The sequence below is a fragment of the Aegilops tauschii genome, chromosome 2, assembly GCF_002575655.3.
Source record: "Aegilops tauschii subsp. strangulata cultivar AL8/78 chromosome 2, Aet v6.0, whole genome shotgun sequence".
NCBI classification, from domain to species: Eukaryota; Viridiplantae; Streptophyta; class Magnoliopsida; order Poales; family Poaceae; genus Aegilops; species Aegilops tauschii.
Window position 1 is genome coordinate 233251359 of NC_053036.3, and position 72089 is coordinate 233323447.

Here is a 72089-nt window from a genome sequence, read left to right on the forward strand (position 1 = left end):
ATTTCATACAGTCGATACGTCGCCTTATTCTCGTATGGAGCGGTGATCCAAAAGGATTCTGTCGAAGAGTATGAGCTTCTCGCAAAGCAAGGAGGCGGCTATCCCGGTTTCATCTCTTGGTTCAAACAAACGGTAATTTCTATTAGACTTGTAGGCTAATTTGTAGGCGGCTACCCCGGTTTCATTCGCTAATTTGTGCGTAATGCAACAATCCTTTCATATTAAACTTGTAGGCTAATTCAGAGTCTATGGACGCCGAATTGAGACAAGTCGCTAATGGTTTTGACTATAAGGTCCGTTCATTTGACAAATACGACATCAACGGGTATCGCTTTCGTACCTATGGCAAAGAGCTATCTATGGCCGACCGAAAGTCTACAAATTTTTGTGTATCTGCTATCGGCGAAGGAGGTACCGAGTATTATGGGAGAGTTGAAGCAATTTATGAACTTCTATTCTATGGTGAAAACCCACCGAATGTCGTAGTCTTCAAATGTTATTGGTTTCAGCCGAAGGAGACTAGAAGGACTCATGAACATATACGGCTAGTTGAAATCAACCAAAGCACCCATTTAGATGTTCCTGATGTCTATATTACGGCTCAACAGGCGACCCAAGTATTATATCTACCGTGGGCCTGCCAAACTAATCCAAATCTGAAAGGTTGGGATGTCGTTTATGAAGTGCCGCCACGTGCTAGACTATCTCCCCCAAAGGAAGAGGATTATGAACCTCACATTAACCCAGACACATATGAAGGAGAATTCTTCCAAGAGACACGTCTTTCCAAAAAGCGTTTCAAGAACCGCTATACTTCACCCCAAAACATTGAAGTAGACAGCGACAGTGAATCCGACATCGCCCCAGAGGAGGAACAAGAAGAGCCGGAACAAGAAGAGGTTACTGCCGCGGATGACCTGTCATTGCTTGACCGATTACGTCAAGGTGGCCTTGCACATGTTGATGCCACTGAACCCTATGAGCCCGTCATTGATTATAGTGATGATGATGATTATGCATTTATTGATGATACTGATCGAGATTATTAGTAGTGTCAAGTATTAAATTTTTTAATGTTGTACTTGATGATGATACACTTAAGTGATACACATATTATTATTCATGTCGGTCTTTTTTTATGTTGTACTAATTTTGTTTACTGTTTGTCATGGCAGGTGTTGAAAGATGGTGGGCGCTGGTCGGGAGCGCGCCAAGGCCCCTTCTTCGTCGGCGCGTGGTCTGAGGTCTTCGATTCCAGACGTACCTCTCCGCCGAGCGTTGCTGGACAGTATGTCCACACCGCCGGGCCCTTCTTCGTCGACCGCGGTGCCCAGCAGGGGACGAGGTAGGAAGAGAGGAGGTGGGGCACGTGGTCGCGGGAGAGGAGGTAGGGTGACTGCTACGGCGCCTTCCTCGCCGCCACCCCCAGCTGTTTCACCCGAGCACGTGACTGCTAGGGTGGACTCGTCCGAGGAGGAGGCTACACGGACTCCGGTCCACGAGCCTCCGGTCCACGGGTCTTGGGCCCACGAGCCTCGGGTGGACTGGCCTTCGGCCCACGAGAGTTCGGCCCACGAGACCCCGGAGGAGCACACGTCCGGATGGGGTACCTGGCCGGATCAGCCCGAGGAGCCGAGTGGCCATGCTGATGATGGCGGGGAGCCGACTGATCTTGAGGAGGACGGTGGCACCGTCTACCAGCATGGTGCTACACGGCTCCCGTCCGTGCCGGCGACCCGCAAGCAGAGGTGGTTGATCTTCCCTGATGGGGAGAGGTACGTAAGTGCATTTAATATTTTGTACCTTCTGCATTCACGTTTCTTCAAATAACTAATGCGTTGGCCTTGTCATGCTGTAGGGGTTGGGACCACCATCATAGTGTCCGCCGGCCCAACTCCGTCCTTGGAGTTCTTTGCCGGCAAAACTTCCCGGGGTTTGTCACGTTGCCTGGTGAGGGTCGGCTTCCAGAGCTTGGGTTGAGCTGGGAGCACTACGTGGCTGCCCCGGCCCCGCCGGATGTCATTATCGACGGTGTCGTGTGCGACACGAGGGCAGACATGGTGATCAGGACGTTCTGTGTAATTTCTCCTTTACACATTTCAAAATCTTCAACTACCTAGTTATTAATTGTACTAATCAATATTGTCTCATTTGATTGCAGACATTCTACAGGTGTGAGGAGGGATACGAGGAGGACAGCGCAAATGTTATCCAGAACGTCTGCAAGCGCCTACTCCAGAACTTACGGCACGAGGCTCGGGTGCAGGCTGTTCGAGACTACTACGCCTTGCGTGGTATCAAGAAGACCAAGCCGGCGTGCCGCGATAAGTTCCTGAGTAAGGAGCATTACATGAAGGTAATTCTTAAGGCCTTCTACTTAAGTTCCTTCATTTAGTAATTCTTAGCCGTAGCGCTCAAGTTTCTATTTGCTAACTTAGGCGCCTCCGAGATGGTGTGCGGATCGGATGGATTGTTGGGAGGTGTTGGTCGATGAGTGGTGCTCACAAGAATGGCTAGCCCTCCACAACCAGGCCAAGGACAAACGTGCCCAAATGGAAGGTGTGCCACACCATCAAGGCAGCTCCAACTTATATCAGTTCGGGCGCAACTGGGTATGTGGTTTGCTTCATGATTCATGCAATTCATTCATCATGCTAGCTTGAGCCCTTTAATTACTAATTTTCATTGTTTCTCTCTTTCAGGCATGCTACAATAAGGCGGAGAAGGTGCCAGAGGTGTACGACCTGTATGCCATGGCCCACACTGGCTCTTTCAAGAAAGTCAAGGCTTTCTCTCAGTCTGACCTCGATGATGCAAACAACTTCACCAACATCTCCTCCCACAACAAGCTCGTGAGATATAGAGATGAGGGGAAGGCGAGGAAAGGGGAGGACTTTAACCCGAGCCAGGGTCCCATTGATCCAGAGCTGGTGATGATATCTGGTGGCGGGAGGTCCCATGGCTCCATAGCCATTGGAGATGGACTTATCCGTTGTCCTAGCACTCTCCCGGAGATCAAGGCGCGCCAGTCGAGCTCCGCTCCTGAGATAAGGCCTCGTGAACGGCCAGTGCAACTCGCCATCAAGGTTAGTGATACGTACTCAGTTATCTTTCTCCATTACATTGTGTGCGCTTCCATCAATGATTACAAATGGTCATGTGAGTGGTGTTGCAGGCTGCTATACAGACTGAGAGAGATAGAACGGAGAAACTTCTGGCGCAGGCGGCGGAGAGGCAGCGGGAGATGGAGGAGAGGACGAGAAAGATGATGGAGGAGGAGAGGGCACAGAATGACATGCAGGCAAGGGCCATGTACGAGCTCCTTGTGGTAAGTTTCTTCTGCAGATTACTTGCTAGTCTTAACATTTGAGTCTCATTACTAACTAGTATGACTCTGTTCTGAAAACCAAATGTGTAGTCTGTGTGCGAGAAGTCCGGTCAGCCCGCTCCGCCGATGCCAGTGATTGCTCCTGGGAGCACGGTGAGTTTAGTTTGAATGGACATTACTTGGTAGTCTTAACATTTGAGTGTCGTAATGCTAACGAGACATTGGAAATGATCTTTGGTGCAGCTTAACTCCAGAAACGCATCGCACGATCCTTCTCCAGGTAGCAGCACTAGCCACCCCGCTCCTACACCTCCCTGATCACGGTAAGTTTCTCTAGTGTTTTGCTTAACAAATGCATAAAGACCTAGACTTAGCTTTATTTCCTCCAATATGCTTACCATAATGACCTAGAGTTAGCTTATTTTCCTCCAAAATGACCCATTTTACCTAGGTTAGCTTATAAATGAGGCAGTTCATCCAAGTTAGCTCAAAAATGACCCATTTTACCTAGGTTAGCTTATAAATGAGGCAGTTCATCCAAGTTAGCTCAAAAATGACCCATTTTACCTAGATTAGCTCCTAAATGATCCATTTTACCTACGTTAGCTTTAAAATGGCCCATTTCACCTAGGTTAACTCCAAAATGACCCATCTTACCTAGGTTATCTCATAAACGATCCATTTCAACTAATTTAGCTCATAAACGATCCATTTGACCTAAGTGAGCTAAAAAACGATCAATTTCACCTAAATTAGCTCTTAAATGATCCATTTCACCTAAGTTAGCTCAAAAAGATCCATTCCAACTAAATTAGCTCATAAATGATCCATTTCACCTAAGTTAGCTCAAAAACGATCCATTTCAACTAAATTAGCTCAAAAATGATCCATTTCAACAAAGTTAGCTCAAAAACGATCCATTTCAACTAAGTTAGCTCAAAAACGATCCATTTGACCTAAGTGAGCTAAAAAACGATCCATTTCACCTTAGTTACCTCAAAAACGATCCATTTCACCTAAGTGAGCTAAAAAAACGATCCATTTCTAACTTTCTTATTTTGCCATTTTGCAGATTTCATTATGTGCTGGATGGAGTGCTTGTTCTACTCTTCTTGTTCTTGTCTTCTCATTCTTGTCTTCTCATTCTAGTCACCTTAGCTATGGAGTGCTTGTTTATGTATGGATGGAACTTGTTTATGTATGAAATGATGGATGCAACTTGTTTATGTATGAAATGATGGATGGAACTTGCTTATGTAATATGTACAGATGGAACTTGCTTATGGACTTGCTTATGAATGCCTGTGAAATACATGAACTTGCTTATGGACTTGCTTATGAATGCCTGTGAAATATATCTATATGTCATATATATTTTCTGTGCAAATTGTGGGATTTAATAAAAAACAGCAAAAAAACCCAATATGCAGGCTCTTTGCCGTCTGCCACAGACAGCAACGGCCTCTTTGCCGTCTGCCGCGGACGGCAAAGAAGCCACGTGGCAGCAGACTGTGCTTCCTGGGAGCTGACCCATTTGGTCAGTTTGCCTACAGTGGCAGACGGCAAAGAACCTGCACTTTGCCATCAGTGGCAGACGGCAAAGAACCTGCACTTTGCCATCAGTGGCAGACGGCAAAGAACCTGCACTTTGCCATCAGTGGCAGACGGCAAAGAACCTGCCATCTAGTGACGTGTAGATGACATCATACGGCGGACGGCAAAGACCAGAGAAATTTTGCCGTCAGCGGCGGACGGCAAAGGTCTGCCGTTAGCCACTTAACGGACTGACAGCGCAATTATTGCCGTCCGCCGCAGACGGCAAAGAGCCTTTGCCGTCCGCCGCCAGGAAGCAGACGGCAAAGCAGCTGTTTACCGTAGCCTTCTTTGCCGGAGCCTTTTGCCGTCCGCGGCTGACGGCAAAGGTCTTTGCCGTCCGCCTTTCGAGCCTTTGCCGTCCGCCGTGGCAGACGGCAAAGTAGCTGTTTCCTGTAGTGTTTGGAGAGAAGTTTTCCTGCAAAGAATCTGAAACGAGAGTTGTACAAAAGAACATATTCTCCAACTTTGAACTCATGCTTTTGGATTCTTTTATCATGCCATCTTTTAACTTTTTCTTTAAATAATTTGGCATTTTCATAAGCTTGGGGTTCTCTATTCATCTAGTGAGCAAATATCAAATAACCTCTTCTCATCGGCAAGTTCGAAATCATAGTTGAGTTGTTTTATTGCCCAATATGCTTTATGTCCTAACTCAAGAGGCAAATGACAAGCTTTTCCATAAACCATTTTATAAGGAGACATGCCCATAGGATTTTTATATGCTGTTCTATAAGCTAAAAGTGCATCATCTAATTTCTTGGACCAATTCTTTCGGGACCTATTGACAGTTTTTTCTAAAATTAACTTTATTTCTCTATTGCTAAGTTCTACTTGACCACTAGACTGAGGATGATAAGGTGATGCAATTCTATGGTTAACATCATACTTAGCAAGCATTTTACGGAAACGCCATGAATAAAAAGTGAACCACCAACAGTCATTAAATATCTAGGGACTCCAAACCTTGGGAAAATGATTTCCTTAAGCATTTTAATAGAGGTGTTGTGATCAGCACTACTAGTTGGAATAGCCCACTTAGTAACATATTCAACAGCAACCAAAATATGTGCATAGCCATTAGAGGAAGGAAAAGGTTCCATATAATAAAAACCCCAAACTTCAAAAGGTTCAACAGCAAGAGAATAATTCATAGGCAGTTCCTGACTCTTATCAATATTACCAATTATTTGACATTCATCACAAGATAAAACAAACTTACGTGCATCCTTGAAGAGAGTAGGCCAATAAGAACCATATTGCAATACCTTGTGAGCAGTTCTGTCTCCCGCATGATGCCCTCCATATGCTTCGGAGTGTCATTTCCGTAGGATTTGTCCCTGTTCATGCTCAGGTACACAACGTCTAATAATATCATCTACTCGTTCTTTATAAAGATGTGGGTCATCCCAAAAGTAATGTCTTAAATCATAGAAGATTTTGTACTTTTATTGGTATGTGAAGCTAGGTGGTATATATTTAGCAAACAATGTAATTAGCATAGTCAACATACCAAGGAGTGTTATGAGAAACATTTATTGCAGCTAATTGCTCATCTGGGAAACAATCATTAATAGGTCGTGGGTCATCAAGCATATTTCCTAGCCTAGAAAAGTTATCAGCCACGGGATTCTCAGCTCCCTTTCTATTAGTGATATGTAAGTCAAATTCTTGTACTGAAAGAACCCACCTAATGAGTCTAGGTTTAGCATCTTTCTTTTCCATAAGATATTCTATGGCAGCATGATCGGTGTGAACAATTACTTTAGAATCAACAATGTAAGATCTGAATTTATCACAAGCAAACACCACAGCTAAGAATTCTTTTTCAGTATGGCATAATTGTGTTGGGCACTGTCTAGAGTTTTACTAGCATAATGAATGACATTTAATTTCTTATCAACTCTTTGTCCTAGGACAACACTGACAGCATAATCGCTAGCATCACACATAATCTCGAAAGGCAAGTTCTAATCACGTGGTTGAACAACAGGTGTAGAAATTAAAGCTTTCTTGAGTGTTTCAAAGGCTTTTACACAATCATCATCAAAAACAAATGGAACATACTTTTGTAAAACATATGAAAGAGGCCTAGAAATTTTAGAGAAGTCTTTAATAAACCTCCTATAGAAACCAGCATGACCGAGGAAACTACGAATACCTTTGATATCCTTAGGACATCGCATTTCTCAATTGCGTCAACTCTAGCTTTATCCACCTCAATACCTTGTTAAAAAATTTTATGTCCCAAGACAATACCTTCATTAACCATGAAGTGACACTTCTCCCAATTCAAGATAAGACTAGTTTGCTCGCATCTCGGCAAAACTCGATCAAGGTTGCTTAAGCAATCATCAAAAGAAGTTTCGTAGATGAAAAAATCATCCATGAAATCCTCAACAATCTTTTCACAAAAATCAGAGAACATAGCAGTCATGCATCTTTGAAAGGTAGCAGGTGCATTGCATAAAACCAAAAGGCATACATCTATAAGCATAAGTTCCAAAAGGACAAGTAAAGGTGGTTTTCTCTTGATCAGGTTGTGAAATAGGTACTTGAGAAAAACCAGAATATCCATGAAGGAAACAAAAGTGTGTGTGCTTTGACAATCTTTCTAGCATTTGATCAATAAAAGGCAGAGGGTAATGATCTTTTCTAGCAACTTTATTTTATTTTCTAAAATCGATTACCATTCTATAGCCAGTGACAATTCTTTGGGGAATAAGTTCATGCTTATCATTAGGAACAACAGCAATACCTCCCTTCTTAGGGACGCAAGGAACATGATTTACCCATCTACTATCAGCTATAGGATAGATTATACCTGCTTCCAGAAGCTTCAGTATTTCAGTTCTTACCACTTCTTTCATTTTAGGATTTAAATGTCGTTGGTGATCAACTATGGGTTTATATCAGGTTCCATATTAATTTTGTGCCGACAGAGAGTGGGACTAATGCCCTTTAAATCATAAGAGTATATCCAATACCAGCTCGGTGCTTCCTTAGAACCTTCAACAATCTTTCTTCTTCATGTTTTCAAAGGTTAGCACTAATAATAATAGGATATATCTTTTTCTCATCAGGATAGGCATATTTTGAAGTGTCTGGCAATTGTTTTAATTCAAACACAGGACCACCTTTAGGTGGAGGAGGACCTCCTACAGTTTCAATAGGAAAATTGTGTTTAAGCAAATGTCGTTGTTCGAAGAAATTTTTATCTATTTCATTTCTTTCATGCATATGCATATCATTTTCATAGTCTAGCAAATATTGTTCTAGTGGATCGGTTGGAGGCACGGCAATAGAAGCAAGACCAATTATTTCATCCTTACTAGGTAATTCTTCCTTATAATGCTTTCTACTGAACTTGGAAAAATTAAACTCATGAGACTCATCACCAAAACTTACACTGATGGCTTGTTTCTTACAATCTATTTTGGCATTAACGGTGTTCAAGAAAGGTCTACCAAAGATAATGTGACAAAAGTCATCTTGTGGGTAACCAAGATCAAGAAAAATAGTAAGATATTTAATCATCCCACACAATACTTCAACATCTCTAACAATCCCAAGTGGTGTGATGGTGTCTCTATTAGCAAGTTTAATAGTAACATCTATGTCTTCTATTTCAGAGGGTGCTATATCATTCATAATTTCTTGATATAAGGTAAAAGGAATAGCACTCATGCTAGTACCTAAGTCACATAAACCATGATAACAGTGATCTCCTACTTTGACTGAGACAACAAGCATGCCCACAACGAGTCTATGTTTATCTTTTTCATCGGGTTTGGATATTCTACCAGCTTCATCACAGAAGTAAATAACATGCCCGCCTATATTTTCTTCAAGAGATATTTAACCAGAGCAACACTAGGTTCTACCTTGATTTGTTCAGCCGGTTTAGGTGTTCTAATATAGCTTTTATTGACCCCGGTTGAAAGTTTAGCATGTTCCTTTATCCTAACAGGGAAAGGTGGGTCTTCAATATAAGCATAGGAACAACTGGATCAACATTATAAATAATAGTTTCATCTTTAGCAATTACCAGTTCTTTAATTTATTCTGTAATAGGTGGATGATTTAAACCGCTTCTCCTTAGGTAGATCAACATGAGTAGCAAAAGATTCAGAAAAGGAGGCTACTATCTCAGTGTCAAGTCCATATTTAGTGCTAAACTTTTGAAAAGCATCGGTATTCATAAAATATTTAACACAATCATACTTAAGCTTAATACCTGACTCTTTACCTTCGTCGAGTTCCCAATCTTCAGAGTTGCGTTTAATTCTTTATAGAAGATCCCACCTGCATTCAATAGTCTTCTTCATAAAGGAACCCGTACAAGAAGTATCAAGCATGGATTGGTCATCACGAGAATGCCGAGCATAAAAATTGTGAATAATAATTTCTCTCTAGAGCTCATGATTGGGGCATGAATATAACATTGACTTAAGCCTCCCCCAAGCTAGAGTGATACTTTCTCCTTCACGAGGCCAAAAATTATATATATAATTCCGATCACGATGAACTAGATGCATAGGATAATTTTTTTGGTGAAACTCCAATTTCAACCGATTCCAATTCCAGGATCCAATATCATTGCATAGCCTATACCATGCCAATGCTTTTCCCTTCAAAGATAAAGGGAAAAACTTCTTCTTAGCTTCATCTCTGGGTAAACCTGAAAGCCTAAATAATCCACAAATTTCATCCACATATATCAAGTGCATATCAGGATGTTCGGTTCCATCTCCTGCATAAGGATTAGCTAGCAGTTATTCTATCATACCCGAAGGAATTTGATAACCAATATTTTCAGTAGGTGCAGTAGGTTGAGGGGCAACTAATTGTGGTTCCGATCGAGGTGAAGATACCCCGAACAAACCCCTCAAAGGATTGTTCTCTATAGTAACAAGTGACAATAAATTTCAGCACGTAGTAATAATTTTTCCTTACCGATTCCCACTTACCAAAAGCGCTTCACTCCTCGGAAACGATGCCAGAAAAGAGCCTTCATGACCAACAAGTATAGGGGATCAATCGTAGTCCTTTCAATAAGTAAGAGCGTCGAACCCAACGAGGGGCATAAGGAAATGACAAGTAGTTTTAATCAAGGTATACTCTGCAAGCACTGAAATTATAAGTAACGAGTAGTTTCATAGCAAGATAATTTTAACAAGCAAGTAACGGTAACAGTAACAAAAGTGCAGCAAGGTAGCCCAATCCTTTTGAGGCAAATTACAGGCCAAAACAGTCTCTTATTATAAGCAAAGTGTTGTTGAGGGTACACGGGAATTTCATCTAGTCACTTTCATCTTGTTGGTTTGATTTGTGTCCGCTACTTTGATAATTTGATATGTGGGTGGACCGGTGATTAGGTGTTGTTCTTACTTGAACAAACCTCTTACTTATGATTAAAACCCTCGCAAGCATCCGCAACTACGAAAAAAGTATTAAGAATAAATCTAACCATAGCAATAAACTTTTGGATCCAAATCAGACCCTTACGGAATAGCGCATAAACTAGGGTTTAAGCTTCTATCACTCTCGCAACGCATCATCTAATAACTACTCCACAATGCATTCCTTTAGGCCCAAATATGGTGAAGTGTCATGTAGTCGGCGTTCACATGACACCACTAAGGGAATCACAACATACATACCATCAAAATATCAAACACATATCAAGTTCACATGATTACTTGCAACAAGATTTGTCCCATCACCTCAAGAACAAAAGTAACTACTCACAAATGATAATCGTGCTCAAGATCAAAGGAGTATTAAATAGCATAATGGATCTAAACATATAATCTTCCACCGAATAAACCATATAGTAATCAAATACAAGATGTAATCCATTCGCACAAAAAACTACAAGCTGTAATCAACACTACTAGTCACCCTCAAGCACCAATCTATAGTTCCGGTGCAGAGACTGAACACAAGAGATGAACTAGGGTTTGAGAGGAGATAGTGTTGTTGAAGGTGTTGATGGATATTGCCCTGCCCAAGATGGGGGAGTTGTTGGTGATGATGATGACGATGATCCCTCTAGGAGGGAAGTTCCCCCGGCGGAATCGCTCCGCTGGAGGGCAAAAGTGCTCCTGCCCAATTTTCGCTGCAAGAGGGTGGCACTTCGTCATGAAAGTCCTCTCCTCATTTTTTCTAGGTCAAATGACTTATATACCAGAAGAGGGGCACCAGAGGTGGGCCAAGGAGGGCACAACCCACAAGGGGCGCGCCTGGGCTCCCTGGCATGCCCAGGTGGGTTGTGCCCACCTTGTGGGCCTCCTATGGTACTTATTTGCTCCAGTAATTCTTATATATTCCATAAAAAATCTCCATGATGTTTCAGCTCATTTGGAGTTGTGCAGAATAGGTAGCCTGGCGTAGCTTTTTCAGGTCCAGAATTCCAGCTGCCGGTATTCTCCCTCTTTGTGGGAACCTTGCATATTATGAGAGAAGAAGGCATTAGAATTACTCCAAAAGGCATTATTATGCATAAAAACAATATAAATAACAGTAAGTAAACATGATGCAAAATGGACGTATTAGGGGCCCTAAAGAAGATTGCATGCATGCATAAGCATATCATGAGCATAGCATGATCATGTAGATAAGATCGCATGTAGCTCTGTTTTCATCTGCACAAACATGGATAAAGAAGATTACATAATTTAGACTGAAGATTGGCAAATGCCTACAGACTTTTGACTGAAAAAAAGATAAGTGTTATGTAATACCCTTTCTTGTCCCTCTCCTCCTAGGCACTGCGATGGGAGGTGAAGAGGGCAGAAGGAGTGCCTGAGCAGATGCCCGACCCGTTCCCGTCAGGACCTGTCGGTGCAGCCTGGCAAGATCGGGAGTGGCGACGCTGCGAAGGACGAGGACAGAGGGACCAGCTCGGTGGTGCCCTGGCCAGCACCCCCAAGGCCAGCAAGAAGCCCCAGCACAAGCACCGCCGGGGAGAGCCGCCGGAGCTCAGTTGGAAGACTGCTGGAGGAGGCGAAGGCACCAAGAGAGTGACCCCCTCCCCGGTGACCATCTCGAAGAGACCAGTGATGATGGTGCTGGAGAGGGAGGGGAAGAGCGGAAAGACGAGGCAGCGGGCCGGCAATACAAGACGAAGGCGTCCGTGCCATCGTACTCCGACCTGATGCCCTGCCACCCGCCTTCTCCGTCTTCCCTCATTTTTCCCCACCACCACCGCTCTAGGGAGACGCTGGACCCTCGGCCCGTCACCTTCCCCGGAGAAGCAGCTGACGACTGCGACGTCCAAGGCGCGCATGGAGCACTGCTGCCCACCTTGGCGGGTAGGAAGACACCACCGTCTTCAGCACTAACCCCGGCTTCGCTGGAAGGAGCAGTGTTGGGATTGCCCATGATCCCGAGCATTGCACCCCAGACAGGCGCCAAAAACCCCAAGAGCCCCGTCGTCGAAACGACGAGCCTCGGCGACTCGCAGCAAGGGCTAGCGCTCCCCACCGGACGGCCGGCTCATGTGAGGGAGACGAGCATTTCACCATTTTGGAGAAGTGTGACACCTCCCACACTACAGGTGACTCGACGCCCACATCTTCGACCGCCGCATCCCCTCGGGCCCCGGACGAGACTCACTCCCGGAGCGTTGACACGAGCATTCGGCGTCATCAACTCCAAGCTAGAGCCTGGTGCCTGGCCTACTATTTCCGTATAAACATAGCAAGAGGAAGATAGGGGATGGAGGGGGAGAGGTGCGTGGATGAGCACTTCCGCTCCTCCTCACCCCCTCTTTTATAGGCGGACTAGGGCTGGGGGCTGATCCCTTGGTACGTAACCTCCACTCCTGTCCACCAACCCAAGAAGACCGGGCCCCTGCCCTGGCGCTCTCTCCGCACCAAGTGCCTCTGTTACCTACCTCACTAAATGCATGCAGCATAAGTGGCAAGGGATAAGGACGTGGTGGGAAGACTGAATTGGCAGTTACTCCCCTGTGCGTTAAAGTCATTGACGGGACATTACAGAGATGGCCCCACTAAAATTGGTGTTATGCGATGCACGGGGATGGCCCCACTACAATTGGCGTTGTGCGACGCACGGGGAAACCGGAAAGTAATCCAAGCTCAGATTAATGAAGAAGCAAAGAACATATCAATGGATGAGCTACCACCACCCTCTCGCCTGTGTACTAGACAGGGCCTTCCCTACCGACGCTCGGCAGCGCGTTTAGGCCGGGCCCGGGGCTCCTGTCGGTGCAACAAACCCCAGGTGTGTTGCCCTGACTGTACACAGGCTTAAGAACAAGGTTGCAGCAGCAAAGACCTGAACAAGTAGAAGAGATCATCTCTTTGAGAAATCAAAGGACGGATCAAGAAGACCAAGACAGGCTAAAGGAGCAAGACACCACTAAGGAAAAACCTCCCTTGCCGGGTGTCGGTGTCAAAACCGGCGGATCTCGGGTAGGGGGTCCCGAACTGTGCGTCTAGGATCGATGGTAACAGGACACGGGGGACACGATGTTTACCCAGGTTCGGGCCCTCTCTATGGAGGTAATACCCTACTTCCTGCTTCATTGATCTTGATGAATATGAGTGTTACAAGAGTTGATCTACTGCGAGACCGTAATGGCTAAACCCTAGAAGCCTAGACTATGTGTATACGGTAATGAATGTGTCCTATCCGGACTATGCTCTCTGGTTTATATAGACACCGGAGAGATCTAGGGTTACATGGAGTCGGTTACATAAGAAGGAATCTTCATAGTTGGTCGCCAAGCTTGCCCTCCACGCCAAGTAGAGTCCAATCCGGACACGATGCAGGCTTTGGCCTTCACGTCCTCACACCCCATCAGTCCGGCCTGTGGATAACAGGCCGGACGCCCGAGGACCCCTTAGTCCCGGACTCCCTCATTAGCCCCCGAACCAGTCTTCAATAGCGAAGTGCTCGGCACATATATTGTCTTCGGCATTGCAAGGCGGGTTCCTCCTTCGATGATCTCCAAGTAATGTATTCGGCTGTTGATCCAATGCCGCCTCCTTGGCTCCTGCGCGTTTTAAATAATCTTCGTCCTCCACGTGTCGAGCGAATGTGGAAAGTCGGGGTATTTTTGTGAATAACACCCCGTCTATGCAAGGAAGAGCGCCTATTTAAAGAGATTGGATCCTAGATCCATTCAGCGCGATGCAGAAGAAATCCCCAGAGACTACTTAGGAGAGGCCATTCCAGCATGGCCAGTGTTCCCAGCTCCTTCGCTCGTCCCGGCCCAGAGAAAGGCGAGTGGGAGAGGTGTTCTGTGTCTCATAGCCAATTGACGAAGTTGCAAACGCAGGGATTCCTTCCCCCTGCAGATCTAATCCCTATTCGGATGGCGCTAGCTTCCTTCAATGAGGGGACTCAGGCAAAGGACTTCCCCAATCCGTCCGGGGGGCAGCGAGTGTGTTTTGTCCCCTACCTGCTAATAGGCGTTGGATTTCCAATCCATCCGTTCGTCCGAGGGCTTCTGGAGTACTACGGCCTCGAGCTGCACAACTTCACTCCGGCCTCTATATTGCACATTGCGGGTTACGTCGCTTTGTGCGAACTATTCCTGGGCGTCGAGGCTCATTTGGAATTGTGGAGGAAGTTGTTCTGTCTCGTCCCGCGCAATCATGAAGGGTCAATGTTTGAAGTGGGCGGAGCCGAAGTATGGCGCGTCGTCGATACCGGATATCCATCCGGCACACCAAGGAAGGCGCCTGATGGATGGCCCTCCGAATGGTTCTATATTGAGGACGTCGCGCTTCCCGACCCGGTTTGAAAGGTTCTTCCCGAATTAGCAGGCGTCCCGGTGAAGAAACGCCACAGTTGGCGTCCCCGGAGTCTTGAAGAGGAAGATGGTGTGGAGGTTAGTCAGCTGATGAGCAAGATAAAAGAGCTCACTCAGTCTGGACTCATAGTAATCGAGGTTATGGCGATCTCCATAGTGCGAGGGGTTCAGCCGCTCCAATACAGAGGGCTTCCAATGTGGCACTACAATGGGGAGGACGACGCCTCTCGCTGCGGCCGGAAAGGTCCGCATACCCCTTCTGCTTTGGCTAAGAAATTAGCCGAACTATTCAAAGGGGAGGAAAAGGAATTTCTTCGCATCCAACTCAGAGACGGGTACTCTATGTATAACCCTCCCAGTTGGGTAAGGGGCGACCCCTCTGTTTTTACTCCTTCCATCTCCGAATTGCCTTTGATAAATTTCTAGTTTGTTTGCTTATGACAACATTGGCGAAAGGTCACCGAGGGATTTTATAGTCCCGCCCCACAGCCGGAGGACCACAACCGGGAGCTTGATCCCGGGTTTCAAGAGGATCCGCATATATTTGTGGTGCTCTCGGAGGGGGTGTTTTACCAGACGAGCGATGATGGCACAGAAGTGGCCATCATCGCTGACTACCCCGGTCTTCTTCCTGCTTCACAGGTAAGTAAACAAGAAACACCTCCTTTGAAAGGGTGCTCGTACTCTGCCTCACCCACCGCACTGTCGCACGTTTTACAGGGGAGGCATTTGACGATACCGAGGAAATCGGTTCCTGCGCCGGGCAGGCCTTCGAAGAGGAGGGCCGGTGAAGGCACCGCCGGGCCCTCGTCGAGGAGGTACGGATAAATATATTTTTCAGTGGCCGTGTCCAACTGTGACCTATGCGCCTGTTTGATTATAGGAAAAAGGTTCGTCAAACTGTGTCCGGGGCTCCGGTCGGCCGCGCTCCCAACAACCAAGATTTAGATCCAGTCGGGGAGACGGGAGCCGCTGTAGGAACAAAGCCGTACTGCTCTTCGGCCGAGGGTTCGGACAATATGTCTGTTACCAACTCAGAAGTAGAGAGCGCCATGAATCATCGGCGCTGCAGAGCTGTTTTACGAGACCCGAAGTTCTCGGACGAGGCATTTAATGCCTTTAGCTCGGGCGACGCATACATCCGAGCTGCTCGAGACGGGCTTAGTAAAGCTACGAGGCAATATCTGATAGATGTGAAGATAAGTTTTCTTTGCCAAGAAAGGATAGCCATATACCCATAGCCCCCGGGAATGAAAGCAGTTCGTACAACTGATTTAAGGACCATTGTATGACCAGGTTCTTATAGAGAAGAACAACCCGCTGACCCAAGAGCAGGAACAATGTCGGGCACAGCTAAATGCTGCTACCGCCGTACTGGAAAAGCCCAAAAAGGCGTCGCCTGGTAATTTTCCCCTCCATCAAGAAAATATAATCATATGCCATTAATGCTAACAGTCCTGCCTATATCATGACATGATTGTCGGAGGAACTCAAAGAGGTGCTGGAAGTCGCGTAAGCGAATGAACAAGAATCCAAAAGGCTACATGCTACGGGCGAACGTGTGCTGAAGCAGGCCATTGTTGAGAAAAACCAGCTCCAGGATTGCAAAACCCAGATAGGCGAAGAGTTGAAGGAAGTGCGGGCCCAGCTAGCCGATTCCGTGAAGAAGAACAAGAAGCTGCGGGGCGGCATATTCAGTATGTGTCCGAACTATTGTTAAAGTAGTTCGGGGATAGATAGAAATGATATAATTATGATTGCAGGTATATTGACGGGCCGTCCTGAAGAGGAGGTGTCTGCATCAGCTGATGATCTGCTGCAAAGACTGTCGCAGGTGCACGAGCATGCTCGGCTGGCCATGCGGAGCATTGCCAAGGCCTTATGGCCATCCGCCTCCCCTCCAGGAAGTATGGAGGAGCTCGTAGAGCTGTTCAAAGGAGCGCGGCGGCGTATCCGATTGTGGAAGATATCGGCCTGTCGAGAGGGTGCGCGAGAAGCATGGGCCATGGTGAAAACTAGGTATACCAAGCTTGATCCTAATCACATGGCTCGGGTCGGATCGCTATGCTCGAATGGGGAAGAAATTCCCGTTAGTTTAGTGTATGACCAAGTAGAGGTGGCCGCCAAATATTCCCAACAGGATTGTATGTTAGACCGCCTGTTGGACGGTATAGAGAAGGAAGTGTTTGAGTCCCAATGACTATGTACTTTCCTTACCCTATGTAATTCTAGCTGAATTGTATAGCATTTGTCATGGCAGACCTTTTCGCTTCAACCTCCATACTCGATGGTGCGGAGTGTTTCCGAATACCCTCGCGGCCAAATAGACCGGGGTATGCTTGGAAAACTAGGCGTAGGGGTCATAGTTGCTTGAACAGACAAGTTGTATCCGACTAGTTATGTTATATTACATTGAGATTGTAAGAAACATCTTCCAGGGAGAATAGTTCCGTTAAGGGTTCCTTACCCTGGGTGTGCATGCATTAGTAGACATGTCCGAATTGTGACGTAAAAATCACAGTGTGTATAGCTTCTGGGGGTTCACAATAGAGTGAGTGCAAAGAGTATTTTTCATCCACCGACCAAATATTCCCTTAAGAACGCTAGCTTTCGGCTTCGCCCAGTCTGAGGTACACATCCGGATAACCCGGCAGTAACAATCGCAGAGGTGCTCCCATTACCACCTAGCCGAACAATCGGGAACATAGGGGTAAGCACAGGAGCCAGGCAACCCTGCTTGGCAAAAACTTAAGTCATATCGATGCATATAATGGTGAAGAAAAAGACATACGGGAAGAACGCATATGTATGATGAGCTTGATGCTCGGAAAATAGTATTAACAAGCTTCTGTTAAAGAAGCCCCCAGGTATGATGGGCGTACATATGTAAGAATGTGTACGGCAATAGTGTTCGGTCAAGCTAAATGAGAGCTTTAAAGCGAAAAAAAGAATTGTGTAAAAGGGATAAAAAGTAATGGGAACTATAGGGCAGAAGGAGACTAACGAAGAGTGCGGCGCTAGGCGTAGAACCTTCGGAGTCTGGCCGCGTTCCAGGGGTTCGGCTCTAGGCGATTGTCTGATGCGTCACGAAGACGGTACGCTCCCCCGGTAAGAACTTCGTCAATTATGAAGGGACCCTCCCATTTGGGCTTGAGTTTGTCCTTTTTCTTCTCCGGCAAGCGTACAACGAGTTCGCCAACATTGTAAGTCTTGGCCCGTACTTCTCTGCTTTGGTATCTTCGAGCCTGCTGCTGATAAAATGCTGAACGGGCTTTGGCGACGTCGCGTTCCTCCTCCAGAGCGTCTAAGCTCTCCTGCCGATCCAACTCGGCCTCTTTCTCTTCGTACATACGCACTCGAGGTGAGTCATGTATAATATCGCAGGGCAATACAGCCTCTGCACCGTACACCATGAAGAAAGGTGTGTATCCAGTAGTACGGTTGGGCGTGGTCGGCAGCCCCCAGAGTACAGAGTCAAGCTCCTCGACCCAGTGTTTGTCTGATTCTTTTAAAGACCACACTATCCTGGGTTTGATGCCGCTCATAATAAGACCGTTAGCTCACTCGACTTGATCGTTTGTTTGCGGGTGGTAGATAGAGGCGTAATCGAGCTTAATGCCCAGATTAGTACACCAGCTTTTCACCTCATCAGCTGTGAAATTGGAACCGTTATTAGTGATGATGCTATCCGGTACACCGTAATGGTGCACCACATCTGATATAAATGCGATCACCGGTCCGGACTCGGCCGTTTTGACTGGTCTAGCCTCTATCCACTTGGTGAATTTGTCCACCATGACCAGCAGATATTTTTTCTTATGGCTTCCCCCTTTAAGGGGTCCAACCATGTCCAAGCCCCAGACCGCAAAGGGCCATGTAATGGGGATTGTTTGTAGGGCGGTTGGGGGCATATGGCTTTGGTTGGCGAAGAGTTGGCATCCAACACAGCGCTGGCCAATAAAATCCTGTCCGGAAGGCCTTGCTGACAAGTGCCCGGGCTGCGGCGTGGTGCCCACCGAGACTGGAGTGAATTTCTGCCAAGAGTTGCCGCCCCCCATCCTCGGAGATACACCTTTGAAGGACTCCGGTGGTGCTTTTCTTGTAGAGCTCTCCCTCGTGAACTTTATAGGCCTTCGAACGTTGGACGATGCGGCGCGCCTCGTTCTGATCTTCTGGGAGATCCTTCCTATTAAGGTAGGCCAAGAATGGTTCAGTCCATGGGGCAATTACTGCCATGATGAGGTGGGCCGATGGTGTTATTTCGGTGGCTGAGCCTCCGATGATATCGGTGTGTTCGCTATCTGTGTTTGTGTTCGGAACGGGACTGTCGTTGCTATCTCCCCCTTGCCACACCACGGATGGCTTAAAGAGCCTTTTGAGGAAGATGTTAGGTGGGACGGGGTCGCGTTTAGTGCCGATGCGAGCAAGGACGTTTGTCGCCTGATTACTTTCGCGGGCAACGTGATGAAATTCGAGTCCCTCGAATCGAGCCGACATCTTCAAGACGGCATTGCGATAAGCTGCCATCTTTGGATCTTTGGCATCAAAGTATCACTTAATTTTGGATATTGCGAGGTTTGAGTCCCCGCGCACCTCCAGGCGTTGTATGCCCATTGATACGGCCATCCGAAGGCCATGCAGCAAGGCCTCATATTCGGCTGCGCTGTTGGAGTCTGTGTATATTATTTGGAGTACGTACTAGACGATATCTCCTATGGGGGATGTTAATATGATGCCCGCCCCCAACCCTGCCAACATTTTGGAGCCACCAAAGTGATCACCCAGTTGGAATATGCGACGTACTCTTTAGGGAGTTCGGCCTCTGTCCATTCGGCGACGAAGTTAGCCAGTACCTGGGATTTGATGGCTCGACGTGGTTTGTATGTGATGTCGAATGGCAGGAGCTCGATGGCCCATTTGGCAATCCGGCCCGTTGCATCCCGGTTGTTGATTATATCATTGAGGGGCACTTCAGAAGCCACCATGGTCGAGCACTCCTGAAAGTAGTGTTGCAATTTTCGAGATGCCGTGAAGACCGCATATGCTATCTTTTTATAGTGAGGGTACCGGGATTCGCATGGTGTGAGGACGGTGGATACATAGTATACCGGCATTTGGACCAGAAATTTGTGTCCATCCTGTTCTCGTTCGACGACGAGCACGGCGCTCACCACTTGATGCGTTGTCGATATGTATAGCAACATGGGTTCGCCTGCGTTTGGTGCAGCCAGGATTGGATTGCTTCTAGGAAGGTCTTTATTTCCTCCAGTCCGGCAGTCGCCGCATCTGTCCATTCGAAGTTATCCGTGCGCCGTAAGAGGCAATAGAGTGGGAGTGCCTTTTCTCCTAGTCTGGAGATAAAGCGGCTTAGTGCTGCCACGCATCCTGCCAGCCTTTGGACCTGTTTGAGGTCTGTTGGTGTAGCTAACTGTGACAGAGCTCGAATTTTAGCCGGATTTGCTTCGATTCCTCTATTGGAAACTATGAAGCCCAGCAGTTTTCCAGCAGGGACGCCGAAGACACATTTCTCCGAGTTGAGCTTAATGTCATATGCCCGGAGGTTGTCGAACGTGAGACGTAAGTCGTCTATTAGTTTTTCGACGTGCCTAGTCTTAATGACAACGTCATCAACGTAAGCTTCTACCGTCTTGCCGATCTGTTTCTCGAGGCATGTTTGGATCATGTGCTGGTAGGTGGCGCCGGCGTTCTTGAGCCCGAAAGGCATGGTGTTGAAGCAAAACGACCCGTATGGGGTAATAAATGCTATTGCAGCTTGATTGGATTCCTTCATTTTGATTTTATGGTATCCGGAATATGCATCAAGGAAACACAGTGAGTCGTGTCCTGCGGTGGCGTCAATGATTAGGTAAATGCGGGGAAGGGGAAAAGGATCCTTAGGGCAAGCCTTGTTGAGATCCTTGAAGTCGACACACAGGCGCCAGGATTTATCTTTCTTTGGTACCATCACCAGGTTTGCTAGCCAGTCCGGGTGATTGATTTCTCTAATGAATCCGGCCTCGATGAGCTTGACAAGCTCCTCCCCCATGGCTTGTCGCTTGGTTTCGGAAAAGCGCCGCAGTGTTTGGTTGACTGGTTTAAATTGTCCTAATATGCTGAGGCTATGTTCGGCCAACTTGCGTGGGATCCCTGGCACATCTGAAGGGTGCCAGGCAAATATGTCCCAGTTTTCGCGCAGGAACTCTCGTAGTGCGGCGTCAACTGTTGGTGTCAGTTGAGCTCCGATACATGCTGTCTTCTTGGGGTCCGTTGGGTGGACCTGGAATTTGACTATTTCTTCTGCTGGTTTGAATGAGGTGGATTTGGGGCGTTTGTCGAGGATCACATCATCCCTGTCCACTGTGGAGCGTAGTGCAGCTAATTCTTCGTCCACGAGGGCTTCGGATAGCGCTTACAGGGCCAGAGATGAGGTTTTGTTTTCAGTGCGGAGTGCTATGTCCGGATCACTGACGAGAGTGATTATACCGTTTGGTCCGGGCATTTTGAGCTTCATATATCCGTAGTGAGGTATAGCTTGGAAGCGTGTGAAAGCATCCCGCCCCAATAAGGCGTGATATCCGCTATTGAAAGGTGCCACTTGGAAGGTTATTTCTTCGGACCGATAGTTCTTCGGCGTGCCAAATACCACGTCAAGTGTGATTTTGCGCGTGCACCGCGCCTCCCGACTAGGAATAATTCCCCGGAAGGTTGTGCTACTTTGTTTGATGCGGCTCCTGTCTATTTCCATTTTATGGAGTGTGTCCTCATAAATGAGATTTAGTCCGCTGCCACTGTCCATGAGGACCTTGGTGAGTCGAAACCCATCCACGATGGGGCTGAGGACTAACGCAACTGGTGCTCGTACTGTTCTGTACTTTGGTTCGTCACCGGCGTTGAATGTTATAGCCGTGTCGTTCCATGGGTTTATTACGGCAATTTGGTAGACTTCGTTGAGCTCGCGAAGTGCCCGTTTGCGCTTGTTATTTGAAGCGAATGTCTCGAAGACTGTCAATACTCTTGGGTCGTCATCTTCTGGGGGGGTACAGTTCTGGGGCGTCCTTTATAAGGATGTCCTCGCTACTCTTGGCTACCTGACGTAGTATCCAACATGCTCTAAGGTTGTGGGTTGCCACGGTATCTATTGTTGCATGTATTTTGCATGGGCATCGAGCCACCCCTCCAGAACGGTGTCGTGCCGTATGGTGGCTTTGTGTTTTTTTACTGTTGGACTGGGCGTGCTACGAGGGTACGCCCTTCTCGCCTGTAGGAGGATTTGGGTTGGGGCTGGTGGTTCCCAGCGAGCTGCCTGAGTTTCCCAGGCGCTTTCCATCATGCAGTTCTTTTGTACGATGGTTGCTAAGTCAGCAAATTTCAGTATGCGGCGGCGATTGATGGCGTTGAGGATACCTTCGTCCGCGCAGTTGTTGCGGCATGCCGCTATCATGTCTTCGTCGCGGCAATCTTTTACATTATTTTTGACAAGGAGGAACCTGGCCCACAAGTGGTGGACCGTTTCATGAGACTTTTGTTTGATGCTCATGAGAGCGTCTATGTCCGGGTGGGTGGGTGGAGCGAAATCCGAACCGTGACCCGATTTTGGATCCGGGGTATGAAGATCCACCGGACCTGGCAGTTCGGGCTCCAGGATATCGACTGATTTTTTAGGCTCATCATCCGACTCCATGTTCGGGGGACGGGACATGCCTTTCTGTCGAAGAATATCCGGCCCTTCAAGATCGGAGATCCGAACATAGTTCGTCTTCAATATAGTAGAAGAGTTGCTCTGCTCCTTGACTACCGCTATCTGATGGGTGACCGGCGGAGTTTTGATTTCTCTCTGGTCGGGTTTAAGCCCAACCTGATCGTAGTCTGTAGCGACCCCCAAGGCGGCCATGCGATCCAGGAGTTCGTTTAACGACGACAACTCCATTGGATCCATGCGGGTGGAGTATTCGGGATCGACGCGGAGGCGATTTTCGATGACTTGAGAGGTCATCGTTGGCTTAAGGGCCGACCCGGCGGTCATGATGAATCCGCCCAGCTGGAGAGTTTGGCCTGGGGCCAGGACTCCTCCGGAGATGATATTATCCTTGAAAACAAGGCGAGCCATCAATCCTCTTGGCGACGGCACAGCGAAACTCTCAATGAAAGCACCAATGTCGGCGTCAAAACCGGCGGATCTCGGGTAGGGGTCCCGAACTGTGCGTCTAGGATCGATGGTAACAAGAGACGGGGGACACGATGTTTACCCAGGTTTGGGCCCTCTCTATGGAGGTAATACCCTACTTCCTGCTTGATTGATCTTGATGAATATGAGTGTTACAAGAGTTCATCTACCGCGAGATCGTAATGGCTAAACCCTAGAAGCCTAGCCTATGTGTATATGGTAATGAATGTGTCCTATCCGGACTATGCTCTCCGGTTTATATAGACACCGGAGAGATCTAGGGTTACATGGAGTCGGTTACATAAGAAGGAATCTTCATAGTTGGTCGCCAAGCTTGCCCTCCACGCCAAGTAGAGTCCAATGCGGACACGGTGCAGTCTTCGGCCTTCACGTACTCATAGCCCATCAGTCCGGCCCATGGATAATAGGCCGGACGCCCGAGGACCCCTTAGTCCAGGACTCCCTCACCGGGCAGGCGAACCTGGCATGGTCGAGGTTGCCCCGAAGACAAGTTTCAAGACCACCCCGGCAAGCTTGCCAGGGACGTTGAGGCCAGATTGCCCCGTCAAGGCTCCATCGCTCCACCTCACAGCAACGCAAGTCATAGATCGGTGTGGTGTCGAGCCCCCAAGTGACTAGTTGGTTGTTATTTGGCACGTTGCGGCCATCTCCGAAAGAAAATCACCTCTACACCCGCCCAGGGACGTGTCACGCAGGCATGCGAAAAGGTGGCCAAATGACACGGCAAGGCTTGTAGGGCTATGCTACTATGTGACACTAAGCGGTGCATTTAATGCACCTTGTCATGTCTACAGAGTTAGGTATGATAGCACTGTTTTCTATTTAATCATTACGCAATGACTGATTTGCCCTTTTGGTGACCCCTTGATCTATAATAGGAGGGTCTTGGCAACCTTAGAAAGGATTCGGACAATTGTACACTCATACACACATAGCTGCTCTCGCCCCGAGGCAACCTTGCCGGGCTCGAACGCTGCATCTCTGCCATGGTCCTCTCATCAATCCACCAAAGCAGGAGTAGGGTTTTACACCTCGCCGCGGCCCGAACCTGGGTAAAAACTGCCCGTGTGATCGCTGCCGTGCTGCTCTGCGCCCTCCGCTCTTTGTGCAATGTGCTCTTCCCCCCTGCCAAACCACAAGGGGCTGATGGCCCCATAGGTGGTCGTGCTTTCCCACGAAATGGAGGGGATCCCACGAAAAACATGAAGAACACGAGGGGGAAAACATGAGGGGAAACGAGAGGGATCACTCAAATCAACAAGAAATGATCACACATGTTCTAGATCCATGAACACAAAGACAGATACATGATTCAAATCCAACAAAGGGGGATACAAAGGTAACTAGTTCATCTCCTAGAAGGAAGCCTTGAATCCACTAGGGGATGTTCTCCTAAATTGAGGGCTTGAATCCACTTGGGGGATCTTCCCCGAGATGGAGGACTTGGCCTCCAATGGAGCAGGTATCAAGTGGATGAGCAAAGCACTATCTCTCATATGAGCTAAACCAATGCTAACCCTAAAATGGTGGAGGTGGAGGAGTATATATAGTCTAGGGCCACCAAGGGGTAAGTGAGGGGCGAAGGGGTACATGGGCTTCGGCCCGAAACATCGTGCGCAGACAGGCGTCGGTTGTCCGGCCATTACCGGACGTCCGGTGGCTCACGAGGGTCCGGTCGTCCGGCAGGGGTCGGACGTCCGGCGTTTTGGCTCTGGATGGAGTTGCTGGATTTCCGGTGGCGGTCGGACGTCCGGGTGCTGGAGAGTGTCGGACGTCTGGCATCTGGCGGTCGTCCGGGTGCTATAGCGTGCCTTGGCTAGAGTCGTTCTGGCTAGTGGAATCTCGATGTCCGGAGATCATCGGTCGCCCGGAGGTCGTCGGACGTCCGAGAGCTGTAGCTTTCTGGTAGCTCTTCCTCTTGTTCCTCGCGCTTGGTGTCCTCGTCGTCTTGTCCAATGCTCCTAGTTGTTCTGTTGTCTTCCTCTTGGTTCCTGCTCATGTATAGCACATATGTTTGGGGTAGTAGCCATGTCTCACAAGTGGAAAGTGACGGTTCAGAGAGGAGCTAGTTCACCTTGTGCCAATGCCGTATGATCGAGGTCTCGTCGTATGTCTTGTTCGCGCTTGGGGAGTAGTCGTAGTGTACATGGGGATGACCATAGGATGCTCCGTATCAACAAGTCTGGGGGATAACCATTGATAATGTTATCTCACACAAAAGGATTACCTCCTCCCAAATGCTACGGTCAGATTTGTAGCATTTAGTTTAAAAGGGTAAATAAAGCAAAGTGAGTACTACAAATGCATCAGAACTATCTACAAATGCATCATTCTCAAGGAAAGGCGCATATACCGGGTTAAATGGCAGCAACTAGCACCTATAGAGACAAGCTACAACTTGCATCTATTAGAGATAAGGTGAGAGAGCTGAGAAGAACCATCTAGTCTAATCACCGCACGACAGAACCCAACAAGTCCACCTTGACGGGTGGCGCCTAAGCGAGTTGCATGCACATCTAAGCATATATCCTACCATCAAATCATAACACAGCCCTGCATTCCCCTTCCCATCACCCACGAGGAAGAATCCCAGAGGCACTCACATATTTGAAGTGGTGTTAAGGCCTATCAACAAACAAAGTAAAAGGGTGTGCAAATTTAGCAATTAAGGTTGAAGTTGTTCTATGAATCCATGCAACATCACCAGTCATCCATGACCACGGACACAACTATTCAAATAGATTTATCCCCGCAGGGGTGCACCATATACACACTCGACCATCCCTGAAAGGAAAGCTAAGCACATTATATGCCATGTACCGACTATGTTCTGGTTGACTATGACAACTTCCCCTACGCTGCAAAACAAACATAAGCAGCCACCTAACTAAGTCATACTCGAATCAAGAGTCCAACTGTAGCCCTGAGTCAGACCCAACCAATGTGCGAAGGGCTAAGGTAGGCTAGAGCCATATAGGCAACTACCGGCTACTCCGCAATCCCTATATGTATGTAAGCATAGGGGTCGGCCAGAGCCATATATGATATCTTCCCCCAAAGAAAAGGTAACATCTCCAGAAACCATCTTCTCAATACCTGCAACAACATGATTATATGTGTATGCCAACTGGAAAGACCAAACTAAAGTGTGCCCCCTAGACAATTCTGGGTTTCAGGTACTAGTCAAGAGCCCCCCCATAAAGCCTCCCACGAGTGATTAGTGTGCTTAGTCTTGGATAAATACCACAAGAACTCGAGTCTCGGGTTGGCCCGAGTGCAACAAAACACCAGGTGCTCAAACTTGGCCTCATACCATTTCTTTTCTACCTTACTAGAATATTTCATAACATAATAGATATAAAAGAGTGTATCTGAGCCAGGTTAACAACTACCCATAAAGCAGGATAAAGCAGATAACAACAAGATAAGCATAAATCCTAAGCATGCACACTACTGCAAGGTAGGTTGAACATGGCAAACAAGCAAGTAACTTCCATTATACACTACTGGAATCAGGCACTTTGCCATCTGCCATGGCAGATGGCAAAGGCACGGACAGCTGATGGCAAAGGGCTTTGCCATCTGCCAGCAGATGGCAAACGGCTGGCTGAATAAACTCTAGTAAAGGCTTCTTTGCCGTCTGCTGGCAGATGGCAAAGAGCTTGTAGCCTTTGCCATCAGCTGGCCGATGGCAAAGCCTGAGGAACGGGGTTATCCACGTTAGGAGGCTAACGGCGTGCTTTGCCATCCGCCAGCAGATGGCAAAGGCTGCAGGCTCTTTGCCATCTGCCCGCTGATGGCAAAGGCTGCAGGATCTTTGCCATCTGCCAGCTGATGGCAAAGGCTGCAGGCTCTTTGCCATCCGCCAGCTCATGGCAAAGGCTGCAGGCTCTTTGCCATATGCTGGCGGATGGCAAAGAGAAGAAATAGGCCAGACGAGCGCTTCACACGTTGCTGCCACGTGGCCTCTTTGCCGATGGCAAAGCTCTTTGCCATCTGCCAGCAGATGGCAAAGTGCCTATATTGCCTCATTTAATTTTGTTTTTTCTTATATCAATTCATTTTCACAGAAAATCAAACATAGATATATATATATATATATATATATATATATATATATATATGACCAATATAGCATATTCAACACATATTACCAATAGTCATGAACGCAAATATATCCAACACATGTTACCAATAGTAGCAAGTTTCATCCATACATATACATAGTTTCATCATAGGTAGCAAGTTTCACAAAGTCAAAACAAACACTAAAGACAAGCACTCCATCAACCCAAGCTTCTGTGATCTGAAGCAAATCTACAAAATGGGAAAGAAGAAAGTTAGAAGAAGAAGACTAGAAGAAGAAGATTATTATGATGCAACTAAAATGTGAAGATTATTATGATGCAACTTATATCTGTAAAATAGATCATTTTGGAGCTAAGTATGGTTATTATGTCATTTTTGAGCTAGCTAAGCATACTAAGTCATTTTGGTGTAAAAAATGCTAAGTAAGGTCATTTTGGAACTAATAAGTTTATTATGTCATTTTGGAGCTAGCTAAGCATATGAAGTCATTTCGGAACTAAAATATGTCATTTTGTAAGCATATTATGTCATTCTAGAGCTAGCTAAGCATATTAAGTCATTTGGAGGAAAAAATGCTAAGTATAGGTCATTTTAGAGCTATCCTAGGTTAAATAGGTCAATTTTGAGCTAGCTAAGCATATTAAGTCATTGTGGAGGAAAAAATGCTAAGTATAGGTCATTTTAAAGCTATCCTAGGTTAAATAGGTCATTTTGGAGCTAATTAAGCAAAGCACTAGGCAAAACTTACCGTCAACCCGTAGGTGAAGGATCGTGGTTCTTGCTCGTGGTTGTGGCAGACGGAGGAGGATCGGGGTTCTTGCTCGCGCCAATGGCAGACGTCGATGCTTGTCGGGAGTTATGCTGCACCAAATTAAAGATCATTTGCAATGTCTCGTTAGCATGATGCAACTCAAATGTGAAGACTAATAAGTAATGTCCATTCAAATGAAACTCACAGTGTCCGCCGGAGCAATGACTGGCATCGGCGGAGGGGTCTGACCGTTCTTCTCGCACATGGACTGCACATTTGCTTTTGACGAGTCAGTCATATTAGTTACTAATGAAAGGAACATTGCATGCATGATTTAGCTAATATGCAGAAGAAACTTACCGCGAAGAGCTCGTATATGGCCCGGTTAGCCAAGTCGTTCCGGTTCCTCTCCTCCTCCAAAAGCCTAGCCGTCCTCTCCTCAATCTCCCTCTCCCTCTCCGCCGCATGCCTCCTTTCCTCCGCCAGAAGCTCCTGGGTCTTTGCTCTCTCTTCCTCAATAGCAGCCTGCAACACCACTCCTCTTTAGCATTGTAATCATCGACGGCCGCACACATAATGTAATGGAGGAAAAGTATCTGATTCTGTATAACTAACCTTGATTTCAAGATCCATTGGCCGTGGACGAGGTCTTATCTCAGGATCGGAGCTCGTCTGGCGCCTCTTGATCTGCGGGAGAGTGCTAGTACAACGTATCAGTCCATCCCCAATGGCTAACAAGCCAGGGTTCCTCCCGCCACCAGATATCATCACCAGCTCTAGATCAATAGGCTGGCTCGGGTTAAAGTCCGGCCCTTTCCTCGCCTTCCCCTCGTCTCTATACCTCACGAGCTTGTTGTGGGAGGCGCGGTTGGTGAAGTTCTTTGGATCATCAAGATCAGACTCAGAGAATGCCTTGGCCTTCTTATACGGGGCACTATGGGCCATGGAATAGAGGTCGAACAGCTCTGGCACATCCGTCTCGTTGTGCCGCACCTAAAAGAGAGGAACAAAGTATTAGTTAAGGGCTCAAGCTAGCATGAAGACTGAATTTGTATGAATCATGAAGCAAACCACATACCCAGTTATCCCCGTACTGATATAGGTTGACGCTGCCTTGATGGTGTGGCACACCGCTCATTTTGCCACGCCGATCCTTTGCATTGTTGTGGGTGGATAGCCATTGGGGAGAGCACCACTCATCCACCAACGCCTCCCAACAATCCAGCCTATCCACACCCCATCTCGGGGGCACCTAAGTTAAGTAAGAGAAATTTGAGCGCTACGCCTATGAATCAAATCAAGGAAACTAAATACAAGGCCTTAAGAATAGGTAATTACCTTCATGTACTTCTCCTTACTCAGATACTTTGTGCGGCACTTCGACTTGGACATCCTAATACCAATCGAGGTGAAGTAGTCTCGAGTAGCCTGCGTCCGAGCCCCGTTCCGCCAGTTTTGAAGTAGCCGCCTGCACTCGGCTTCGATAACCCGAGTCGCGGCCTCCTCCTGTCCCTCAGCACACCTGTAAAAGGTCTGCAATCAAACAAGAAAACACGGATCCGTACAATCACTAGGGTTGCCAATCAAACAAGAAAACACAACATAGACGAGAGAGGAAAAATTACCCAAAACGTCAGGATCACAACGTCGGCCACCGTGTGGCACTCAACACCGCCGATCCTCTCCCCCGGCGGGGCCGGGGCTGCCAAGTAGTGCTCCCAGGTCATTCCTAGCTCTGGAACCTGGCCCTCACCGGGCAACGTGACCCATCCCGGGAAGCTCTGGCGACAAATCACACCAAGGACTGTGTTGGGCCTGCGGACACCACGACCGTGCTTCCAAGACCTGCAGTATGACAAGGCTAACGCATTAGATATTCGAAGAAACATGAAGGCAAAAGGTTAAAAAAGAGTAAATGCACTTACTTCTCCCCATCAGGCGTAATCAACCACCTCTGGTCAGGGGTCGCCGGGGTGGGCGGTAGCTTTGTACCACCACGCTGGTAGACATTGCCCCCCTCAACCAGCTCACTCTCACTATAGCTATCAGAACTATAGCCACCCTTGTCACCATCAGCATGGCCACTCGACTCCGGCCATTCCCCCAATCGGTTCGGCTGTGACGTAGCCTGATCCAGAGTCTCGTGGGACGGAGCCTCTGGGACCGGAGTCTCGTGGGGCGAAGGCTCGTCGGCCCGAGGCTCGTCGGCCTGAGGCTCGTGGACCGGGGTCCGAGACGGGTCCACCTCAGGCGGCTCCATCTCAGACGGAGAAGTCCTGTGGTCAGGTGAATCAGGTGAGGGTGGCGGCGAGGAAGGCATAGTGGCAGCCTTCCTACCTCTCCCGCTACCACGTCCACCTCTACTAGCATTCTCCTTCTTCTTCCCCCGCCGACCTCTCCTGGCCAAAGAAGAAGCGACCGCCGGTGGTGTCTGCATACTGAGATCTAGCGCTCTCCAGAGGGTCTGAGGTGGAATGGAACGACCCCTACCACCACGCGCCGAGGAAGGAGCCTCAGAGCGCTCTCGACCCATGCCCACCATCTGTCAACACCTGCAATGACAAAGAGTAAACGAAATTAGTACAACATAAAAAAAGAATACCTAACATGAATAATAATATGTATATAATTTAAGTGTATCATCATCATGAACATAAAAAATGGAATACCTAGCATGAACTATAATATTAATCTTCATCGTCTATATATGCTTCGGGGTCAATAAATGCATCATCATCATCACTATCAGTAATGACGTGCTCATCATCATCATCAATAAATGCATCAACATGTGGAAGGCCTCCTTTACGTAACCGGTCAAGCATTGACAGGTCATCCGCAGCAGTAACCTCTTCTTGTTCCGGCACTTGTTGTTCCAGCTCTTCTTGTTCCGGCTCATGCTCGGATTCACTGTCGCTGTCTACTTCAATGTTCTAGGGTGAAGTAGAGCGGTTCTTGAAACGTTTTTTGGAAAGACGTGTTTCTTGGAAGAACTCTCCTTCATATGTGTCTGGGTTAATGTGAGGTTCATAATCCTCTTCATTGGGGGGAGGTGGTCTAACATGTGGTGGCACTTCACAAACGACATCCCACCATTGAGATTTGGATCACTTTGGCAGGCCCACGGTAGATAGAAAACTTGGGTTGCCTGTTGAGCCGTAATATAGACATCGGGAACATCCAAATGGGTGCTTTGTTTGATTTTGACTAGCCCTATATGTTCATGAGTCCTTCTAGTCTCCTTTGGCTGGAACCAATAACATTTGAAGACTACGACGTTCGGTGGGTTTGCACCATAGAATAGAAGTTCATAAATTGCTTCAACTCTTCCATAATACTCGGTATCTCCTTCGCCGATAGCAAAGACACAACAATTTGTAGACTTTTGGTCGGCCATAGATAGCTCTTTACCATAGGTACGAAAGCGATACCCGTTGATGTCGTATTTGTCAAATGAACGGACCTTATAGTCAAAACCATTAGCGACTTGTCTCAATTCGGCGTCCATAGACTCTGAACTAGCCTACAAGTTTAATACAAAATGATTGTTGCATTAGCCGGAAAATAGACGAAGAAATGAAATGGTCTAATGGAAATTACCGTTTGTTTGAACCAAGAGATGAAACCGGGATAGCCGCGTCCATGCATTGCCTGAAGCTCATACTCTTCGACGGAATCCTTTTGGATCACCGCTCCATACAAGAATTTGGCGACGTATCGACTGTATCAAATATCCGGGAATAAGAGCAGTTCAAAGGAATTAGAGGTTGCGAAACAATGTACCGAGAGCTTACTCGATGTACGGCCGAACTTCTGTTAGATTGTTCAAGATATACAATGTAATGGTCCGCCATTCGTCGACATCCAACAATAAGGGAGTATAAGCACCGGCTGGTGCGAGCTTCCCTTTGAATAGGCTGAGGTTAGACCCACCCTTTTTATGGTCGCCAGCATTGTACCGAGGCTTCGGATTATGCAAATGATGATTTTTGGCGTCATAGTGTGCTGTCACGAAGTTTGCCGCCTCCTTAATGAATGCCTCGGCCATCGATGCTTCAATTCGATGTTTATTTTTACATTTTGCTCGAAGTGTCTTCTGCATCCTCTCAGTTGCGTAGCACCAACGATTCTGCATGGGCCCCCCCAATCGTGCCTCGGTCGGGAGATGCAAAATCAAATGCTGCATTGGATGAAAGAAGCCCGGTGGAAAGATCTTCTCTAACTTGCAGATCAACTCCGGCGCCAACTCTTCCAGTTCTTCTAGCAAGCGAGGCGATATTTCTTTCGCACAAAGAACACGGAAGAAATAGCTCAGCTCTGCCAATACTAGCCATTCATCCTCAGGGATAAAGCCATGCAACATCACCGGCATTACCCGCTCAAGCCATATGTGCCAATAATGACTCTTAAGACCAAATATTTTCAATTTTTCAAGGCTCGCTCCCCTTTTTAGATTCGCTGCATACCCATCGGGGAACATCAACTCCTTTTTCACCCACAGGATCATTTCCCTCATATCTGGCCTTCCAAGATTGAACCATGCCTTTGGCTTTGCCCAGTTCTTCTTTCCTTTCGGTTGTCGCATGTTTTGTAGCGGTCTATCACATAGAGCCTCCTGATCGACTCTAGCCTTAGGATTATCCTTTGTTTTCCCCTCTATGCCGAACAATGTACCAAAGAGGGCCTCGCCGACATTCTTTTCAGTGTGCATCACGTCGATGTTGTGTGGGCAAAGGAGGTCTTTAAAGTAAGGCAGATCCCACAAGCATGTCTTGTGAGTCCAGGCGTGTTCCGAATTATACCCCTTGAAATACCCTGGACGCTCTGGATCTGGCTCGAGAGCGTTTAACTGATCTAGGGTCTGTTGGCCTGTCAACGCAGGTGGTGCAGAGTTTTTGACAACTCTACCTTTGATGAAGTTCTTCTTGTCTTTTCTGAACTTATGACGAGGATCCAGGAACTGTCTATGCATGTCGAAGCAAGAAAACTTGCCACCCGCCTGCAACCGACAAAACTCAAGAGCTGCCTTGCATGTGGGTCACGGGAACCTACCATGCACACACCAGCCAACGAATAGCGCATACGCCGGCAAGTCATGCATCGAGTACATGTACCACACACGCATTAGGAAGTTTTTTTTGTAGCGGCGTCGTATGTCTTGATCCCATTATCCCAAGCTTCTTGCAATTCATCCTTAAGTGGCTGCATGTACACATTCATACTCTTCCCCGGATAGTTGGGCCCCGGAATTATCAATGTTAGGAAAATGTTCTTTCTTTGCATAATCTGTCCGGGAGGGAGATTGAGTGGAATGACAAATACAGGCCAACAGCTGTATTAGGCTGCCATCATACCAAACACGTTGAACCCATCCGTGCTTACGGCGATTCGAGGATGCCTTGGATCTGCCGCTTTAGCATGATGTATTGCATCGAAGCGCTTCCACGCAACACCGTCTGATGTGTGTACCAACGTCGGCTCCCCATCTGCATCCAGTTCGGTTCTTTTGCCCAATTTGTGCCATGTCATCTGTCTAGCCGTCTCTTCAACCATGAAAAGACGTTGAAGTCTTGGTATGATTGGCATATACCGAAGAACATTAACTGGGATTTTTGTCTGACTCGTCTCACCCATACCGTTGTCTACCACAACATACCTGGAAGATTGGCAAACGGGACAATACTTCAAGTCCGCATACTCAAGCCTAAATAAGGCACATCCTTTCTCACAGGCATCTATCTTCTCATAGGGCATCTTAAGTACACGGAGGATTTTGTCCGACTGGTACAGGTTTGCAGGCATTACATGGCCTTTGGGTAGAATGCGTCCAAATAGTGTCATCATCGCGTCGTAGCATTCTCTGCCCAAGTTGAATTGAGCCTTTAGAGCCATTACTTGTGCGATGGCATCCAGCTGACAAAGCTCAGTGTGCTCGTGGAGAGGACGTTTTGAAGACTCCAACATATCATTGAAGGCCTTTGCAGATTCCTCCATCTCATCATCCGAATCCCAAGCATCAAAAATGTCTTCCACCATCTCTTCCATCCCGGTACCATGCTCGTCGGTGGGACGACGGCCCTCCTCAGCTCTGGCACGTTGGGCAGACTCACCATGAAATGTCCAGACCGTATAATTAGGCGTAAAACCCCACTTCTTCAGGTGTTTGATCATTTCAAACTCTGACCTCTTATGATAGTTGTCGCACTCGACACAGGGGCACCAGGATTGGATCTGTCCATTTGCAAATGCGACTCTCACAAACCCCTTGGTTTTTGTTATCCATTCATGGGTTATGTCTTTCTGACTAGTGTGACCGGTGTACATCCACGCACGATCACTCATCTTGCCTAGCTACTGGACACACAAGAAATATATACATAATTCAGCAAACCATATTCATCAGTTAATAGAGTTTGTCAGTTTTATTACGTCCATGCAACCTAGACGCTAATAGGTAAAGATAGGTCCTAATCCCAACCGAGTATGTGTAGATTGGGTTCGTTTTCCCATGCTCTACTCTGGATCTGATGCAAAATTTCGGCAGCACCTCCCCACTGTTCTCCTGATACACGTCTCCACAATAAACAAAGAGGATGTGTACCCGGAGAACAACAGGGAGGCGCTGACGAAATTCTGCATCGGATCCAGAGCGGAGCATATGGGAAAACGAACCCAATCTACACATACTCGGGCTGTCCATGGATAACGTTGGACAATTCGAAAGAATCACGGTTATAAATATGCAAATACATGCATATTTATAGATGTAACCCTTTCGAACGGGAGACGCATAGTGGTCACGCATACTGATGATTCAATCTACCTACAACTAGCATTTTTCATCGGCACGAAGACCGGAACATAACAAATGATTGGGGGAGGAGATGTCATTTGTGCTCACCCACGAACGCCGGGGCAGAGCTCGTTGAACGCACGGGGAGGTCGTCGAACACCAGACCCTTGCAGCGACGAAACAACTGCACATTTAAATCCACCCGATCAACACAAATATGTATGATGTTTTTCATAACAAAATCGGAAAATATATGACTTAACTCTTAACTCGTAATTGGTTTGTTGTTCAAGTTCGGCCGGTTGTTAATCATAGGCTGGCTTGTTTAGTTGTAGCAGTATGCTATATTGAGAGAAATCGAACTTACTGGGTGTATTTGTCACCCTGATCTCTGGTGTTTCATTTACAATGTACTTCCTATTTGGATGTACAAAGATTTACTGTGTAGTCCATAGTGGATTTTCAGTGCAACTAAGCGTATTTTACAGTGTGATTTTCTAGTGGTTAGATAGTAGATTTTACAGCGTAATCCCGGTTGTTTTACACTTTAATTCTCAGTGGGTTGCAGTGTAATTCATTTTTTGGATTTACAATGTATTTCTGCCTTAGATTTATAGTGTATTTGTGAGTTAATTATAGTGGATTTACAGTGTTTTTTGCGACTGGATTTACAGTGTAACTGCGAGTGGATTTACAGTGTATTTGTGAGTGGACTTCCAGTGTCATTGCTAGTTGATTTACAGTGTAATTCATATTAGACTTTCAATGTATTTATCAATGTATTTACAGTGTAATTATAAGTGTATGTTTCAAAACAAAAATCTTAGTGGGCTTGCAATGTTTTTCCTATTTATAACCCATGCCCTTTCTCTTTTTTGTATCCTAGTTTTCGCATCCTTGAGTGTGTAGCTTGATATACGATTCTTCCCCATTTCTTAGTGGAAATCCTCTTAGATGGATTTGGAACTCATACTGGATGTGCATTATAAGCATTGAAATCTTCTCTAGGTGGCTAGTGGTTTTTTATAGTGGTTTTGTAGTGCACTAACAGAGATGTAGACTGTAATTAAGTAGCACTGGTATATGTTGTTCTTTATGTACTGGTATTTTTTCATCTTGGCATCATATATCTTTATGTACTTCTTTCATTTGCAGCTAACAACAAAATAAAAGCACTGGAAATTTGGTAATAGCAAAATAAGTATCACCAATGCTTTCTCTCAAATTAAGACTCAATCGTTTCTTATTGACTTTACTCTCATCTGGTAGAGTACTTCATTTCCTCTTTGAATGCTTCATCTCTTTAACTTTCTCTTCTCTGTTTTTCCTTTGCTTTCTTTCTCTAGTATATGTTGTTCTTCCTTTTGCAGGCATCTCATGGTCCCCATTTGTAGGCTTGCCATGGTCTTGTTTCTACTACTTCTTCCTTTTTTTTCCTGTTTTCCCTCTGATTGTTTCCATGATCTTAGATTTGGTTTTATTTCGTCTCTGAAACCTAGTGAACATTCATAGGATTTACAGTGTAATTACAGTTCTATTACAGTGTAAACTCAGGGGTAATTACATTGTAATCACAATGCATTTTCCAGTGTAACTACAGTTCAATTACAACATTTACACTGTAATTTCAGGGTTAATTACACTATAATTTTCAGGGCAATCACACTCCTAATTTTTACTGTAATTAAAGTGTAATTTCTGTGGTAGTTATAGTGTATTTTTCAGGGGTATAATCACTCCGTAAATCACTGGGATTTTTAGTGTGATTTCAGGTACATCACATAGCCAATTACAGTGTAATTTCAGGGCTAGTTACACTGCAATTTAAGGGTATTTATGTTGTAATTACACTGTAAGTTCAGGGAATTTCTAGTGCAATCTCAATGCAATTTTATAGTGATCTTAGAGTGTAATGCAAAAGGAAGAACAGTGACAATTGGGGGACAGGACAGAAGCCGTGGACATGAAAGAAGCAGAGGACGAGCTCACCTTGCAGTTTAGGCTTCGGGGGCGTGGTCGTCCTGGTGCCGCTCCTAGCTTGGGAGCATCGCTCGGGACGGGGCGGTGGGCGGCCTGGATCCGGAGCGGCGATCGACGGGGACCGCCGCGGCCGGCCTTGATCCTTGGGGTGGCGGGCGGCGCCCGGCGGGGAGGCGCAACCGGTCGGTCTCCTCCCTCGCGGTGGGGCAGGAATGGACCGGCGGGATGGCCTATACTCCGGCCATGTAGGGGAATCCGACGGCGGCGGCGACCGGTGAGGGCGGCGGCGACCGGTGATGGCGGCGGGGAACCCTATCTAGCGCGCACGGGAGTGGGCACGGTGATGGCGGCGGTTTTTTTAGGGAGGATGGGGGTTTTCTTTTCTTTAATTTTCCAGTCTTTGCTTTTTTTAGCAAGGAGAGAGATAGTCCCCCTCTTTGCCATCAGCCAGCACATGGCAAAGGCCCACCTCTTTGCCATCAGCCAGCAGATGGCAAAGAATCTTTGCCGTCCGCTGGCAGATGGCAAAGAGGTGGGGCTAGAGGGTCGTTACAGCGCCGTCATCCACTGGGCCCATCCACTTCTTTGCCGTCTGCCAGCAGACGGAAAAGATTCTTTGCCATCAGCTGGCAGATGGCAAAGAGGTGGGTTGATAGGCCGTTACAGCACCGGCGTCCACTGGACCCCACCCACCTCTTTGCCTTCTGCCAGCGGACGGCAAAGATTATTTGCCATCAGCTGGCAGATGGCAAAGAACTGGCTGATGGCAACCAGGTTCTTTGCCATCTGTCAGTTCTTTGCCGTCTGTTTTTTGTAAGCAGATGGAAAAGATGTTCTTTGCCATCCGCTGGCAGACGGCAAAGAAATGACTGATGGCAAATTCTCTGTTTCCAGTAGTGATAGGAATGTAAGGTAAGGCAATGTCATGTTACAATAATTAGGCCATGCATAAGAATAGGCATCGACGACTCACTACATCAGCATCACACTAATTCATGAATAAGGGAGAAAGCACAAGATATACGAATGCAGAAGGTCATTTTACTTGCCTAGAATCCACGCTAGGTACATTCATATACCTTGCTCGTATACCACATCATCTCCTGATCATATCCACAAAGAAGCAAAACACTGGAAGAAGCAATTGAAGATGCATCCTATTATGATGACAAAGATCCAACATGTTGATGGAATAAAATGCCCAACATGGCATGGACGATATGCAATGCAATGTAATGTAACATGGATCAAGGTTAAATGGATCTAATATGCACAAGTTAAGACATTACTTTACTTGCCATCATTAAAGAAAATAATTATTGCATGATTAAGCCTAATCATATTTTAGTTGATGCAAACATGCTTAAGAGTGACATAAATGGAATCTAGGCATTATTCTCGTCGACATGGTACATTTGAACATAATTGTCTGAGCTAGTATCCATTAACTATGAATTATGCATTTTAAATAATGCAATAATGATATTTGATGAAATGCAACATTTGGAATGCCCAAATAGGAATACAAACGAAATAATCCTGATTTAAACATTTATATGCAAATAGATATATTGCATGCTTGATTTGGATGTAAAATGCACGTGACATGAATTATGCAAAATATGCTATTTTTTGTAATTAATAATGCCACACAAAGTAACATTGGTGGCATGGATTCTAATGGGCCAAGCCAAGCTACAACATATGACTATTCCGAGCATGTGAACGATGGATAAAGGGATTTATAATAGATTTTTCGTGCAAAGCACATTGATGTAATCTTGGGGTGTACGAGTGAGTTATTGTTACGTGAAATTTCTGTTATTTTCAAGGTTTTTTGCACGTATGTACAACTTTACTTGTATATTGTACATGAGAGGGAGGGGGTCGGTGTTGTGTGTTCACTAGTTAGGTGTATCATCACACTAATTCCAGTATGTGCTCTGTTTGTGGAGTAGAAGATGAAAGCACTTTTCATGATCAGGTGAGTTGTTCTAAAGTTCGTGCTCTCTGATTGGCCTTGAGAGATTTGTGGAATATTCCAGATGAAGAGTTATTGAAGTGCTAGGGATTGGACCCTTTATTGATTTTGCCAAATCAGTTAAGCTTGTAGCAGCGGGAGGAAATCTTGTTCCTTTCCAGGCGAGCCTTGCATTTGAGAAATAACTTAATTTTTGGAAAGGGTAAGGAATCCATTACTGCCTCCACAAATTTTGTGGATAATTATTTGTCCTATTTTACATCATTTCACGACACTATTCAGTTGGATGCTAGCAATAACGGTGATGAGGACATCAATACCATTGTTACACCCACAACGCCTGCTGCTATACATACTGGACAAATTACTAGAGCTCACGCACACCACTTGAATTACCTGGTACTTTCGTTTCATGGTGACAATTCTAATGTTCATGAGAATATGATGCTGCCTAAAATGGATACATTTGTGTTGATTACTAATGAAGGGCCTGGCATGGACAAGAGGGATGAACACGGGAGCAGGATCAAGCATGGAGATGAAGGTGCGCGCGAAGGAAACCAGAATGACGTTTCTATTGCATATTTCAGCACTTTGAAGCCTCCGTGATGACATACAAGGACATGGACAAAATATACAAGTTGCCCTTCATAAATTCGTCCATAGCTTATTTTAGGTGTTGCGCCACCTTATTTATGAGCCAGACCCATGTAATTTCGAAATATAACTTCCTAGGCTATTTTTAGAGTCCGTATGTGTGGGGAAATAGAGTTAGGGTTGGTTTCGGACCTCTTCTCCAAGGGGTCATGAAATCCCCCTCTCTTCCTCCATATATACAACCCTTAGGGTGTCGTTTAGATTTTAGGTTTTGTTTAGATTAAAGTTCGCCATAGCAGCCATTTCACGAACTTCGTTTGTGTTGAACGACCAGACCAAGATGTCACAGAACCCCACTTTCATTAATAAAGCTTTCCTCTTATATTCGCAATATCCAGATTGCAATCTCAGTTTCTTGCTTGTTCTTCGTCTGCTCGTAGGAAATATATCCTCGTGGTCAGTTTGATCATGCTCCGGGGTGGTCAATAACCTTGAGAAGTTGGTTTAGAGATTGATAAGGCGCGACGTCTTACACGTTCGTAGTCCGATCATCAAAGTCTGCTCCCACAGAAAATGATATTCACCTTCTCATCAAAAGATGGGACATGTCGTGGTTTGTCACGGTAGATGTCCTAGTGTGAGGACTTCATCGTGAGGCCATCGCAACTAGGTAGTAGCTTGAACGGGGTTGGACAGAATCGAGAGATGCGAGTGTTACCCAGGTTCGGCCCCTCGCGGTGGAGGTAAGAGCCTACATCCTGCTTGATTGATATTGATGATTATGTTGATCTCGGTTACAAGGGCGGTTTTTCGCTACCTCTATCTCGAGAGCATCTACTTTGATCGTGCCTAAGACATGTCTGTCTAAACTTGTCCCTCTTAGGGTGGCTTACCCCTCCTTATATAAGTTGGAGGGGCGGCTTACATGACTAGTCCTAGTAGGATTAGGACTACTCTATTACAAGTGGAATAGTAGTCTTGCTTCCCTTGTAAGGGAAATATTCCTTACGCCTTTCCTCTCAAGTCGGCCCACCGGATCCGTGCCATGAGCCGGCCTTCTCTAGAGTCGCCTTCTAGGCCTTGGGCATTGGCATTCGTCTAACCCGCTATCGGGGTTACTAGTGAGTCGCAAGGCTCAGCCGGGTCACCAGTGAGTCGCCAAGCTTGAAACGAGTCACTAGTGTGTCGCCAAGCTTCAGTCAGGTCACTAGTGAGTCGCCAAGTTCCGGCCAGGTCATATTAGGCCGGGTTACACCGCGGGGTATATCCTCGACATTAGTCCCCAGTTTAATTTGGATTTATCCATGTTAAACTGATCCTGCAAAATAAACACAAGAAAAAATTTGACACGTTGTGCTCTGGGTTAAAAGTTTTTCGAGTCGGCCCCTGATCATCCTTAAGTCCTTGTCATTTCCTTCTGTGAAATACACCCGACCGAGTCAAACTTTGCTAGGTCATGCAATTTTTTGTAAGCTTCTTCCATATCGTGACATGATCTCAGCCACCTTGATACGTGTCCATGATCTCATAGCAGATCTTCTTTAGCAGATATGTTTCAACTTTGCCAACGCAAAAATCCAGGTGCTTCTTCTGAAAAGTCTGGGTCAATAGGCCAGCTTCAAAATCAATTTGCTGACATTGGTTTCTCGCAAAAAAAAATATTGTGAAGAATAATCCATTTGATTCGGCTTCCAATGCTCTGGCTTGACAAAAATATTTGTCTTGAGATACTCATCTGACTTTCAGCTGGCTTGAGGGCGTAGAGTTTGCCGAGTTACGATTGCCAAAATTGTCGGGTTATAAAACTGATGATACCGGGTCATGATTGTTGTTGACACCAGATTATGCCTTGTGACAACTTGGTGCTTGCTTTTGTAAATATAACTCCCAATCATTGAGTCGGCTCTCCGAGCCTTTCTATGAATAGCTTGGAGGAGATAAACTTTCCAAATTCCTCCACTAAGAATATGATACCTGGTTTTCTCAAAACTGAGATCTTGAAGACATACCTTCCTTATACCCATATTACCTGTAGCCCCCAAGTCTTAAGAGGGGAACGCAGTGATAGCTTAAGACTTGCTTCAATATAAATGTTTTGCAACTCTGGAGAAATCCGGGTTGTTCGTCTGAGTCACCACTCATAAACTGAATATTTTGTACTTCACATATGTAGCCCCCAAGTGCCAGGTTGTCTTGCTTGCAGCAACCTGGGACTTGTAACTGTCTTATACTTATAAAACTTCTACCAGTGTAGCCCCAAAGGGCCGGGTCATTATGCAATAATGAGTAGGGACTTTTGCAGATTTGATTATATAAACTTGAGGAGCAATGTGTAGCCCCCAAGGGCCGTCTCAGTTAGATAACACGGGGCTGGGACCTTAGAAATTGATGGAAGGTCGGCTCATCTCTTTGAGATATCCGGGTCTGTTGACAATGTGATGATTTGAAAAGCAACTTGCATTAGCCCCCAAGTGCCATGGTGCATGCTTGTAGTGACATGGGACTTGCATACTTGATGTAATCTTGATTTGGATAATGTAGCTCCCAAGTGCTGGGTTGTGTGCCTGCAGCTACTCGGGATTATTCCTTCCATTCTAGAATAAATCATGTCCATTGTCTGGATGATGTTGCAGAATGCTTTGCATATCAATATTGAACCATGCTCTTTGTTGTAAGCTGGTATTTTTGGATGAAGAAATAATAGCCATTTTTTCTGAAGCTGCTTTGAAAGCCTCAATCATCCAATACTGGTTATGATAACCATAATGAAAATCCAACCATGTTGGCTATTAAAGATTTGAATAATATAACCCGATTTCAAAACCGGTTCCTACAATATAAACAAGTATATCCATGCATATATGATGCATGCTATGATGCATGCTATGATGATGCAATGATGATGCAATGTATGATGCAATATATGATGATTCATGATGATGTATGTGTATGATGATAGAATATAAAAATGGTTTTGGAAAACTCAATTTTTTGCTTCAAAGAAGCTTGGCATGATAGCCTTTCATCCTATAAGCCGGGGCTCTCATGACATGAACCTGTCGTTTTAACCTTAACTAGTTCAGGGTCTTCCGAGAAGATTAACTGTTAAGAGTACGACGGGCCACATAGCGGAGTAGCAACAAGCAGACATGTGAGTTTGTCCTAGCTCTCTGTAAGCCGGATCTCACGTGACATAAGCCTCTGTTTTAACCTTGATAAGTTTAGGTTCATATAAAGATTGACTGTCAAGAGTACGACGGGTCACCTGGCGGAGTAGCAAGTTGCAAACAGGTAGGTTTCCCATAATATGGCATATAAATCCGGTCAAGAGGGTATGAAAGCTAAACTCAGTGAGTTGGAAGCCCCCAAGTGACCTTATGATCAATTAATAGACCCATAACCAGTAAATATTGGATGAAACGACAGAGGCCCCGAATTTTGGGGACGCCGGCTTTATTACGTTGATCATAATATGATAAGCCAATAAGGCAGGATACCCATGTTTGAACCGCGCATCATGGCAGCAAGTTCTCTTACCTTTAATTGTTTCTGAGAACTCGAACTTGCGAGGGATGGATTCCTCTTGAACCAGATATTGAGTTGGATATTGAGAGCTCAAAACTTTGTGAGAGATAGATTTCTCTTGAGCTGGAGTTTGAACCAGAATCTTTTCTGATAACCTGAAATCTTTCTTTTGAGTAGGAACTTTCTGATTGCTCGACACATTTTAAGCCGAAAATTTTCTGATGACTCTTAAATTTTCACCAATGTAGCAGCAGTCTCCAGGACCGAGTTGTCTTCCCTTTGATGAACGGGGTTCTTGAATTTGTGACAACGGCCAATTCTGCCGAGTCCTGTCTTTGTAGCTCCCAAGTCTTAAGACGACTCGAGGATTGGCTTGAGATTCTCCATACTTGACTGTGATACAAACCGGCATAGAGTTTGAATAGCGGAATGTTGGAATGTGTTCGAAGCTGGAAGCAAGGTGGCGAGTTGATGATCTGCGCAACACTCATTGTATATCTTTGGCATTGATAATGCGATGTGAATCCGCAGAAGGTTGAGATCAACCATGGTGGGTTATACCTAATGAGTTGTATAAGTAACCCGGTCGATGGTTCGTCCTGGCTAGTTGTTGAAGTTAACCAAACTGCAGTGGTGTTGACTTGTACGACTATCCATTGAGCCATCCGGTGCAGGCCAAGGCTGCTAACATATTATGATTTGCTCCAGAGTTGTTGGAATAGACCAGGCCGCAAGAGCGGCGACTTGCGCGTGCTCACTAAGCAGCTTTACGGACGGGTGCGGCTCTGGTGTGTTGATGTTGACCGAACCGCGGGGCAGCATTCTACACATGTTTGTTGGGCATCTCATGCGAGTAGGCATGGCCCTGATGTATTGATGTAAAGCAGTCCGCAGTTGCGGTGACTTGGGTGCTTCCGTTGAGTGGGGTAGCACGAACAATCGTTAGTGCAAAATGTTGTCATGTGCTTTGCATCAGCGGTATAACACCATTTTGGATTGAACAATTGCCCTAACATATTTGGATGACAGAATATTTCATCGTGTTTAACTTGGACATGAAACAATTTTTCCTGCGTATAAAAACATTAAGGCAGAATAATTGTTTCTCGTAGGAACTAAAGTATAATGATAAAATAAATAGGATGGATAGCACCTGGCATTTCTCTGGGACGTCGGGCCAGTCGTATATGTTGTTGGTGAGGCGCAGAGGCTGAAGCGGCTCAGAGGCAGGCGACGGAATTGAGGCCACAGACGCAACCGCTGGTGCGGCCACTTGGGGCTGAGACATGGCGGCTCAGAACAAGGTTGACCGGGCGTGACTTAGCACGCGGTCACAGCAGTGACGGTCGTGGCCGGCGACTTGTAGTGCGCCCGTAGCAGAACCTAAAACTAGGCGGCTCGGAACGGACCCCCCGGCTCATGTTGGCCTTTTTTGTAAGGCAGATGTTGACTTTTAGTCTAGCTGGTGCCTGTTGCCTTTGCGGATCTGGAGGCGGGGCGCTGGAGCAAGGTGACCAACGGGTCAGGGCCACACCATAGCGATGGAGCCACAAGCGAGCTAATGCGGCGACTCAGCGGAGGCGAGCGGCGGCGGCCCTAGCTAGTGGCGGCTCACGGCTAGGACAAACCGGCTGTGAAGGCGATAGAGGTGGAGGCCAGGCCGGCGGCTTAGCGCAGGTGCGTGGAGGGTCGCGCGCTGCTGGCGAGCGGTTGGTTAAGTTTGGTTGTGAGGCGAGCCTGCAGCTGTGCAGTGGGCCACGACGAAGGTCGAAGCCGCGGTGGGCGGCAGAGGCGAACAGCGGCGCTGCAGAGACCACATCCATGGAGTTACATGGAGACGATACGTCGCAGGCGTTGAATTTGGGCGGCGGCCAAGATTGGCGGCTTAGACGGCTGCAGTAAGGAAAGGCGGCGGCTCGAAGCCAGCCGCGGTTGGCGCGCCAGGTAGGGGCAGCTCGGGACCGCGGGAACGAGGTCCTAGTGGCGGAGGCATGCGTCCGGCTCGGAGTGACGAACGACGGACCGACGATGCAACGGCTCATTTCACATTGGCAGTGGTGGCTCGGGGACAGGTCAGCGGGGAGGTGCGAGGCCACTGCATCGTGCCATCCCCGCGCGACTCGGCTCCACGAATGGAGGCAAGGTGGTGTGGCAAGGCGGCGAGCTCGGAGCACAGTCGAGCGGGCCGACAGCTTGACCACGGTGGAGACCCGGCAGCGACTAATGCAACCGCGGGTGGAGGCGACGCCCAGCGGGAAGATGCAGAGGCGGGGCCGAACTGTGGCCGGCGTGACCTCGCACGGTGGACGGACGGCTTGATGCAGCGACTCAGAAGCAGCGGGACCGCGAGGTGGAGATAGCTGCTCGTAGCGGTGACTCGTGGCGTGGTAGAAGAGGCGGCTTGGCGGCGCAGGTGAGGCTGCTGCAATGATGAGGCGGCAGGACCATGCTCTAGGCGGAGGCTGGCCGGCGGCTTGACCCGGCCACGGCTGGCGGCTCAGAGCAACATGAGATGAGGCGGGCGGCGGCTGAAGGCCACGACGGAGTCAGAGCACAGCCAGGGCGACTCGTCAGTGAGGGGAGGCGCGTGTGGAGGCAGACCGGAGCTTTAGAAGCGGCTGGCGGCTTGATGGTGGTAATAGGCCACCCCGGCAGCTCAAAGATGCCGACGAGACAGAAGCAGGACCCCGGGGCGTTTTTGCGATGAAGTGGAGGCGAGCCGGAGTAGTTTGGGAGTGGCTCAGTGAGGCATGGAAGCGAGGACGACGATTCGTTAGGGCCGGCTCAGAACGGCTGCTGCGACTCACCAGCCGCAGCTACAGCGATGGCAGCTCAGATGCGCGGCGGTGGAGCTCCAGCGGAGGGCGAGTCCACATCTGTCATCCTTGTCTTGGTTGGTTGATTGGCTCTCGTCGTGTCCTCTTGCAAATCGTGGCTTTCATTATTATTCTTTCCTTTTCCTTGATTCCTTAATCCTGATTTGGTTTCGCCGTAGATCAGACTGAAACTGTAACCAACGATTTCCAGTTTCTTCAGTAGATATATGAGGGTAGAATCACACGTAGATTGGATCTAACACGCTTCGCTGCTTCATGTATCGTTGCACAATGACCAATGCATACTGGACCAAAACCATATAGATCGTCCGTGGTGACAGGACAAAAATATTTCTTCGATCTCCATTGATGAGTTTTAGAGCTGACGTAGATCCTCCCGTACCGACTCTTGTTGATCCAGTAGGTCATAAGCCTCTCGATCCCTAAGAGAGATTGCTCCAAGAACTCAACACCACCATGTGCAGGCCCCATGCTGAGCACCAATTGTCGTGGTTTTGTCACGGCAGATGTCCTAGTGTGAGGACTTCGCCGTGAGGCCATCACAACTAGGTAGTAGCTTGAACGGGGTTGGACGGAATCGAGGCACGCGAGTTTTACCCAGGTTCGGCCCCTCATGGTGGAGGTAAAAGCCTATATCCTGCTTGATTGATATTGATGATGATTTTGATCTCAGTTACAAGGGTGGTGTTCGCTACCTCTATGATAGAGGCAAAGGTGTCCCGTCTTTCGATGAGATGGTGATTATCGTTTCGGAGGAGTAGAATTTCACGATCCAACTACGAACGTGCGAGGACGTCGCGCCTTAGCAATCGCTAAACCAACTCCGAGAGGTTATTGACAACACCGGAGCACGATCAACCTGACCACGAGGGTCAGTTTCCTGCGTGCAAACGAAGAACCAGCAAGAAACTGAGATTACAATATGGATATTGCGAGTATAATAGGAAAGCATTATTAATGAAGGTGGGGTTCTGTGACGCCTTTGTCTGGTCGTTGAACACAAACGAAGTACGCGAAGTTGCAGCTATGGCGAACTTTTGATCTAACCAAAACCCAAAGTCTAAACAGTGCCCTAAGGGCTGTATATATGGAGGAAGAGGGGGGGGGGATTTCGTGGCCCTTGGGGAAGGGGTCCGAAACCAACCCTATCTCTTGTTTCCCCACACATACGGACTCTAAAAACAGCCTATACTTAAGTATTTCAAAATTACATGGGCCTGGCCCAATAATAAGGTGACACAGCACCTAGAATAGCCTCTGGACGAAATTTATGAAGTGGCATCTTGTATATTTTGTCCAAGGCTTCATGCACTCCTTATGGTGGCTTCAAAGTCCTGAAATCATCACTTGTAACTCCGTTCTTGTTCCCCTTGCTCCAATGTTCATCCTTCTCCAAGCTAGGCCCTTCATTTGTAAGAAAAACAAATGTATCCAATTTAGGTAGCATCATATTCTCATGGACATTAGAAACATTACCAAGAAACAAAAGTACCTGGTAATTTAATTGGCGTGCGCGAGCTCTAGTAATTGGTCCAGTATATGTAACAGTAGGGGCTGTGGGTGTAACAATGGTATTGATGTCCTCATCATCCTCCCCTTCTTGAAATGAAGTCGTCCTCGATGGAAGCTCATCTTCCTCACCCAAATAAGGCTTCAAATCTGCAATGTTAAAAGTGGGACTAACCCCAAAATCTACAGATAGCTCAAGTTTATATGCATTATCATTTATTTTCTCTAACACCTTAAAAGGACCATCTGCACATGGCATTAGCTTTGATTTGCGCAAATTGGGAAATCTATCCTTACGCAAATGTAACCAAACAACATCTCCAGGTGCAAACACAACATGTTTTCTACCCTTATCTCCTGCAAGTTTATATCTAGCATTCATACGCTCAATGTTTTCCTTAGTTAGCTCATGCAGTTTTAAAATCAATTCAGCACGTTGTTTAGCATCAAAATTAACCTTCTCCGAAGATGGAAGACGCAACAAATCAATAGGTGCACGAGGTAGGAAACCATACACAATTTCAAAAGGGCACATCTTAGTAGTAGAATGCAACGAACGATTATAAGCAAATTCAATATGAGGCAAGCATTCTTCCCACATTTTCTTATTATTCTTCAAAACAGCCCTAAGCATAGTAGACAATGTTCTATTGACTACTTCAGTTTGTCCATCAGTTTGAGGGTGACATGTAGTACTAAAAAGCAGTTTAGTCCCCAACTTAGCCCATAAACATCTCCAAAAGTGGCTAAGAAATTTAGTATCACGATCTGAAACGATAGTATTTGGCACACCATGCAAGCGAATAATTTCCCGAAAGAACATATCAGCAACATTAACAGGATCATCGCTTTATGACATGGTATAAAGTCTGCCATTTTCAAAAATCTATCCACAACAACAAATATACTATCCCTCCCCTTCTTTGTTCGAGGTAAACCTAAAATAAAGTCCATAGATATATCCTCCCAAGGAACACTAGGTACAGGCAAAGGCATATATAAACCATGAGGATTGAGTCATGACTTAGCTTTTTGACATGTAGTGCAGTGAGCAACAAAATGCTCAACATCCCGTCTCATCTTTGGCCAAAAGAAATGTGTAGCAAGTATATCCTCCGTATTCTTGACGACAAAGTTCCCCATTAATCCTCCTCCATGCACCTCCTGCAACAACAAAAGACGAACGGAGCTAGCTGGAATGCATAGCTTGTTAGCACGAAACACAAATCCATCGTTAAGAACGAACTTGTTCCAAGTTCTCCCTTCCTTACAATTATGCAATACATCTTTAAATTCAGCATCATGCACATATTGATCTTTGATGGTCTCCAAACCAAATATTTTAAAGTCAAGTTGTGAAAGCATAGTATAACGACGAGACAATGCATCAACAATAACATTTTCTTTACCCATCTTGTGTTTAATGACATAAGGGAAAGTCTCAATGAATTCAACCCATTTAGCATGTCTACGGTTCAGTATTGCTTGACTTTTAATGTGTTTCAAAGATTCATGATCAGAATGTATAACAAATTCCTTGGGCCATAAATAAGGTAGCCATGTTTCTAAGGTCCGAACAAGAGCATATAATTCTTTATCATAAGTAGAATAGTTCAGACTAGGCCCACTCAATTTTTCACAAAAGTATGCAACAGGTTTGCCATCTTGTAATAACACACCTCCTAATCCAATTCCACTAGCATCACATTCAAGCTCAAAAGTCTTATTAAAATCAGGAAGTTGGAGTAAAGGAGCATGTGTCAACTTATCTTTCAATATCGTGAAGGCTTCTTCCTGTGCGGTACCCCAAACAAAAGGCACATCCTTCTTTGTAAGCTCGTTGAGAGGTGCAGCAATGGTGCTGCAATCTCTCACAAAACGCTTATAGAAACCAGCGAGGCCAAGGAAACTCCTCACTTGTGTGACCATTTTGGGCTGCGGCCAACTCTCAAGAGCTTCCATCTTGGCTTTATCAACTTCAATCCCCTGTGGAGTAACAACATAGCCAAGAAAAGATACTCGGTCGGTGCAAAAGGTGCACTTCCCAAGGTTACCAAACAAACGTGCATCACGTAGAGCAATGAAAACAACACGTAAATGTTCCAAATGTTCCTCCAAAGATTTGATATAAATCAATATGTCATCAAAGTAAACTACCACAAATCGTCCAATGAAAGCACGTAAAACTTTGTTCATTAATCTCATGAAAGTACTAGGTGCATTAGTTAACCCAAAAGGCATGACTAACCACTCATATAATCCAAACTTAGTTTTAAATGTTGTTTTCCATTCATCTCCCAATTTCATACGAATTTGATGGTATCCACTACGCAAATCATGTCTGGAGAATATTGTAGAGCCACTCAATTCATCAAGCATATCATCTAGCCTAGGAATAGGATGACGATAACGAATAGTAATATTATTAATGCCTCTACAATCAACGCACATACGCGACGTACCATCCTTTTTTGGCACTAAATTGATAGGAACAACACAAGAACTAAGGGATTCACGTATATAACCTTTGTCGAGCAGCTCTTGTACTTGACGCATAATCTCCTTCGTCTCCTCTGGATTGGTACGGTATGGTGCACGGTTGGGTAATGATGCACCGGGAATTAAGTCAATTTGATGCCCAATCCCTCGAATAGGTTGTCAATCCCGGTGGCACGTCTTGTGGAAAGACGTCAGTGAACTCCTGCAAAATGTTAGTGACAGCAGGAAGCAAAGAGGAAGGCACGTCCTCGAATGAAAATAATGCTTCTCTGCACACAAAAGCATAGCAAACAGATTTGCTAAAATCTAGATCATCAATATCAGATTTGGTGGCAAGTAAACATGCACTTTTCAATTTAATTTCAGAAGCAACACTAGATGGTTTATTATTAGTCTTCATTTGTTGCTCAAATTCTTTTGCCACAATCTGATTTTCACTCTTATTTTGCTCCTGTTTGCTTTATTAGCTTTATTAATGTCATCTTTCAAAATGGAATCAGGAGTCATAGGAAGCAAAGTAATATTTTTGTCCTTATGAACAAGAGTATACTGATTGTTTCTACCATGGTGTACAGAATTTTTATCTAATTGCCATGGTCTACCAAGTAATAAGGAACATGCTTGCATAGGTACCACATCACAATCAACATAATCAGCATATGTAGAGATACTAAAATGCGCACGAACAGTACGTGTTACCTTAACCTTGCCGTTGTTGTTGAACCATTGGATGTAGTAAGGATGTGGATGTGGTCTTGTGGTGAGAGATAGCTTCTCCACCATCTCCATGCTAGCCAAGTTGTTGCAGCTCCCTCCATCTATGATGACGCGAACAGAACGTTCCTTCACAACTCCCTTTGTATGGAACAAATTATGCCTCTGATTTTGCTAAGCTTGTGTAACTTGCACACTCAAAACACGTTGAGCAACTAAACATTCATACCTGTCAGCATCTTCAGCAGCCATGTATTGCGTCTCATGATCATAATCATCTCCACCGTGTACTTCATGTGTAATAAGAGCCAAAGTCTCCTCATCATAGTCACTGGCGGACTCATACCCACAATCCTCAGTAGCAATCATCACACGCTGAGATTTGCATTCTCTTGCAAAATGTCCTCTTCCCTTACAACTTTGACAAATAATATCACTTGTGTGCCCTGTTGATGCCATAGAAGAAGAAGAGCTCTGCGCAGCCCCGGCTGGTGTGATCTTGGCAGATAGTGGTGGTTGTGGCTGCTTTCTTGTATCACGGCTGGAGGTGGCACCTGATGGAGGTGCTGGTGCAGTGGAAGTAGAGGATGCACGTGGTGTCCATGATGAAGATCGACCTGCAGAAAAGTTAGTTCGCGCCAATGCCTGTCGATCCTGCACTTCACGTTCAGCTTTACAAGCAAGATGGAATACACGAGTGATATTATTATACTCCTTATACTCTAGGATGGTCTGAATCTCTCTATTTAATCCACCCATAAAATGTGCAAGCATAGCTTCATTCTCCTCCACAATACCACATCCAATCATGCCAGTTTGTAATTCCTGATAATATTCTTCTACAGAATTTTTTCCATGTCTTAAACGCTGCAATTTTGTAATTAATTCACGTTGATAATATGGTGGAACCCAAAAAGTATGCATAGCAGTTTTCAAAGCAGCCCAAGTAGCTGGAATAGGATATAATCTACAATGTTCAGACCACCAAACACATGCAAAGCTAGTGAAAGCACAAACAGCAGCAGGAACACATCTCTCCTCAGGATATTGTAAACATGTAAATCATTGTTCAGTTTCTAACTTCCAAGTAAGATATATATCAGGAACATATCTACCCTCAAATGGTGGAATATTCAATTTCAGTTTAGGAAGATGGTCGTGATCTCGTACCTGAGGGACAGCCCTAACATTGTGATTATTTGCATGTGGACGACCTGGTGGTTGTGGTGCTGGTGGTTGCACGTAGTTCTGATTTTGATCAACCTCATCCTCGTAATCTCCTGCATAATCATCCTCTGCATCAGCAGCAGGAGCCACAGAAGTATCAACAGCAGCACCAACAGTTTGGCCAGGCTGAAGTAGGACACGGCTTGCTCGGCGGAGGACTTATTCGCGATGTGGAGGTAGTTGTTGTTGTTGTTGTTGTTGCAGAGGTGCGGCAGGTGCAGCCGGTGGTGGAAGACGCGCAAGCAGTTCATTAAATCTGTTATCGAGCTTTGTTTCGAACATCTTCTAAAGGCCAGTGATCTTCTCCATAGCCTCTTCAAAATTGTTCAGCACATCTTGCACCTGTTCAGTCATCATTTGCTGAAACTTATCATGAAGCTCCTTGTTCGTTAAGTTCGCCCAGTCAATCCTGTCGGCTTGTGATTCTGGCATGGTTAGCAGCAATAGAAACAAAGAAGAATATGATCCTACAGACTACTAGAAAATGGTGGTGGTGGGGTGTCACAAATCCGTCAAGCAAATCTCAAATTCTTACCAGTTCTTACCCAGCAGCAGGTGGTGAACGGCAACCGTTGTAGTCAAAACTCTCAAAGCTTGGATAGAGCGATTACCAAGGAGAGTCAAACGCACGACGTAGATGTATGTGGAGCTGGGAAGGCTTATAATATGGTAGCAAAAAGGGTCAGCAATAATCAATTCAGATATGCAAAGTTGAATAAACGCTCAACGACGGTACTGTGCTGGTCCTAGGCTAGACCGTGCTAGAGATGCGAGCCTAGAACACTAACAAAATCACAGCACTGCACGTAAACAAGGTAAAAGCACACTCTAGAATTTTAATTCACTCTTTTTTTTGCGCTCTTTTTTTTGCGAAAAATCACTATAATGACGAGTGTCTCAAAACTCTTCCCAGGTCAAACTGACAGGATGGGCACGCAATTTTTTTGACAATTTTATTTTTCGGAAATCAGGGCAGCGATGACGAACAAGTGCGACAAAAAATCACTATGATGGCGAGTGTCTCAAAATGCTCCGTGGGACCTAAAAATAGGATAGGGAAAAAATATTTTTGGTCGCCGAAAATTTGGCCTAAAAACTGCCCGGGGGTCGCCGATTTTTTTCCCGAGACCTACTCAGGCAAGGAAACACAAAACGAAAACTAGATGGATCTCGAAAACAAACCTAATATGACAAGAACTCAGGTTGGTGGTGGACAAGCAGATGTATATGTGGACTCGGATTGGTGGTGGACAGGCGGATGTATATGTGGACTCGGATTGGTGGTGGACAGGCCGATGTATATGTGGACTCGGATTGGTGGTGGACAGGCGGATGTATATGGCAGCGGTAAGGAATATGTTGGTGGTGGTGGTATATGGTTGGAACGATGACGATGGTGCGACGGCAGCGTGACAACTTGTGAACAGAACTCGAAACTCTAAGGGAAACCAGACGCTAAGACCAGCAACTTGACACGACGATGCAACCACAAATTCAACAAAGCAAATATAGAAAAGATTATGCAAAGGCTCAGATTGGTTCGGATAGGATGAACTAACCCTAATTTTTTTGGCTTTTTTCGTGGACTATAGGTATGAAGAACAGACTCGATCTAAACTACGAAAAATTGTAAAATCTCACCGAGCAACCTGGAAATCTGATACCACTTGATAGAGGCAAAGGTGTCCCGTCTTTCAGTGAGATGGTGATTATCGTATCGGAGGAGTAGACTTTCACGATCCGACTACGAATGTGTGAGGACATCGCGCCTTAGCAATCGCTAAACCAACTCTGAGAGGTTATTGACCACGCCGGAGCATGATCAACCTGACCACGAGGGTCTGTTTCCTGCGTGCAAACAAAGAACAAGAAAGAAACTGAGATTGCAATCTGGATATTGCAAATATAAGAGGAAAGCTTTATTAATAAAGGTGGGGTTCTGTGACGCCTTTGTCTGGTCGTTGAACACAAAGGAAGTACGCGAAGTTGCAGCTATGGCGAACTTTTGATCTAACCAAAACCCAAAGTCTAAATGGTGCCCTAAGGGCTGTATATATGGAAGAAGAGGGGGGGGGGGATTTCGTGGCCCTTGGCGAAGGGGTCCGAAACCAACCCTATCTCTTGTTTCCCCACACATACGGACTCTAACAACAGCCTATACTTATGTATTTCGAAATTACATGGGCCTGGCCCAATAATAATGGGACGCAGCACCTAGAATAGCCTCTGGACGAAATTTATGAAGTGGCATCTTGTATATTTCGTCCAAGGCTTCATGCACTCCTTATGGTGGCTTCAAAGTCCTGAAATCATAACTTGTAACTCTGTTCTTGTTCCCCTTGCTCCAATGTTCATCCTTCTCCAAGCTAGGCCCTTCATTTGTAAGCAAAACAAATGTATCCAATTTAGGCAGCATCATATTCTCATGAACATTAGAAACATTACCAAGAAATGAAAGTACCTGGCGTGCGCGAGCTCTAGTAATTGGTCCAGTATACGTAACAGTAGGGGTTGTGGGTGCAACAGTGGTATTGATGTCCTCATCACTCTATCTCGAGGGCATGTACTTTGATCTTGCCTAAGAATTGTGTGTTTAAACTTGTCCCTCTTGGGGTGCCCTGCCCCTCCTTATATAAGTTGGAGGGGCGGCTTACATGACTAGTCCTAGTAGGATTAAGACTACTCTATTACAAGTGGAATCGTAGACTTGCTTCCCATGTAAGGGAAATATTCCTAACGTCTTCCCTCTCAAGCCGGCCAACCGGATCCATGCTTTGAGCTGGCCTTCTCCTGAGTCGCCTTCTGGGCCTTGGGCCTTATCATTCTTCTAACCAACCATTGGGGTTACTAGTGAGTCGCCAGGCTCAGCCGGGTCACTAGTGAGTCGCCAAGCTTCAACCGAGTCACTAGTGAGCTGCCAAGCTTCAGTCGGGTCACTAGTGAGTGGCCAAGTTCTGGACGGGTCATACATCAGGCCGGGTTACACCGCGGGGTATATCCCCGACAGGACACCTTTGCCTCTATCAAGTGGTATCAGATTTCTAGGTTACTCGGTGAGATTTTCTAGTTTTTCATACTTTAGATCAAGTCTGTTCTTCATACCTACAGTCCATGAAAAAGCCAAAAAAATTAGGGTTAGTTCATCATATCCGACCTAGTTTGAGCCTTTGCTTGATCTTTTTAGGGTTTTGCTTTGTTGAATTTGCGGTTGCATCGTCGTGCCGAGTTGCTGGTCCTAGCGTCTAGTCCTTTCGAGTTTCGAGTTCTGTCACAGTTTGTCACGCCGCTGCCGCACCATCTTCATCACCGCTGCCATATCGTACCACCGCATATCCACCACCAACCTGAGTCCATATATACCATGGCACCAATCCGAGTCCATCCCGTATTCGGTTTGCTTTCGAGATCCATCTAGTTTTAGATTCGTGTTTCCTTGCCTGAGTAGGTTTTGAAAAAAAGAGTCTGGAGACCCCCGGGCTATTTTTAGGCCAAAATGTTAGCATGTGAAAATATTTTTCCCTATCCTATTTTTAGGTCCCAGGGGGGCGTTTTGAGACACATTGAGTGTGTTGAATTGATCTTAAAAATGCATGAGTTAACTAAGGAGAACATTGAGCGTATGAATGCTAAAAATAAACTTGTTGGAGATAAGGGTAGGAAACATGTTGTGTTTGCACCTGGACATCTTGTTTGTTTACATTTGTGTAAGGATAGATTTCCCGATTTGCGCAAGTCAAAGCTAATGCCACGTGCTAATGGTCCTTTTAAGGTTTAGAGAAAATAAATGATAACGCATATAAACTTGAGCTGCCTGCAGATTTGAAGCCTTATTTGGGTGAGGAAGATGAGCTTCCATCGAGGACGACTTCATTTCAAGAATGGGAGGATGATGAGGACATCAATACCATTGTTACACCCATAGCCCCTACTGCTATACATACTGGACCAATTACTAGAGCTCGCGCTCACCAATTAAATTATCAAGTACTTTCACTTCTTGGTAATGATTCTAATGTTCATGAGAATATGATGTTGTCTAAGTTCGATACATTTTTCTTGCTTAACAATGACGGTCCTAGCTTGGACAAGAAGGATGAACATGGGCGCAAGATCAAGCATGGAGATGATGGCATGTGCAAGGGGAACAAGAACGGAGTTACAAGTGATGATTTCATGACTTTGAAACCACCATAATGAGTGCGTAAAGCCTTGGACGAAATATACAAGATGCCACTTCATAAATTTTGTCCCGAGACTATTATAGGTTCTGCGTCACCTTATTATTGGGCCAGGCGCATGTAATTTCGAAATACTTGAGTATAGGCTACTTTTAGAGTCCGTATGTGTGTGGAAACAAGAGATAGGGTTGGTTTCGGACCCTTCCTTCACGGGCCACAAATCCCCCCCTTTCCTCCATGTATACAACCCTTAGGGCATCGTTTAGACTTTGGGTTTTATTTAGATTAAAAGTCCGCCATAGCTGCAACTTCGCGTACTTCGTTTGTGTTCAACGACCAGACCAAGACGTCATAGAGCCCCACCATGACCAGTAAAGATTTCGTCTTATATTTGCAATATCTAGATTGCAATCTTAGTTTCTTGCATGTTCTTTGTTTGCTTGCAGGAAATAGACCTTCGTGGTTAGGTTGATTGCTCCGGCGTGGTCAATAACCTCTCGGAGTTGGTTTAGTGATTGCTAAGCTGCGACGTCCTCACACGTTCGTAGTTAGATCAGCAAAGTCTACTCCTCCGAAACGATAATCACCATCTCATCGAAAGACGGGACACCTTTACCTCTATCATCCTAGGCCCAGTAGCGTCGTCTGTTTTTTTCTAGTTTTTTCGTTTCTGTCTTTAAAACAGAAAAGTTTCAATCTTGTAAAATCTATTTCTCCTAGGATATTTCAAACTTTCTAGTGATTCTTTTTGCTGTAGTTTGTAAATTACCTAAAGTTTCTGTAGATATAAATGCTGGACATGTTTGAAGTTTTGAAAATTGTTTTGCATGAATTTTGTTCAAACCGCTGTTTTTGCAATATCTAGAGCTAGGATTAATATTTTTAGGCGATTCTTGTTGCAGCTATTTTCTTGCGACCTTAGCTATCAGTATGTTTAGTTTGTGGAATTTTAGAATTTATTAAAATTAGTTTACCCCAAAAAACAGTATTGATTTTCCTTTTCATACCGTTGCTGCTACTTCTTTTATTTTAAATTGTTTTCAAATTATTCTCTTTTTGTTCTTTTTGATATGTTCAGATTAGTTCTGTAGATCAATAGTAGCAAATTTATTTTATAGCAAAAAAATATTTTTGTAGCATGTTCTATTTTGTTTTACTAGGAAAAACCATTTTAAGCATATTATGAGTTCCATAAAAGGTTTTAAAGTAATTCCTATTGCATAAAATTTCTTTACTGTTTTATTTTATTTCATTTCATAAAAACATTATTTTTATTCTATTAAAATGGTAGAAACTATTTTTATAGCTTGTTTCACTTGTAGTAAAAACTTGGTATTGATTTTATGACTTTCTTTGGTTTTGTCTTTGGTTTTCATTATGTGTTATGTTGGTTGTCATTTACTAAGTTTACATGCTATTATGTTAGTATATTGTATGATGGTATGCATATTATGCTATGTTTGTTTCGAAGATTGTCTACAAGGCAAGTCTTTGATCATGAATATATTTACCTATCTTTTATTGCATCAGTAGAATATCCTCCCCACCATGCATGCAGTAGGAGAAATTGAATCAAGTCTTGAGTAGTATTATGTGGTAGGTTGACCCAAATCCCTATGTTACCATTACCCAGGATGTTGTAGTTTATTATGTTATGCTCGTATATGGGGTTGGTTGGGAGATGTCACAGTCAAGATGATGACAACCCCATTACATCACGATACTCAAGATGGACTTCAAATTCACTACTAGGTGGAGAACGGGTTGATGGGCACCCTAGAGCAACCAACGAATGGTCGGGATATATGGAGAAGCGCCATGACATCTTGCGGAAAGCTTCACCCAGCCACGAAGACATGGATGGATACACCTTGACCGGAAGCTTACCTATGCAGCCGCAAGCCATTATGGGCTATGGCATGGTCGACCCTAGGCGTGACTATAGACGGACGGTGCCAAAAGATGTAGAAGAATGGTAAGTTATGGATGGGCACCGACAGTGGCCCAGAGGATCTCTACGGAAGACCCTGTTTTGTCCGTCCTGTCCTCAAACACCAGGCAGTTTGAGGACATAAAGGAGGGAACGATTCTTGTGGGTAAAGTGCACAAGACTCTGTAGAGTGGAAACCTAATCGATTAGCTGTGTCCCCGGTGACGGACAACTGAGCCTCTGGAATTGGAGTATTTCGGAAATCTCAACACCAAACATAATAAAATGATGGGTTATAACAATTTCGGGTATGAGACACTGGTTGGCGGAACCATCTCAGTAACAACCAATATTTTGTAGTAATTGCAAGCAAGTCCGTTTGTTGTAGGAGAAAATTAGTTTTTCTTGCAAAAACTTAAACTTAGATCCCCACAGCCAAATTGCATATAGTGATAGCATTATTATTATTGTTCACTCTTCATGACTTGCCAGCATATTCCATAAGGCTGACCTACACGGCTGCAACGTCTGATGTTGTAGAGGAGTTTTCCGACCAGGAGTGAGGCTACGATCCACGCTCGGCAATTTCCCTATGGAGTCGGATGCACTCACTTATCGTCTATTCTTCCGCATTTAGTTTTTCTCATGAGTTGGCCTTCGGCCGAATTTATTCTATTCTAAAGAAGACTCTATATGAGAATCATGTAATAAATTAGGTGTGATTGAACTTTGAAACAGTACTGTGTGTGCCAGCATGATCTTGGGATGGTACAGATACACAGACTTGACCGATTTCGGGTCACGTCGCTACAAAGATGGTCTTCAGAGCACACATTGAACGTAACCCCTAGGATTGGAAAGCCATAGGAAGAAACTATTTTATTTTATGTCTTTATTTTCAACAATTCTCCCCTGATTCATTTCTGACTTCCCTCCGATTTTCAACATTCTAGATGGCCGCCGAGTACACCCTAGTTCTGCTACTTGAGTTTTGCCAGCCAGATGAGACGATGCTTTTTGGCAAGAAGCTGGTTAAGATCGTCAAGAAGTTAAACTTGCTCTACCCTCCATCAACAGGAAGCCTATCAATGCACTTCCGACAGACAGTCGCTATAGGATTATGGTGCACATTCCAGGGAGCACTTTTGGAAGTTTTTAGGAGCCCATCGACTTAGAGTTTACCACCCCCACATGGATCCTCGGGAGAGACATGGCTATTCATCATTTACTTGGACATCTCCTAGAAGAGTACAGGGTCGAGCTTCACGCATCAGACCTCGCCATGGTTTCATGCAGAGACAGAAAGGGAGATATCATGCGCACCGTGGATGATGACTCCATTCTCTCATATGTCCAAGAACTGGGGAGTTACATCAGGACTCTGGAGGTTGAGATGCGCAGAAACTCGAAGACGTTCAAGAGGATGATCTACCGTGAACTGGAACTGGAGGATAAAGCCTGCGAGCATCATGACAGCCTTGAAGAAAACATGAATTAAAAATAGATGGATCTCGAAAAGAAACCTAATATGAAAAGAACTCGGATTGGTGGTGGATATATGGTGGTGGTATATGGCAGCGGTTGTGCTATATGGTAGCAGTGGTGGTATATGGATATGAATCGGTGGTGGTATATGGTAGTGGTGGTGGTATATGGATACAGATCGGTGGTGGTATATGGATACGGATCGGTGGTGGTATATGGCAGCGGTGGCGGCCTGAGAACATATGACCAGAACTCAAAACTCTAAAAGACTAGACGCTAAGGCCAGCAACTCAACACGACGATGCAACTGCAAAGTCAACAAAGCAAAATACTGAAAATACTATGCAAAGGCTCAGACTGGTTCGGATATGATGAAGTAACCCTAATTGTTTTTGGCTTTTTTGTGGACTATAGGTATGAAGAATAGACTCGATCTAAACTATGAAAAACTGTAAAATCTCGCCGAGCAACCTGGAAATCTGATACCACTTGATAGAAGCAAAGGTGATTATCGTTTCGGAGGAGTAGACTTTGATGATGCGACTACGAACGTGTGAGGACGTCACGCCTTAGCAATCGCTAAACCAAGTCTGAGAAGTTATTGACCACGTCGGATCACGATCAACCTGACCACGAAGGTCTATTTCCTGCAAGCAAACAAAGAACAGGCAAGAAACTAAGATTGAAATCTATATATTGTGAATATAAGATGAAAGCTTTATTGATCAAGGTGGGGTTCTGTGACATCTTGGTCTGGTCGTTGAACACAAAACCCAAAGTCTAAATGGTGCCCTAAGGGCTCTATATATGGATGAAGAGGGGAAAATTTCGTGGCCCTTGAAGGAGGGGTCCAAAACTAACCCTATCTCTTGTTTCCCCACACATACGAACTCTAAAAACAACCTATACTCAAGTATTTCGAAATTACATGGGCCTGGCCCAATAATAAGGTGACGCTGCACCAATAATAGTCTTTGGACGAAATTTATGAAGTGACATCTTGTATATTTTGTCCAAGGCTTCATGCACTCATTATTGTGGCTTCAAAGTCCTGAAATCATCACTTGTAACTCTGTTCTTCTCCCCCTTGCGCATGCCATCATCTCCATGCTTGATCTTGCGCCAATGTTCATCCTTCTTGTCCAAGCTAGGCCCTTCGTTTGTAAGCAAGACAAATGTATCCACTTTAGACAACATCCTATTCTCATGAACATTAGAATCATTACTAAGAAAAGAAAGTACCTAATAATTTAATGGCGTGCAGGAGCTCTAGTAATTGGTCGAGTATGTATAGCAGTAGGGGCTGTGGCTGTAACAATGGCATTGATGTCCTCATCATAGGAGGTGGGCGATCTGTGGCTATCTAACGCTCAGGCCATCAAATAACAAAAACATAGCACCTACAATAACAGAAAGCCTACCTGTTCGATTTAAACTAACTAAACCAAAAATAAATCGAACACTAACCAATCTACTTAAAAAAGCGTACCCCTTCGTGGTCTAATCTGGTGCGTACGATATTGATTTAACAGTTGAGGGGGTGGTCTTACAGTGGGTCAACGGAGGTGGGACGACGGCGATCCGGCTCGGCGTGGGCGACTCCGGCGGTCGGAGACGTCGTTGAAGCTGCTGGTCGGATGTGGCGGAGCGAGAGGGGGTCGGCGTGTCCTCGGGGATGACAGAGTCGATGAAGGCGAGGCAGTGCAGAGCCCGGCACTCTGTACTTCGGTGACACGGCGGACGAGCTCGAGGCAACGGCGTCGGGAGTTCCTGGGCGACGAGAGGATGTTAGAGGGCTGCGCAAGGTGGAGGGGATCCGGCTGACAAGTTTTGAGGGCAGGGGTTGGCTCACCGGCGGTGGGCGTGAGAGTGAATGGCGGCGGCACCAAAGAGATGTGATCGGCGAGGGCGCGATCTAAGGTGGGAGTTGGGGTAGGGTTTTAGGGGGTACAAGAGAGGAGAGCGAGGGCTTTATATAGGGCACCTTCGTGGGCCAGGGGTAGGTTTTGGAGCGCGATCCTGCGAGGATCGGAACCGCGGCGGCGCTCTGGACGCGCTTCAACTTGGGGTTGAGCGAGGCGTGGGCGAGGGGTTAGGGGCAGGTGTGGGTCCTGCCCGTCGGTGAGAGAAAAGGGGGAGGGAGCGATCGGGCTGCTGATCGGGAGCGGCTCGGTTGCTGGCGCGCTAGGGCAGTCCGGCTCAGGCGCTGGTGGGCTGCGGCTCGGGTGCTGGCTGGGCCGGTTGGCCTGGCTGGTGCCTGGGGTTTTCCCTTTTTTTATTTTCTATAGAGGGAAAAAATAAACTGGAGAAAATAAAAATAGTTTTATATAAGACATATATATATATCAAAAAAATCAGAAGAATAAAACCTATAAGATGAACTATTTTTCAGAGGCATAATAAAAACTTTATAAAAAACATTTTTTTGGAAAAAAGGCAAATAAAACTCAAATTTGAATTCAAAACTTTTGGCATTGTTTTCTTCTCACATTTTTGGAGTGTTATTTTATCTCTTCTCATACTTTTGCACAAGTATTTGTGAGGGATATTTGAAATGAATTTCAAATGCCAAGTTGAATCCAAATTGAAATAAAATCAAATGCCTCTAAAATTTCCAAATGCCACTCAATTCAAACAAAGTGCATAGATTCTTTGCTAATAATTGTAAAACATTCCAAACTGAAAATTTGGGATGTTAAATTTTTTTAGCACACCCTACACAGAGACTAGCATAGTGAGCACAGAGACTCGAATCTTGTCAGGTTCGGGTCGTTACAAATGGTATCAGAGCCCATGTTGACTATAGGCCGTGACCCTTAGAATGGAATAGGAAAAGCCATAGGAACAAAATTATTTTATCACTTCTTGGTTACTTACTAGGTGTCCTTATACTTCTCGTCTAATATTCATCTTCTAAAGATTATTCTCTTGTTTTGTAGTACTGGCCATCCTATAATAACCCCATTCACACCTACCACTGAAGATATAATATTAAGTTTGGGAAGCAGTGCTACAATGAGGAGTGAAGCAATTCTAGAAAGAAGTATTTTTGCGCGACTCAAGAAAGACCAACTTTTAGATTGCTAGATAATCTTCATGGTTAATTTATATGAGGAAGGCAAAGCTTAGGTTCAGACCACCACTATTGATTTAAGTTCGATAAACGATTCATGCGTAGTATTATTGGATCATATCTCTTGTGGGTATGACCTTACCTTTACGATTTGCTTGTGTGGTGTAAATTTTATGATTTTTATTGGTTGATGTTGTGTGATGTGCTCTATGATTTATTTTGCGAGTAGAATAAGTTTGCAATGTTTAGACCCCTATCTATTTAGTATATATGCTTCAAGATTCAAGAATAGCAAGCTACGAGAAGGCTTGGTGTTATGAAGATTTCTTCATTGATTCAAGATAGAAGCTACAAACATTGAAGACTTTGAAGATACAAGATTTATATATGCGTATATCATTAGATGCGTTTTGTGAGTTGTCATGGTGCTTTTTTTACTAACAGTGCACACCAAAACTTATTTTAAATAGTAGTGTGATGATTGTATGGGTATCTATCTCTTTCTCCAATATATCTCTTCTAAGCCCAAGAGCCGCACCAAAGGAGTTACTACATTGCTTGCAAATCCCGAGAATTGAGTGAAGATCGGTGGATGCAACCTAGGGATAAGTTCAAGCTAAACCACATACTCTAGGATACGCTAAGAAGGAAGCACAATCTTGTTGAAGGAAGAACCCTAGAGGAAGCTACAGTTCATCAGTAGACGTTTTATGGTAGTTGACGCAACCCTAAGAGTTTAGAGGAATGTTATATTGTTTTGTTTGGTGATAAACGCAAAGGTGTCCCGTCTTTCCATGAGAAGGTGATTACCGTTTTGTGTGGGAGTAGACTTTGATGATCCGACTACGAGCGTCCGAGACGTCGTGCCTTAGCAATCACTAAACCAACTTCTAAGGGTTATTGACCATGCCGGAGCACGATCAACCTGACCACGAGGGTCTATCTTCTGCGAGCAAACAAAGAACAAGCAAGAAACTAATATTGCAATCTGGATATTGCGAATATAAGAGGAAAGCTGTATTGATGAAAGTGGGGTTCTGTGACGTCTTGGTCTAATCGTTGAACAGAAATGAAGTACGCGAAGTTGCAGTTATGGCGAACTTTAATCTAAACAGAACCCAATGTCTAAACGGTGCCCTAAGGGTTGTATACATGGAAGAAGAGGGGGAATTTCATGGCCCTTGGAGGAGGGGTCCGAAACTAACCCTAACTCTTCTTTGCCCACACACACATACTCTAAAATCAGCCTATACTCAAGTATTCCAAAATTACATGGGCCTGGCCCAATAATAAGGTGACGAAGCACCTATAATATCCTCTAGAAGAAATTTATGAACTGACATCTTGTATATTTCATGCAAGGCTTCATGCACTCATTATGGCGGCTTCAAAGTCTTGAAACCATCACTTGCAACTCCGTTCTTGTTACCCTTGCGCATGCCATCATCTCCATGCTTGATCTTGCTCGAATGTTCATCCTTCTTGTCCAAGCTAGGCCCTTCATTTGTAATCAAGACAAATGTATCCAATATAGGCAGCATCATATTCTTATGAACATTAGATTCATTACCCAGAAACAAAAGTATCTGGTAATTTAATTGGTGTGCGCGAGCTCTAGTAATTAGTCCAGTATGTATAACAGCAGGGGCTGTGGCTGTAACAATGGTATTGATGTCCTCATCATCCTCCCTTTCTTGAAGTGAAGTCTTCCTCGACGGAAGCTCATCTTCCTCACCAAAATAAGGCTTCAAATCTGCAATGTTAAAAGTGGGAGTAACCCGAAAATCTGCAGGTAGCTCAAGTTTATATGCATTATCATTAATTTTCTCTAACACCTTAAAAGGACCATCACCACGTGACATTAGCTTTGATTTGCACAAATTAGGAAACCTAACCTTACGCAAATGTAACCAAACAAGATCTCCAGGTGCAAAGACAACATGTTTTCTACCTATATCTCCAGCGAGTTTATGTTTAGCATTCATACGCTCAATGTTTTCCTTAGTTAACTCATGCATTTTAAGATCAATTCAACACGTTGTTTAGCATCAAAATGAACGTTCTCCGAGGATGGAAGAGGCAACAAATCAATAGGTGCACGAGGTAGGAAACCATATACAATTTCTAAAGGGCACATCTTAGTAGTAGAATGCAGAGAACGATTGTAAGCAAATCCCATATGAGGCAAGCATTCTTCCCACATTTTCTTGTTATTCTTCAAAACAGCCCTAAGCATAGTAGACAAAGTTCTATTGACTACTTCAGCTTGTCCATCAGTTTGGGGGTGAGAAGTAGTACTAAAAAGCAGTTTAGTCCTCAACTTAGCCCATAAACATCTCCAGAAGTGGCTAAGAAATTGATGCGGAGCATCGTATGGTCATCCCCACAGACCAACCATCGTCTAAACAAGTGCCAAGTGGACCGATGACACGAGCACGTGCTAGAGCTCTCGAGAACGAGGGGTCATCTCTCCTTAGTGATATTCCATATGATCCTCTTGAGACATGGCTACTACCTAAGTCTGGAATGTTGTGCATGATCAGGTACCAAGTAGACCCTCTCGAAGATGCACGTGAAGACGGACAAGTCTACAAGTTCATGGATGAAGAGAACCAATGGAAGGAACGGAGAACAGGTCCCAGGACCTGGAGATCCAACTAGGACCTCGGACATTCGGCCCCTAGAAGTGTCACCAGCAGTCGTCAAGCTACTGGGCCCGGACATCCGGCCTGACGCGAGCCCGGATATCCGGCCACCAGCCCGAAAATCCGGACCACACCTATTGAGGGAGCACCAAAACTGGACCCTGCCAGCCCGGACATCCAGCCCCGCCCTAGATATCCGGCTCCTCGTGAAGGCCCGGACATCCGGCCCGTTGCCCAGACGTCCGATTCCTCCTGTCTGTGCATAGTGAAAGGGCCGAAGCCCATGTACCCATTCGCCCCCCTAGACTATATATACTACTCCCCCTCCACCATTTTAGTGTTAGCATTGGTTTAGCTCATTATAGAGATACATCTTTGCTCATCCACTTGGTTCTACTCCTCTAATAGATCGCGACTTCTTTGGAGAAGATCCATCCTTGGATTCAAGACCCCCTCACGGGAGGACCCCCCCAAGACCTCCTCATGGAGATGAACTAGTTACCGAATGTATCGTCCTTTGTTGTGTTTGCATCTTGTATCACTATTTATGTTCATGGATCTAATACATGTGTGGTTGTTCCCGTTGATTTGAGTGTTTCCCCTCATGATGTCCCTCGTGTGTCCCCTCGTGTTCTTCATGGGATCCCCTCCAAATCGTGGAAGATCGGCCCTAGGGTATCCACCCTACATCATATTGGTATCATGAGCCTTGGTTGATCATGCATTTGGAGCCCTACCCTTTGCTTTCGAGCCTAGTTTTGTTGATTTTGTCCTAATTCCAAAAACTCCCCACCGAAAATAGCCTCAAAAAATTTCGTGATTTGTTGGTGTGATGATGTTTTGTTGGATTTGATCCGTGGATTTCGTGTGTATCTGGTAGATCTAGCTTTCCCCCATCATTTCCCCAATTTCCATCCATGTAATCTATCAAATTTCCTGCGAAATTTCCTTTTTCTCCACGAGTTCATTGAGTTCATCTCGGATTTGGAGGCCCAGACATCCGGCCCGTGCCCCTAGAAATACGGCCCAACAACCCGGACATCTGGCCTCCCACAGCCCCACTTCCTTCACCACTTCCCTTCGGCCTAACTTTCGCCAAATCTTGCCCGGGTTTCCACTTACACTTCCGCATGCCACCACCGCTTTCCGCAACCACCATTGCTTACCCTCTACCAAATCCGAAAAGTTTGACACGTTTTTTTCTTTGAGAATTTGAGTTGTGGTTTCCGTTTCCAAACGCGTTTTTGCAACTTAGTGACGGTTCGACATCTACATCACTGCCGCTCATCTTCAACATAGAGTCGTCATCGACAACGACCACTCCCCATTTTGACACCCTCAACTGTAAGCAAGGACGGTAACATCGACAGCACCTTTGTGTACTCCCTTGCCATTGCTTTGATAACCCCATAGCCCATTTTTTCCATATTGAGACTAGCCACTAAGTATTGCCGGCAACGTTACTTGTGCACATTAGTGATCATAGTTCCCATTGCATACATACCATATCATCTTGATATTCATATCTTGGTATCAACTTTTGCGTCACAAGGTTGTCATCGCATATACACAATTGCTATCTTGGTTCGTGATGTTCTGCGTAAGAGGTCAGAGAAGGAGCTCAAAAGAGAAAGAGCCAAACAAGCTTTTAAGCTAAAGGAAAAGGAAAAGATAAGAAAAGAGCTCTTAAGCAAGAACCATAGCATCATACTACTTTACAATTGTCATACTCGATCATCTCGGATCATATCATCGAAACACCATACATATAGCATACTTGGTATAAATGTTGTTGCCTTTTTCTTAGTAGGTTGTGCACAAGTCTTATATCCGCTTATTGTGCAATCGAGCTAGCGTCTCTCTTGCGTTGTGCAACAAGTGCATTTTTGTGGATTCCACATTTTGGCTCATTCCTTGGTTGCACGACCCCATTTATCTATCCGTGTGTGTGTTTCCATGTGCCATATCTTGCTATTGGTCTACTTGTTGCATTTGCAAATTTGTGAATCTTTTTCAACATTATTGAGTCTTACTAACAAAATGGATAAATTTTTTCTAGCATCCTCACCAAGTTCCACCAAAGTCTTTCTTTTTGTAGGTGTGAGAATCGATGAGAATCGGTACCAATTGTGCTATCTCCTTGCTACACTATTGAGTGAACATTGATCCACTCTCAACATCGGTCAAGGTAAGTTTGGTATAGTTCTTTCCTTTCTTCCACTCACATATTTGCTTGAGATGATGGATAGGACAAGTACTTCTTCAAACCTGCTACTCGACGACCCTCAAGAGCCGAACAACTATGTCACCAAAGTTCACCTATTTGGTGTTCAACGAACTCTACATCAAGAGAATGAAGCTATGCATGAGCGCATTAAGCTACTCGCCACCGACTTGAGGCATTTCGAAGAGCGCACAAGAGAATACTTCAACGCTACTCTTACTCACCGTCTAGAAGATGTCAATACCAACTTGACTACTCAAATGAACAAGCTCTGAACCTTGATGGTCAATCGATCTTCTTCCTCTTTGTCATCCCAAAGACAGCACCACTCGAGTCGACATTCTTATGACTCCATCACTGACTCAAGTTCATCGTCCTCGAACACTCTTCATCGAGCCACGTGCCATGATCGCCGAGCAAACCGCAATCCCCTACTCGGCAATGGTTCAAAAGAGCAACTTGAAGAGCAAGAACATCGGCATCGACAAAATCAAGCTACCCTCGATCAATCACAAGGAAGGAAACGCCAACGCCAACAAGAGGAAGCACAAGAACGCTGACGCCAACAAGAGCAAATGCAAGAAAGGCAACGTCAACATCAAGATGAACAAGACGCCGGCGCTCTCCATCAACAACAACAACGACGTGAAGCTCAAGTACCTGAGGTGCTACGTGCCCTCTGACACACGAATTGTGCCGTCACTGCACGCAACTGACATACTCGTGAAGAAGAAGAAGCACTTCGCGATAAAGTTCAAGAAAAAAGATATCAAGCACGAGTGCACCAACAAGCTCCTCAAGCTCCTCCACAAGCTAGACAAAAATAACAAGGTTGACAAGAACCACAAGTTCGACAAGAGCAACAAAACAATGGAGATCCTCCATGACAAGAGCAACTTGCGGTTGACAATCCTCCACGTCAAGACTGCCATCACAATAGGCAAGCACACAATGAAGAGCAGGACTACGGCAAGCTCAAGTTCACCATGCCTAGTTCTCCGGAAGCAATGACCCCGAGGACTACCTTTCATGGGCATTGAAAGTTGACAAGATCTTTCGCTTACACAACTACGAAGAAGAAAAGAAGATCGCCATGGCATCTCTTGAGTTCCAAGATTATGTCCTCATTTGGTGGGAGCAAGTCACTGAGCGTCGTGGAGCACGAGGTGACCCACCCATCACAACATGGAATCAAATGAAGTATGTCATGCGAGCGCGCTTTGTACCCACGTAGTATAGCCGTGACCTCTTCAAGAAATTACAACCTCAAGCAAGGCCCAAAGACTGTTGAAGAGTACTACAAGGAAATGGAGATTGCCATGATAAGAGCAAATGCCACGGAAGATGAAGAGCAAACATGGCACATTTCTTGAATGGCCTCAATCATCCTATCAAGAAGATCGCCGACTTCCAACCTTACTCCAACCTCCTCGAGCTAGTGCACGAAGCCACCAAGGCGGAGCGACAAGTGCAAGATGACTACAAGTACTACAAAAAAATACACTTCCGTGATGATACGTGTTTGTCACAGTAGGTCACGTTTTCTGTCATGCATGTACATCCATGACGATTTTATGACAGAATCAAGATAGTCATACATATGCTGTCGTAGAAGTGTTCCATGACATTACCAAAATTATCATCACGGAAGTGTCCACTTCCATGACGATAAATCGTGTGTCATAGAAGTGCTTTCGTCAAGGGTGACCGACACGTGGCATCCACCGTAACGGTTCGCCGTTAAGCTATCAGGACCAGTTTTGGATCCGTTAACCCGTTAACAGCCAGGACCAATGAGGATTTTCCACCTATAAAATTGTCATTGGCCGGAGGAAACACGTGTTGGCTCACCATTGGGACAGACGTCATCCAATCATTGGACAGGAGGCGCCTTTGATAGGTTGACACATGGCACGGCCCAACAGAGGCCCATTCCGGTGAAAAGGCCGACCCGTTTGACTTGGTCAAAAGGTAACGGGCCGGCCCACGGAAAGCCTCTTAACGGCCTGTTCGTATATAGCCCATTTATGGCCCGCTAACTCATGACCCATTACGGCCTATCGGAATTAAGCCCATTAGCTTCATCTGGGCTGTCCAATATGATTCCAGCCCGTTGTAACTTCTAGCCCATGTATGGCCCATGATGTCTTTCGGCCCATACGAGGCCATTTGTAACTCTTGGCCCATTAACGGCCCGTGGTGAATCTAGCCCGCAATGAACAATGTATCGCTTTATACCCATTAACGGCCCATTATTCCATTGGGTCATTTCCAACCCGTGTTATCTTTCGTCCTTCTCAGGGAAATTTATTCTTGGGCTTATTTCCAGCATTCGGTTACTTACGACCCGTTACTGGCCTTTTCTGCTTGTGGGCCAAATTCAGCCCATGGTTACAATCGGCCCGTTTGCGGCCTGTTAATCCGTTGGGCCGTTTTCATAGTGTCATCAAATACGTCCGATTAACGACGGCCCGTTATGGTCTGCCCATGAACGGACGATTCCAAATCTAGCATTTTACGGCCAATAATGCAGTCTGCTATTGGCCCGTGTTTGGTGGATCGATCATACGCCCCGTAGAAGGCCCATTGATGCTACGGCCCGTAGAAGGCCCATTGTTTCTACGGCCCTTAGAAGGCCCATTTTTTCTAAGGCCCGTAGGAGGCCCATGGAAACTACAGTAAATATGTAGCCCATGGTTATTGTGGCCTAGTTTTAAAAAATAGGTTATTGAGGCCACTAGCACACCACGGAAAAAGAACTGCATGGACTACAAGCATACAAATAAACAAGACAACAAGGAAATAAATAAGCAAGCAAATTACGCTAGGCTATCACTGCTGAGGGAGTCCTAGATTATGGGGTCCTCGGGCATCCAGGCTGTATGGCATGGGCCGGACTAATGGGCCGAGAAGATACAAGATAGAAGGCCTTCCCCCGTGTCAGGATGGGACTCTCCTTTGCGTGGATGGCAAGCTTGGCGCTCAGATGTGTGGTTTCCTTCCTCTGTAAAACCAACTTTGTATAACCCTTGGCCCCTCTGGTGTCTATATAAACCAGAGGGTTTAGTCTGTAGAGATCATCAAAATCATATAGGCTAGACATCTAGGGTTTATCCATTACGATCTTGAGGTAGATCAACTCTTGTAACCCCTATACTAATCAAAGTCAATCAAGTAGGAAGTAGAGTATTACCTCCATTAAGAGGGCCTGAACCTGGGTAAACATCGTGTCCCCTTGTCTCCTGTTACCATCGATCTTCAGACGCATAGTTCGGGACCCCCTACCCGAGATCGGCCGGTTTTGACACCGACATTGGTGCTTTCATTGAGAGTTCCACTGTCTTTGATGGCGGGATTGATGGCCCGCCTTGTCATTAAAGACAACATTACCTCTGGAGGAGCCCTAGTTCCAGGACAGGTCCTCTAGCTTGGCGGTTTCACCATACGCGCACGCGCGGCCGTTAAGCCAAAGGCGGCCCTCGAGATCGCTAAACATCATCTTCGCATCGGTCTTGAAAACCCCCAAAAGATGGATCCGACAGATGTCTCATCCTTAAACAAGCTACTAGATCGCATCGCCGCTTTGGGAGTTGCAATAGACTACAATCGGATTGGGCTTAAACCCGATCAGAGGGAAATTAGGTCCCCGCCGATCACCAATGTGGTAGCGGTCATGGAGGAACAAGCCGAGAGTACTTCTCCCCTAAGTTAAGAACAAGCCATGTCCGGATTTCCGAGTCCTGTGAGCCGGATACCCGTCTTCAGGAAGGGACCTCGTGTCCTCCGAACACAGAACCGGACGCTAAGCCCAAACGCCACCTGGACACTCCGGATCCTGGGCCAGTGACCTCGCAAATTCTTCAAACACCGGATACAATAGTGGATCAGGGTTTGGATTTTCAAACGCCCACCCACCACATGCAATATTCCCCATGTAATTCAGGTCCTCCAGATGTATGCGACCTAATGTATATACGGCTGCAACCTGAGGAAACGGTCATCTCTTTTGGGCCAGATTCCCCCTTATTAAAGACAAGATCAAAGATTGATGTGATGACGACGTGGTTTCAGTATTCTGTCGTAACTGTACGGACGAGGGAATCCTTAACTCCCTCAACCGCCGCCGCATACTGCACTTTGTAGATCTGGCACACATCGTACAGAAGTATTGCGCAATGGAAAGCACCTGGAAGGCCCAGACAGCTCGGTGGGAACCTCGTGCCTTCAAGCAGCCCACCGGACGGACAAAAAGGATGCACCCATACGGGGCACCTAATCATCATCTCATGGACAAAAAATTTAAGCCCTTCACGGGACACAGAACCGTCCTTGACGACCGGCTCGACAAACCCAGTCAAATACATACGACACCGAATACCGAACGAACACATAGCCTTAGGGCATGTTGGGTACTCCGACAGGTGGCTAAGAGCGGCGAGGCCATCCTCACCAACATACTCCAGAGAGCCACTCTTCAGAGGATGCCAATCTCAACATTTTCACGATCTTCGAGACATTTTCCTCCAACGACCGGCGCAAAAGGGCATTACGCGACCTTGCCGAAGTCAACCAGGTACGCAATAAATCCTTGGAATGACATGGCGATAACTTTCACCGCCGATGACGAAGCAAGGGCCAGATCAGTCCAAGCACTAGCCGCCTTGGTCTTAAACGCAATAGTGGATGGCTTTCAGCTCAGGAAAGTGCGCATGGACGGTGGCTGCGGACTGAACCTCGTCTACGAAGACACGCTCCAAAAAATGTAGATGGATAAAAGTCGCATCGAGCAAAGTGGCACCACTTTCCGAGGTATCATCCCCAGTCGAGAAGCATGAAGCTCGGGGACGATCAAACTCGACATTGTATTCAGCACGCTCGAGAACTACAGGTCCGAAGAGTTACTCTTCCACATGGCACCTTTCAACATCGGATACCACGCCCTGTTAGGGCGAGATGCATTCACACGCTTTCAAGCTATACCCCATTACAGGTACATGAAGCTCAAAATGCCAGGGCCCAACAGAGTTATCACTATCACTAGTGATCCAGATATAGCACTCCGCGCCAAAAACAAAACTGCATCCATGGCCCTCGAGGCGCTATACGAGGCCCTCGCGGCCGAGGAACTAACCACTCTGCGGTCTACAGTGGACAAGGAC

At 45.7% G+C, this 72089-nt stretch overlaps 1 protein-coding gene across 1 annotated transcript; it reads right to left on the bottom strand.

Moving 5' to 3' along the window:
* Positions 1–27043: 27043 nt before the first annotated feature.
* LOC109767256 (uncharacterized) lies at positions 27044–30279 on the bottom strand. The gene is made up of 9 exons (XM_020326020.4): positions 30227–30279; positions 29359–29481; positions 29072–29266; positions 28812–28985; positions 28349–28726; positions 28094–28258; positions 27939–28001; positions 27731–27843; positions 27044–27210 (listed from the first exon to the last, which is right to left on the bottom strand). Exons 2-8 carry the CDS (start codon positions 29458–29460, stop codon positions 27733–27735), a joined length of 1188 nt encoding a protein of 395 aa, XP_020181609.3. The 5' UTR covers positions 29461–29481; positions 30227–30279; the 3' UTR covers positions 27044–27210; positions 27731–27732.
* Between the last annotated feature and the right edge of the window lie 41810 nt (positions 30280–72089).

Bases quoted from the DNA above. Each gene is read 5' to 3' on its own strand.
- LOC109767256 (XM_020326020.4), bottom strand. From the start codon at position 29,460: ATGACCTGGGAGCACTACTTGGCAGCCCCGGCCCCGCCGGGGGAGAGG. The intron at 28,259-28,348 runs GTTAGTTATACA...GTGGTGTTGCAG, and splicing joins CAATGGATCTTGAAATCAAG to GCTGCTATTGAGGAAGAGAG. The intron at 28,002-28,093 runs GTAAGTTTCTTC...GCAAATGTGCAG, and splicing joins CCATATACGAGCTCTTCGCG to TCCATGTGCGAGAAGAACGG.